The 72,089-nt window shown below is 39.5% G+C and overlaps 2 pseudogenes; both read left to right on the forward strand.

Moving 5' to 3' along the window:
- Positions 1 to 11,578: 11,578 nt before the first annotated feature.
- Positions 11,579 to 13,137, forward strand: LOC149250911 (glutamate receptor 3.5 pseudogene; annotated as a pseudogene).
- A 2,183-nt stretch (positions 13,138 to 15,320) lies between these two features.
- Positions 15,321 to 17,550, forward strand: LOC149250912 (glutamate receptor 3.5 pseudogene; annotated as a pseudogene).
- The last annotated feature ends 54,539 nt before the right edge of the window (positions 17,551 to 72,089 follow it).

Consider the following 72,089-nt stretch of genomic DNA (forward strand, 5'->3'; position numbering starts at 1 on the left):
CTTATACTTGATATTCAAATGGAACTGTTGCAGGTATGTGGACCACTTCTGATGGCGATCATTCTACAATTTCCCTTGGGTCTGTATGAACTGCAAAGGTTGGTGGTCTGTGTGGATGACCGTTTCATTCCCCAAAATGTAATGCTTCCATTATCGGCAGGCTTGCACAATGGAATACATTTCTTTGTCATAAGTGGGATACTTCCGGACTGTGTCTGAAAGTGTCTCACTATCATATGCCACTGGATGCCCGTGTTGAGTAATGACTGCCCCAATATCATAGTTAGAGGCATCTGTCTCGACCTAAAATGGTTGTTGCAAGTATGGTAATGCGAGCACTGGTGCCAAGCAGAGGCGATCTTTCAACTCTGTGAATGCCTTCTGTTGAGTTTCAGACCAAAAGAATTTTGCTTTCGCTCCTCCCTTGGTGACTTGACTCAAGGGCCAAGTGATATGAGAAAATCCCAGCATGAACCTGCGGTAGAAGTTGGCAAGACCTAGAAAGCTACAGAGCTCTGTCAGAGTGGTTGGAGATGGCCAATCCCGAATGACTTGGATCTTGGCTCGATCCAAATGCACCCCCTGTTCATCAATAATGTATCCTAGATACTGAACTTGGGTCATGCCAAAAGTGCATTTCTCCAAATTGGCACATAACTTGTGTTGCCGTAGTGTTTGGAGAACCTACCGGATGTGGTGGAGGTGCTCTTCCCAACTCTGGCTAATGATTAGGATTTCATCCAAGTATACCACTACAAATGAGTTGGTGAATGGCCATAAGATGTCATCCATTAGCCTCATGAAGGTTGCAGGAGCATTCGTCGATTCGAAAGGCATAACCAACCATTCAAAAAGGCCCTCCTTGGCTTTGAAGGTAGTCTTCCACACATCAGAGGGTTCGATTGTTACCTTGTGATATCCTGACTTCAAATTGATCTTGCTGAAATATTTTTCACCCTTCAGTTGGTCCAGGAGGTCATCAATCAGTGGGATCGGGTACCTATTACAGGCAGTGATCTTGTTCAGCGCCCGATAGTAAATACAGAGTCTCCAAGTCCCATCCTTCTTCTGTACCAACACGATCAGGCTCCCACAGGGCGATGAACTTGGACGGATGTAACCTTTCTGCAGCAGCTCCTGAATCCGCCTCTTGATTCCATCGTTCTCCAGACGGAGCGCCGATAGATTGGTCCATTGGGCAGCAATGCACCTGGGGTTAGATCAACAGAGTGCTTGACCTGACAGTGCAGAGTAACCCTTGCGGGGGAGGTGAAGATGTCCTTGTACTCCTCCACGACCTTGTCCATCTGTAGTTGTCGTGCGGAGGGTCCCTATTTGGAGGTTGTGGCCACCGTCTTATTATTTTCTTGAGGGCGTATCATCAGGAAAACAAATTTCCCGGTTTGGAAATGAGCTTACTGCATTGTTTTGCAGTAACCAAAGAGATGGCGGTAGGTGGTGCTACCTCTGGTATCTTGTACAACTTATTTCCCAAAGTAACAATAACAACATGAGGCCTTTATTCATACACAACATGTTGCTTCCACAAGTATGGTTGTCCTAATATTACATCACAAACTTCAAGGGGAGCAATGTCACACAATACCTCATCCGTGAAGGGCCTGATGTTGTATGGAAGGTGACACTGCTGGTTCACGCAAAGATCCCATCCTTGGTGAAGCCACCCGATGGTGTACGGTTGTGGATGTGTTGTGGTTGGTAAGATGAGCTGCTTCACGACCTCTGCCGAAATGAGGTTCTTTTGGCTCCTGTTGTTGACAATGAACTGTAGCGGGGAGCCCTTTACCCACATCTGGGAGTGGAAGAGATGCTCCTCCTCCTCTAGATCTTTGGGTTCCTCCTTCTAGATCTTTGTGGTGGCAACGATGGCGTTGGGCTCTGCATCGATAATCTACTTCCCTTTGTCATTCCCCTTGTCGGGTTCTGACTCAGAGTCGGAACATGCATCTGATTCTGAAACCTTTAGCTCGGTCACCAGTGACTTCTTGGCTCGACACTCACTTCTGTTGTGAGTGGAGCTCTTATGGAACTCACACCACTTTCCCGTGTCCTTTTTTGGCTTTGTGGCACTGTTCTTTGCTTGCAGCTTTGGTGAGTTGTCTTGGGTTGCCCCGCCTTGGCTTTGTCCTTTGTTCTGCGGTTTGGGGGCACCTTTCCCTTGCTTTGGATTCGCAGATCCAAAGTCTTGATTCTTCTGTTTAAACTTTTGCTCGACCTTGATGGCATATCGCTACACCGTGCCGAGCGAGGAGATGTTCAGGAATTCTATTTCTTCTTGGATGTACTTGTGCAGGTGTTGAGTACCAAATGCTGCTTCGTATTCTTGATACCCAACTTTGTGCGAAGGGTATGGAAAATATTAGTAAACTCCGGCACGTCTTGGTCCCTTCCCTGCCGCAGCGTGGTCCACTTTATGTATTGATCCTCATAGCTTCCGACAGGGTAGTACTGCTCCTTGATGGCATCCCAGAATGAATTCCAAGTGGGTGCGGCTGAAAATAGTGAGCCTATACTTTCATCCTTCTGCTCGCAGTAGGTTTCCCACCAGTCCTTGATGTGGGGCACTGCTTTAAGAAGAGAAAAAACAATCCTTTCCTGACTGGAAAAATCATGAACAGAAAAGATTATTTTAGCCATTTATCGACGACATCTGCGTCTATCTAACCCTCGAATATGGGGATTTGAAAATTAACTTGTACCTTAAACGTTGTGGCGTTTCCAGAGTAGCTGTTGGAAGCCGATGTGTCGCCCCTGGGTAGTCGCTGAAGGATCTGGGCAAAGCTGTCCATCATCACGTTCCTTTGTCACTCGAGGGCTTCTTCGAGCAAGATTTTGATAGGACCTCCCGCCCCCTCGTCTTTCTTTTCATCCACCATGGGAGGCCGTCGGGATTTGCGAGGCTGGTCTTGCAAAGGTTCGACCAGTTCAAGCCCTAACTCCTTATATCCCGACCTTGTTGAGGACATGCAAAGAAAAACAGAGAAAAAAAAGCAGACTGCTCTAATACCACTAATCTGGATTTAAATAGGAACGCAACAAATTATAGAGATAACCATAAGCACAAAGATGCAGCGGAAATAATACTTTATTTCATTAATGTAAAATACTGAAATATGATTACAAATAGAAATGGAAATAAACTAGCTAGGGCAATGGTAGCTTATCTCTGAGAAGAGATGTGGAAACTACATGCCTCTGAACTGCCTTACAATGAGGCTCAAGGGCCTTCTTATTATTGAACAATAAGAGCAAACCCTAAACAACCAAAACCCTAAGCCGAGGAGATGTAACACCAAGAGTTTATGGGCCCCGTTGGGGTGAGTTGGACAACCAACTTCCCGGGGTCGCGACTTGGTCATATTATCTCCATTTGACGCGTATGATAACCCATTGGAAAGATCTCTCAGAGGATTACGACGAAAAATATGATTTTAGAAAAAAAATCACCGGCGGTAGATTTCCAAAAAAAACGTCGTTTAGGGCCTCAAAACGGCCCGGAAGTTTAGGACCCGAAAAACTACTAAAAATAGTAAACTGTGCTACAATTATGGAAATTAAAAGAAGCAATGGTGGGGGTCCAAGTGGAATTGGTGGGTGGCCACCAATATCCACTTGGATCAATCCTTGATTACGTAATCGAGTTTGTTCAATTTTGTTTTTCAAGTGGAGCTTATTCTAAAGAAATCCTCGTAAGGTTGTTCACCCTTACATTGGATGGTCGTGCTAAGCAATGGTGTTATTCTCTACCCACTACTTCTATCTCATCTTTTAAGCAATTGGTTAATGAGCTTTGTTATTTTTTCAACAAGTATGAATATCAAGATTTTCTTAATGAAATCAATCAGCTTAGAATGGAATCAAATGAATCTCTCAAAAAAATTTCTAATCGGTTCCTTCATCTTTGCTATGAATTTTCGGATGAGGATGTGGATTGGAAATATTTGGATGAAAAGTTTCGTTTTTTAGTTAGGATTTCATGAAACTATTTTGAATCACATTGATCATGCGCTTTTTTTCAAAAGGAATTTCAACATCCTGAAGAAGAACCCAATATTCCTTTTGTTCCTTGCCCCCCTCCTTTTGATGTTCCCTGTTTCAAACCTGAACTAGTAAGTAAGCCAAAATATCAATTTTCCAATGAGGAATCAATTTGTATTTCACATCTTTCCCTAGATGGTGATTTTCTTGAACCTAATAATCAATCATCTTTGAATTTTGATAGTCCCCTTGTCTATCCTACACCTGTCAATCAAGTTGAATCCTTGAATAACCATGATCTTGATCATTTCCTTTTCTATGAATTATATGGTGATGGTTGTTCAAGTTTCATGGATGAATATTTGTTTCCACAGGAACATTCAAATTTGCAGAAGTTTCAAATGACGTATGATGCAATTATTGAATAATCTTTCTCGAGTAAATCTTCAGTTGATCAAGAAGATAACATGCTTATTATTGAGGATTTTTGTCGCAATCTCAAAAATCTATTTGATGAAACTCAATTTATTTATGAATCTTGTGATTTGAATGATGATTGTTGTTCATATAAGGAACTGACCATCCTTTCTTAGTCTAAATTTCAATATTTTTAGAGTTCAAAGTCAAGTCGAGTAAATAGGACACTTCAGCCTACGTTGATGGTTATGTCAAGTTCCTGTAACCTCGATGGTATTGTTGATTTTGGTTAGTTTCAGATTTTCTCGCAGAATGTTGTCATTAATGTCATCTCATGGGATGTGAATTCTCTCTTGAGGGATTATTTCTTTTTACATGTTCAAATCTTAAACCCTCAAGGTTGAAAATTTAATCAGACTTTTGAGTTTCGATTGCTGCAGCCCTTTTTATGCGAATCTTTGATCAGTGATGTGTAGAAATTTTGAATAATATAACACTTATTCACAGAGATTATCCTGATTATACACTATTTTCAAAATGCATGCATAATACATAACCTCCTCTACGTTGATCATCAATTTGCGGAATTAGAAACAATCACATGCGCACATTGAAACATCAATCACACATATCAACATAGTATGTACTGGGGAAAGCATACAGCCGAAAACCCCCAACTATCTATATATTATAATGATAGAGAACATGTAACAATACATAGTACAATACTCCTCACAAGTACTCAGTACTATTTCCACCTGCTACACACAAACTAGCTCAGATCTGAATCAAGTCACATGCTCAAATCTCCTCCATTGTTCGCCTGCCTCTACTGCGCAATCCAAGTTGAGAATAGGAATGATCCAAGCTCATTTTCCCTTGGCTTGTACTGCACAATCCTAATTGGAAATCTCAATCAATGATTGTGCAAATCTCATGCACAACTATAGTCACAACTGATAGTAGTATCACCCTTTCACCCACCTCTAACACTTGTCTCCACTGAACTATCAATGCATTGAGTTAACTGATGTATTCTTTAGTTGATTTATGAGTTAATAATTAGTGAATTAATTAATAATTAATTCACATCACTCATCACTAGTGTATTCGGCAGTTAGACTAAATACAACTAGTTCAACTAAGTCAAACTGAACACAACTCCATCAACTCTTCAATCAACTCCACCAAACTCAACCACTTGAGTTCTAACTAAAGTGCATCATGCAATAGCTCAACTAACCCATAGGAAAAGCATATTTCCTTCTGGCAGTTTCATGTGCCACATTCGTAGCTCGAATTGAAGTGCTGCAAGAGGATAAGATAATGTTTATAGTCCAAATATTGTTAAGAGCTAATAATATTCGAGTGTTCTATTTTTAGACTGGCAGTCTAAAAATAGACTCTGCCCATATGTCTAAAAATAGAAGTCCATCTATTTTTACCAACATGACCAATCATCCAAAAATAGCATCCTGTAACTCATAGACCATGATCCATATGTCTAAAAATAGACTTTGCGCCAAAAATAGCCTGCGGGCCCACTTAGTGAAGGCGACTCCTTTCCACTAAGCTCCATCATCTTGTTGCATTTTCAACACTCCCTCTCAACAAGATATGGATTATTTGCAACCCCTATCCTGCCTCTGTGGTATTCAAATTTGCTCTTGGTGAGCGCCTTTGTCAAGATATCAGCATCCTGATCCTCCGTGGGAATGTATGAAAGTAACATGATTCTCCGCTGCACACAATCTCTGATATGATGGTACCTGATGTCGATGTGCTTGGATCTATCATGAAATACTGGATTAGCCGAGAGTTTAATGCAACTCTGGTTATCACAATAAATCACAGTAGGCTCCAAGTGTGACCCGAACAACCCGACCAGGATCTTCCTCATCCATATAGCCTCGCATGCAACCAAACTTGCTACCATATACTTGGCCTCTGCTGAACTGAGTGCCACGGATCTCTGCTTCCTGCTGTACCAAGAAACTGCTGTCGACCCGATACTGAAGATCCCTCCAGATGTGCTCTTTCTGTCCGTTGGGCTCCTTGCCCAATCTGCATCCGTGAAGCCACATAACTTCACCTCATCCTTCTGTCTATACCACAATCCATATCGCGATGTGCCTCTGAAATAACGCAATACATGCTTGCCTACCTTCCAGAAGAGCTTGGTTGGCTTAAACATAGCTTGTGAAAGCTGGTTAACAGCATAGCATATATCGGGTCGTGTATTGACCAGATACATAAGCGACCCCACCAACTGTCGATAAATAGTGGCATCCACTACCTCTGCTGAAATAGCATCCTCCTTCCTCCAACCTCCAGGAAGAGGAGTATCAACAGGCTTGTAGCCATGCATGTTGAACTTGTCCAGTATCTCCCGGGCATACTTACCCTGAGAAACAAATAGTCCATCACTGCGCTGCCAAATTTCCAATTCCAGGAAATAATGAAGGAGGCCCAAGTCCTTCATCTCAAACTCTCTAGCAAGATCCTCCTTGCATCAAAGTATCAACAGCTCATCTCCCGTCAAAATCAAATCATCTACATAAAGTACAATGATAAGCAACTTACCCTCCACCACAATCTGGTATAGGTTAGGATCCGCCTCACTCTTGGAGAATCCAAGTCTGGTGAAATAACTGTCTATCTATGTGTACCAAGCACGAGCTGCTTGTTTCAACCCATACAACGCTCTCTTGAGCCTGCACACATGCGACTCGCTGCTGAAGATCTCGAAACCTTTGGGTTGCTCTATGTACACCTCCTCCTCAATGACTTCGTTGAGGAATGCAGTCTTCACATCCATCTGATGAATGTGCCACCCCATCTGTGCTGAGAGAGCAAGAATCGTTTGTATGGAATAATACCTTGCGACAAGTGCAAAGGTCTCCTCATAATCAATCCTCTCTATCTGTGAGAAGCCTCCGGCAACAAATCTTTCCTTGTACTTCTCCACACTCCTGTCAGCCGCCTGCTTCACTTTGTAGATCCATCTCGAACCCATCACTGATTTCCCCTCCGGTCTTGGGACAATCTCCCATGCACTGTTTCTGACAATCGAATCATACTCTTCCACCATGGCATCTATCCATGCGGGATCCTCCACAGCTTCCTCGAAAGAGGATGGCTCAATCACGACACATTTGCTCACAAGAGCCATGTATCCAGTGTACCGATCAGGTGACTGTCTCTGCCTACGCTGTGCTGTAGGTGGTCCTACAACCTTCTCTGCATCTTGATCTAGTCGCTCAGCTTCTGTAGTGCGCTTTCACTGTCTGATGGTTGGCGCTGCATTAGTGGTCTCTTCCACTCCATGAACTTCATCTTGTGGCTGATCCATGTCCTGAAGCTCATCCTTAGGAACTAATAGCTCCTCATCTGCATGCAAGTGTGGCTCCCTCTCAAGCGAACACTTCATGGCTTTCTCCTCCTGAAATTTGATATCCCGCCGCACAACAGTCTTGCGACTGTCTAGCAAATACACACGATAGTTGTGGGGCGTATCAGTGTACCCCACAAATATCCCAACCTCTGCGGTCGGCTCCAGCTTCTTCCTGGCATCCTTCGTCACATGCATGTAAACAGGAGAACCAAAAATCCTCAAATGGGAAATATCAGGCCTCTTACCAGAATAAGCCTCCTCATGTGTACTCATGCCAAGTATCTTGTGAGGACAACGATTCTGCACATATACTGTAGTATTGCATGCCTTTGCCCACAAGTGAAGGGGTAGGCCCTGATCATGCAACATCGCCCGTGCAACACCCACGATCGTTCTGTTCTTCTGCTCAGCAACCCCGTTCTGCTGTAGGTTATGGGGAGCTATGAGCTCTCTTCGAATCCCTTCTGCGCTGCAGAAGTCCTTGAATTCGCCAGAGATTAATTCACCACCATTGTCACTCCTAAGAGCCTTCACCTTCTTCCTAGATTCCTTCTCGACCAGTGCTTTGAACTCACAGAACTTTGAGTATGTCTCGCTCTTCTTCTGCATGAAGAAGATCCAACACTTTCTAGAGAAATCATCAACAAAGATCACATAGTACTTGTGCTTTGCTGTCGAAGCTACTGAGAAAGGTCCACACATGTTTGTGTGAATTCTCTCAAGGATCGTCGTGGCACGACTATCCTTCTCATGAAAGGTGGCTTTCACAAATTTTCCCAAAGTACACCCCTTGCACTGATCTGACTACGCAAGAGTACCTTTAGGAAGCCTAGTAGAAATCTGCTGCAGTATCTTCAAGGCTCCATGGTGAAGGTGGCCCAATCTCCGGTGCCACAGCTCGCCATCATCCCGGCTCACCAATCCTTCTGCCTTGCATGCCATTGCTACGCAGCCATCTACATGCAATTAATAAAGGTTCTTGACTCGAACCCCTATCTTCCGGGTTTCTCCAATTGTCTTACTGCGCAAGAAAGCCTTTCCTTCACTGAAAACAACATCATATCCCTTGTCTTCTAACATCGCCACAGAGATTAGATTCTTCTTCAATCCTGGAACATGCATCACTTCCTTCAATACGAAGGGTTTACCAGACTCCCTCTCAAAGGAAATGGTACCGATACCGGTCGCACTGTATCTACCATCATCGCCCATCTCGATGTGCACTCCAAGATCTTTCTCATCCAGATCAGAAAACAAATCTCTATCTCCTGTCATGTAAAAAGACGCACCACTGTCCAAGAACCATACCGATCCCATCACACTTGATACCAAGCATGCGATCAGCGAAAAATCCAGCTCAAACTACGAGGCTAAGGCCTCTCCCGCTACAGACCCAGCAGCTTATTTTTCTTCTTTTGCGGACAATTTGTGGCATAATGTCCGTGCAAGTGACAGTGAAAGCACTTCACCTTGGACATGTCCTGCTTCTTGCCTTTCGCACCAGAATGAGAAGCTTTCTTGTTCTTCCCCTTCTTTGCTTTGGCAGCCAAAGCACAATTTTCTTCATCAGATGCCTTTGATGAAGATCCCTCCCTGGTATTCGGCCTGATCTCCTCTTGCACAAGATCAGACCAAAGTCTCTCCCATCCTGGTAATTTCTCCCGACCATTGACATAATTCTGATAGGAATGCCAACTCTTCGGAAGGCCAAGGAGAGCCAAGCTCACCAAGTCCTCATCATCGACAGTCACCCCCACACTTCCCAGCTCATCCTGGCATTGGGTGAACTTCGTGAGATACTTGGGCATACTGTCTCCTTTCTCAAACTTAATGTTTCTGAGTTTATCCTTGAGCGCCAACTTCCTTTGGTCGCTCTTGCTTTGGAATAAATCTGTCAATGCTTTCCACATCAAGTATGGAGAAGCCTTTCCATGCAGGCTGGATACAATGTGATCCTTCACGCCCTCCAACAGAATCCTTCGACACTTTGCTGTCTTCTTTTGCCAAGCCTCAACGTGAGCAGCATCAGTAGGCTTTGGGACCTTAGCCTCTATGAACTCCTTCAACCCATTGTCATCTACCACCACCTCCATCCTGTCCTTCCATGCAATATAATTCGAGCTGCCTTCAAGGGCATACTCCAATCGCAATCCGTTGAAAGACATTTTAACTTTGACACCAAGAAAACACTGCAGCAAATTCGAATTCCACCAGCTCAAAACTTAACCGCTTCTGATCTAAAATTCGTGAGAACAAAGTATTTCTCATACAAAGATTGACTGTATGGGCATTTACCAGATATCTCACCTTCCAAAAGAAGGATGAATCCGATTACAGACTCTGCCTGAAGAAATAAATTGTAATCACTTTCTGAATAATAGATCTGATGATCAACTTCGGTCCGATATCCTGTAGAAATTTTGAATAATATAACACTTATTCACAGAGATTATCTTGATTATACACTATTTGCGGAATGCAAGCATAATACATAACCTCCTCTACATTGATCATCAATTTGCGGAATTAGAAACAATCGCATGCGCACATTGAAACATCAATCACACATATCAACACAGTATGTACTGGGGAAAGCATACTGCTGAAAACCCCCAACTATATATATATTATAATGATAGAGAACATGTAACAATACATAGTACAATACTCCTCACAAGTACTCAGTACTATCTCCACCTGCTACACACAAACTAGCTCAGATCTGAATCAAGTCACAGGTTCAAATCTCCTCCACTGTTTTCCTGCCTCTACTGCGCAATCCAAGTTGAGAATAGGAATGATCCAAGCTCGTTTTCCCTTGGCTTGTACTGCGCAATCCTCATTGGCAATCTCAATCAATGATTGTGCAAATCTCATGCACAACTATAGTCACAACTGATAGTAGTCTCACCCTTTCACCCACCTCTAACACTTGTCTCCACTGAACTGTCCTTGCACTGAGTTAACTGATGTATTATTTAGTTGATTTATGAGTTAATAATTAGTGAATTAATTAATAATTAATTCACATCACCCATCACTAGTGTATTCGATAGTTAGACTAAATACAACTAGTTCAACTAAGTCAAATTGAACACAACTCCATCAACTCCTCAATCAACTCCACCAAACTCAACCACTTGAGTTCTAATTGAATTCCATCATGCAATAGCTCAACTAACCCATAGGAAAAGCATATTTCATTCTGGAAGTTGCATGTGCCACATTCGTAGCTCGAACTGAAGTGCTGTAAGAGGATAAGATAATGTTTATAGTCCAAATATCATTAAGAGCTAATAATATTCGACTATTCTATTTTTAGACTGGTAGTCTAAAAATAGACTCTACCCATATGTCTAAAAATAGACGTCCATCTATTTTTACTAACATGACCAATCATCCATAAACAGCATGCTGCAACTCATAGACCATGATCCATATGTCTAAAAATAGACTTTGCGCCAAAAATAGCCTGCGGGCCCACTTAGTGAAGGCGACTCCTTTCACTAAGCTCCATCATCTTGTTGCATTTTCAACATGATGTGGAAAATGTTAGACTCCGTCTCACGTCAGAGATTGATTCTTCTTCAAAACCCTGTTTTGAAGAAGAAATCATAATGTATTGTTTAAATTATGTAATATGCTCCAGCTCTTCAAAAGGCCGCAGCGACTTCAAAGCTCCTATCTGCACAAGCACAATTCAGAAATATCATTAGCAATCAGAGACAATGAGGCGTTATGGTCTTCGTAATCTTGCTTGGATAGTTTATGGAGACAATAAAATGGAACAATGTGGCAATACTAGGGCCACAGTACTCTGTTCTTGCTCATGTCATTTCGTATGTAACAAGTGAACTCCACATATCAACTCTGTCATTTGGAGCAATAGACCCAACTCTCGCCTCATATCAATACCCTTATTTTATTTTTATTTTTTCGCATAGCACACAGTGATTTCTATGAAATGGCAGCAATTGCTGCCGTGATTGGCTCTTATGAGTGGAGGAATGTTGTCGCTGTGTATATAGATGATGACTATGGGAGAAATGGAATATCGGCCCTCAGTGATGCACCTAGAGATGTAAGATCTAAAATTTATCGTAAAGAAGCGTTGCCTCTGGAGCCAGTGAAAGTGACATCGGTAGTGTCTTGGTACAGTTAGCATTGATGGAGTCACGAATCTTTGTGGTACATATGAATCCTGATGCAGGTCTGAATCTTTTCTCTGAAGCACTGTACCTTGGAATGTTGAACAGTGGCTATGTTTGGATAGCTACAGATTGGCTGTTTTCTGCTTTGGATTCTAGCATTCTTGATTATGATACCATGAACTCACTCCAAGGAGTCATCAGTTTACGTCGGCATATTCCAGTTTCAGATAAGGAGCATGATTTCACTATTAGATGGAACAATCTACATAAAGCTGGGAGTGTTGATGCTCGCTTAAATGCATTTGGATACTATGCTTACGATGCTGTCTGGGCAATTGCTCACTCTTTACATACTTTCATAAGTGAAGGGGGAATTGTGTCTTTTACAGAGTATCCTCAGGTATCCAGCGCAAGTGGAAACAAAACAGAGCTAGCAAAACTCAAGGCCTTTGACGAAGGTCCAAAACTGCTGAAGATAGTGTCACAAACTAATTTTACAGAATTAACCGGTCCAGTGAGTGTGATAACAGAGGGGACTTAAATGGTTCTAGTTTTGAGATCATCAATATTGTTGGAATAGGGTATCGCAAGGTGGGTTATTGGGTAAATAAATCAGGTCTATTTGTTACGCCTCCAGTAATAAAGGGTTCCAACTCACACGCCATACATAGTGTAGGTCAGAAACTGTATGATGTAATATGGCCGGGTGAAAACAAACTTGTGCCACGAGGATGGGCCCTCCCAAGCAATGGTAAAAATCTTGTCATAGGTGTGCCCAGAAAGGTTGGATTTCAAGAGTTTGTGAAAGTAGAAGATAACAACGTGTTCGATGGCTTCTGCATTAATGTATTTATTGCTGCAGCGAGCTTATTATATTATGCTCTTCCCTACACGATTGTAGCTTTTGGAAATGGCCATAAAAATCCCAATTACGACGAGCTTGTGCAACAGGTTGCCTTAAAGAAATTTGATGGAGTAGTTGGGGACATTACGATTGTGACACATCGGTCAAGGTTTGTGGACTTCACGCAACCTTACATAGAAGCTGGCCTTGCTGTGGTGGCTCCGCTGTGAGAGAAAAATTCCAGTGACGCTTGGGCTTTTCTGCAACCATTCACGGTAGAGATGTGGTCTATGACTGGTGGATTTTTCCTTGTCATAGCAGCTGTTGTTTGATGTTTCCGTGTTGCTGATATAAAAGCTGCAGTATCTTTAAAAAGAAAAACATGGTAATGATTGGGTATTTGGTTTGCCACGGCGGTAATTGGGCTTTGCCTTTATTTTTGATAACGATTTGTAGCGACATCTTAGCTCCACCGAAATCGTGTGACTGGCCTCATTACCCCATACAGGATGTTGTTCCATGATTTCCGCCAGCAATTAATCTTTTGGAGATTTTGTGGGACTGCCAGCGATTGTTGTCATTATCAGCTGAATCGGTGGACTACTAGCTTGAAGGTTATGCAACGTGGCAAACCAAACTAAAGTGAAGATTATCCATTACAGCCAGAGAATGCGATTTGATTCCAATCTTGGTCCTATGGAGATCTGCGCTCCAGTTTTGCCTCATAATTAGCCAAATCATCAACAAAATGTTAGTTTAAAGTTTGTTTTATTAAAATCGCCAATGTATTTCCAGAAATTCGGGAGCAGTTGTAATTTCCAGCATATGCAAAGTGGCAGAGAACGAGGAGCGGTTGCCTATGCTTGTCTTCAGTCGGGATTGACACCTGTAAATGCTACTTCATCAGTTATCAAGTAGAAAGAGCGCTGATTGTTTTGTTTTAGTTTATTTTGTTAAATAAGGATAAAAACAAATTCCTGGTCTTGGGGTCGACTTGTTTTCCCCCAGCTGTATTTTGTTTCATATTTTTGTCATGTTAGTTAAAACAGCACCCCTGTTTTGGGCAGCAGTTTTATTTATTGTATTAAAAATGTCATTTGTAAGTAGAATGTGAGAGAGGGGAGTTTTTCTGAGCGCTGGGAGCTGCTGGAGAAGCAGAGAGCTTTGTATTGTACAGTTTTCTGCAGAGAATTTAATGGAATTTCACAGCTCTGTTTACTGAGATTCATGTGGTATGTTGATTTAGCATAAGTTTTTCCCTTTGTCTCATATGTAAACTGTTTTGTTTCATTCACCTCATGATCATATCTATTTGAGCAAATGAAGTGATTAGGTAGGAATTCATAGTATTATATGCTCCTCCTATAAGTTTGTTCAATTCAATGTTTTCTTCTGTTTAAGGAGGATTCGAAGTATTATTTGCCCTCCTTAGCTCCTCACCAGTCTTGCCATCCCATTTGAAACCAGATTTGGTGTTAAATTGCATGCCTACCTTGCCTCAGTTGATAACCTGTGTAGTCATTATATTTCTCTGTTTGAAGCTGTGATTTTGCCCATGCAGCCCAGAAAAGCCCCGTCATTCCATTAAAAAACCCCAAAAATCATTAAATCAACCCCCCTTATCAATTTACTAGCCTAAAATCTTTATTCTTAATTGGTCAGCCTAATCATATTGAAAGATCTACCGAATCTGACCCGAGAGAGCCTTCTCATACCTCGTAGGGCTAGCTACGAGGTGAAATGGTTTGATGTAGCCTTGAAGGTTTACCTTCCTCAGCCTAGGGTGAAATCTCAAGCGCTAACATATTGGCGACCATACTGGGGAGAACATATTAATCGTTTGCTCATTGTCGTGTTATTTCATAAGTCTTAGACGGAGCCTGAAGTTACGCCAGAAGCCTTCGAAAACGCTCTTGTTTTACATCAGCGCAAGTAGATAAACGCTGCTTCAGTCAATCTCCGTGAGCTTGTGAATACGACCACTTCGATTGCATTTTACCCCAGTACATGTATCAATTTCAGATCTGATGCTGATGGTGGACAGCAGTCAGATACTTATGCAGGCTGAACCATTCACCTGGCGACTCCAACTAGATCCAGACATTCCAGTGCCTGTTGATATGTTCATGCAATGGTAGGGTATGTGGCAGACCCTGCACTTTGTGAAGCTCTAGATGGCGTTAGAGAGTTGTTAGCGGATATTGAAATTAATGAAGAATTTTTCAGTATTTTCCTTCAATGTTTGAAATCTCCGAAGCTTCATCTTGAAGGCAAAACTAGATTTTATGAGTTAGTTGTTGAAAGAGTTGAAAATGAGATTCAGTATCTCGATGAGCAAATTCAGTCTTATGATTTCCAAGACCCTAAAAAGTTCTTGGAAATCCTTCCTCCTTCGCAACAAGAAACAACAGACTTGCCTATAGATGTATACATTGATAATGTGCAGCTGGAAGTATGCATTGCAGAGTTGGGGCAGCCAACAGAGTCCGGTGTCCGTGATCCTATTGCGGCATATATGGACATATTTTTCACTCTGATGGACAGATCAGGCTGTCTTTTCCGTGACCGGGCTCAGTATGTGCATGAAGGGCTGCCAGCAATTGCATCTGTGACTTCGTGGCAGCATTCTCAAGCGGCTTCATTGTCAGGTTTAATTGAATGGTTAATATGGCATTTTAGCATTACCTGATCTATTGTTTGTACAACAGATTAGAATAGGTTATGTACATAAATAAGCAGCCATAAGGGCAGCATCTTGTTTTAGTTTGTTTGAAGATTGTTTCAGTTCAGTTTCAGTGTGAAAATAAGTCAAGAGTTGTGTTGATGATGACTCCATTGCCCAATGGTGGAGGCACTGTCTGCTCTCCCAAAGTTCTGCGGTTCTTGGCACCTCCAGGAAGCTGCAGCTGCCATCCCAAATGGAGCCAATGTTAGACTCCGTCTCACGTCAGAGATTGATTCTTCTTCAAAACCCTGTTTTGAAGAAGAAATCATAATGTATTGTTTAAATTATGTAATATGCTCCAGCTCTTCAAAAGGCCGCAGCGACTTCAAAGCTCCTATCTGCACAAGCACAATTCAGAAATATCATTAGAAATCAGAGACAATGAGGCGTTATGGTCTTCGTAATCTTGCTTGGATAGTTTATGGAGACAATAAAATGGAACAATGTGGCAATACTAGGGCCACAGTACTCTGTTCTTGCTCATGTCATTTCATATGTAACAAGTGAACTCCACATATCAACTCTGTCATTTGGAGCAATAGACCCAACTCTCGCCTCATATCAATACCCTTATTTTATTTTTATTTTTTCGCATAGCACACAGTGATTTCTATGAAATGGCAGCAGTTGCTGCCGTGATTGGCTCTTATGAGTGGAGGAATGTTGTCGCTGTGTATATAGATGATGACTATGGGAGAAATGGAATATCGGCCCTCAGTGATGCACCTAGAGATGTAAGATCTAAAATTTATCGTAAAGAAGCGTTGCCTCTGGAGCCAGTGAAAGTGACATCGGTAGTGTCTTGGTACAATTAGCATTGATGGAGTCACGAATCTTTGTGGTACATATGAATCCTGATGCAGGTCTGAATCTTTTCTCTGAAGCACTGTACCTTGGAATGTTGAACAATGGCTATGTTTGGATAGCTACAGATTGGCTGTTTTCTGCTTTGGATTCTAGCATTCTTGATTATGATACCATGAACTCACTCCAAGGAGTCATCAGTTTACGTCGGCATATTCCAGTTTCAGATAAGGAGCATGATTTCACTATTAGATGGAACAATCTACATAAAGCTAGGAGTGTTGATGCTCGCTTAAATGCATTTGGATACTATGCTTACGATGCTGTCTGGGCAATTGCTCACTCTTTACATACTTTCATAAGTGAAGGGGGAATTGTGTCTTTTACAGAGTATCCTCAGGTATCCAGCGCAAGTGGAAACAAAACAGAGCTAGCAAAACTCAAGGCCTTTGACGAAGGTCCAAAACTGCTGAAGATAGTGTCACAAACTAATTTTACAGAATTAACCGGTCCAGTGAGTGTGATAACAGAGGGGACTTAAATGGTTCTAGTTTTGAGATCATCAATATTGTTGGAACAGGGTATCGCAAGGTGGGTTATTGGGTAAATAAATCAGGTCTATCTGTTACGCCTCCAGTAATAAAGGGTTCCAACTCACACGCCATACATAGTGTAGGTCAGAAACTGTATGATGTAATATGGCCGGGTGAAAACAAACTTGTGCCACGAGGATGGGCCCTCCCAAACAATGGTAAAAATCTTGTCATAGGTGTGCCCAGAAAGGTTGGATTTCAAGAGTTTGTGAAAGTAGAAGATAACAACGTGTTCGATGGCTTCTGCATTAATGTATTTATTGCTGCAGCGAGCTTATTATATTATGATCTTCCCTACACGATTGTAGCTTTTGGAAATGGCCATAAAAATCCCAATTACGACGAGCTTGTGCAACAGGTTGCCTTAAAGAAATTTGATGCAGTAGTTGGGGACATTACGATTGTGACACATCGGTCAAGGTTTGTGGACTTCACGCAACCTTACATAGAAGCTGGCCTTGCTGTGGTGGCTCCGCTGTGAGAGAAAAATTCCAGTGACGCTTGGGCTTTTCTGCAACCATTCACGGTAGAGATGTGGTCTATGACTGGTGGATTTTTCCTTGTCATAGCAGCTGTTGTTTGATGTTTCCGTGTTGCTGATATAAAAGCTGCAGTATCATTAAAAAGAAAAACATGGTAATGATTGGGTATTTGGTTTGCCACGGCGGTAATTGGGCTTTGCCTTTATTTTTGATAACGATTTGTAGCGACATCTTAGCTCCACCGAAATCGTGTGACTGGCCTCATTACCCCATACAGGATGTTGTTCCATGATTTCCGCCAGCAATTAATCTTTTGGAGATTTTGTGGGACTGCCAGCGATTGTTGTCATTATCAGCTGAATCGGTGGACTACTAGCTTGAAGGTTATGCAACGTGGCAAACCAAACTAAAGTGAAGATTATCCATTACAGCCAGAGAATGCGATTTGATTCCAATCTTGGTCCTATGGAGATCTGCGCTCCAGTTTTGCCTCATAATTAGCCAAATCATCAACAGAATGTTAGTTTAAAGTTTGTTTTATTAAAATCGCCAATGTATTTCCAGAAATTCGGGAGCAGTTGTAATTTCCAGCATATGCAAAGTGGCAGAGAACGAGGAGCGATTGCCTATGCTTGTCTTCAGTCGGGATTGACACCTGTAAATGCTACTTCATCAGTTATCAAGTAGAAAGAGCGCTGATTGTTTTGTTTTAGTTTATTTTGTTAAATAAGGATAAAAACAAATTCCTGGTCTTGGGGTCGACTTGTTTTCCCCCAGCTGTATTTTGTTTCATATTTTTGTGATGTTAGTTAAAACAGCGCCCCTGTTTTGGGCAGCAGTTTTATTTATTGTATTAAAAATGTCATTTGTAAGTAGAATGTGAGAGAGGGGAGTTTTTCTGAGCGCTGGGAGCTGCTGGAGAAGCAGAGAGCTTTGTATTGTACAGTTTTCTGCAGAGAATTTAATGGAATTTCACAGCTCTGTTTGCTGAGATTCATGTGGTATGTTGATTTAGCATAAGTTTTTCCCTTTGTCTCATATGTAAACTGTTTTGTTTCATTCACCTCATGATCATATCTATTTGAGCAAATGAAGTGATTAGGTAGGAATTCATAGTATTATATGCTCCTCCTATAAGTTTGTTCAATTCAATGTTTTCTTCTGTTTAAGGAGGATTCGAAGTATTATTTGCCCTCCTTAGCTCCTCACCAGTCTTGCCATCCCATTTGAAACCAGATTTGGTGTTAAATTGCATGCCTACCTTGCCTCAGTTGATAACCTGTGTAGTCATTATATTTCTCTGTTTGAAGCTGTGATTTTGCCCATGCAGCCCAGAAAAGCCCCGTCATTTCATTAAAAAACCCCAAAAATCATTAAATCAACCCCCCTTAGATCAATTTACTAGCCTGAAATCTTTATTCATAATTGGTCAGCCTAATCATATTGAAAGATCTACCGAATCTGACCCGAGAGAGCCTTCTCATACCTCGTAGGGCTAGCTACGAGGTGAAATGGTTTGATGTAGCCTTGAAGGTTTACCTTCCTCAGCCTAGGGTGAAATCTCAAGCGCTAACAGAAAAGAAAAATGATATTAACGATTGTCCAATCCTTCAATCTAACATCTCTAATACATCATACATTGAAAATGCTAACTCACACGACAACATGAATTGTGGTCAACTTGTTGATTTTGATCATAATATGGATTTCTCTTTGATTAATCTTTCTTGTCAAAGTTTTCCTAAAGGTCGTTTCCATGATCCTATTGCAGATTCCCTTGAAGAGTCCTATCAGTTAGGAGCCATGTCTCGTGGCCTGTTCTTTCATACAGTCAGTCGAGTCTTGTATGATTATGAACCTGGTAAATGCTGTTGTTGTGGAATGTTTTGTCCGATAGAGTAGTCAAGTGTGTTACACCATTGTGCTTGCACCTTTTGTTTCTACCTGTTAGTGCAAATGTTTTGTCTATTTATCCTTTTCACTGCACTATATATTACTTTAGTTTTACACACCACATATATTTCGATTCAAAAGTTGGGAGCAATTTGTATGGTTTCATTAGAAGTTCCATTTCACTTAACCCGACCCTGTAATTTTTAGCTTAGGGTAGGATAGGTTCATTTAGTTAGATGCATTGCATTTTTGTTTTGTGTTTTCATTGTCCACCCTTTGTTTTTCAGTTATGGTAGTATTTGCATAAAGTTGGTTTTGAGCTTCAAGCTAATGTGGCTAATATTTTGTGAAAGGCAAGTTGTGTGACATGTAACCCTTGGCTTATCTGTTACCCTCTTATGTAATTTGGTTTACATCTTTAAAGTCAATACTTTTTGGATGGAAAATATGATCCTTCAGTTGGGAAGCCATAAGCAGAACCATGAAGCCCATATCCATCCAAGATTATCACTTAATGCTTGGTTTTGTTTGTTAATAATGTTTTCTCGCCTATCTATTTGAGTAGAGAAAGATAAGGGGAAAATATTTAGCGGGTTAACTATCAGAGGTCTATAAAACTCGTCTCTGAAGGAGAAACCTCTTATGCTCTTAATATGTTGGGATCCCTCTTCCACCCCATTTTAGAATAATAAGTGCCTAAGCATGGTCCTTTTAAATAAAGAAATAAAGGGTGAAATAAGAAAAAGGCTTCGTGTGCAGGGAGGTGAAGCAAGCGATTTTGCTGGGGTACTGTCTAGGCTTGCTGGCAAGAAAATAATGCTTGTGTTCCTCAAGTGACTCCAGTGGGGTAGTTTCTAGGCCTAATGACACTAGAGCAACACTAGAGATGTAAACTCATACTCTGATTAGTTTTGACCTGTGGTTCTATATTACCCTTATTCTCATCAAATGATTTGGCCTACTTTATGTTGTGTTATGTCGAGTAATGGAACATGGAAGACGATATCTTTACCCGAGTAGAATGAGGAGTTAAGGTGACTCACTGATAGAATGAATACTTCCTAGAAAATTGAGACTTTGTGCATGAGTGGAACCAAAACATAGAAGCCAAGGTTTCTTCCTGTGTGTCGCTGTGACAATGACCCTCCAAATTTTTTTCCTAACTCAATTTTGGATCCTACGTAAATCGTTGTTCCAATCTACCTAGCGCTGTCACATTGTTTCCTTGGCTATCCTGATGTTTTCTCTAAGTGTCGCATCCTACTGAGTCAGTTATTTAGAAGTGTCGTCACCTTATCTTTGTTAGTTCTTGTGTTATCTTATCCAAAAGATAGGTGAAGACATAACTTTTCTTAACTTAGTAAATAACTTTATTCTCCATGCAAAAGCAAAAAAAAGCAAAGAAAGAACTTTCTTTAGCGAAAGCGCACTCCAAGATGACAAAGAGTTGCCTCCTTATTGAGTGCACTCCTTCATTCTTAGCTAGCATGCCCTCACTTGATTTCACTCCTTTGACACAGATACTTGCACCCTCTTCGACTCATGCATGTGCTTTCTTGTTGCACGTGGGCGCATTCCTAAAAGATAGGAGCCCACTTTCCTTCACTAACTAACTCATCCATCCGTCAATAAGTGGTGAGCATGCATGTAATTCATTTGCATGTAACCCATTTATAGTCAATATTTCTAATCATTCCTTCTCATAATCGCTCTCATCTTGGGTTGAGTGCACTTCTTTGGATCAATGGACTCTTTGTCGATCTTCATTCCAAGTAAGTTTTGCATGTCGATTCTATTGCTTTCCATTGATGTTTTATTGTCGATATTTCTTTCCTTGTTAGTGTTTCACTTCTTTTCAGTTTTGTTACTGGAATTTCAGTTCATTCTTTCTTCTACAAGTGTTAAATTGTGGTCGTAGGTTGTGATTCTTCACATTCCATAATCGTTCATATTCTAGTCATGGTTGCAATAGAATCTATACAAACTTGTAGATCTTTCCTCTAAGCGTTTATACCATTCTATCTTGTTGTTGGAATTTCCCTTTAGCCATTCCAAGATAGAGCACACTTCTGGAAGGAAAGGTCTGATTGTCAAATAAAAATGTGCCCAAAAAGACAAGTTTTTCTTAAGAGCACACTCCTTTGGCATGAAGCACTGTGCCCTCCTTGAGCACATGAGCGCACCCTGAACACATGAATGTTTTCACCTTCGTCTCTTCAGCATGTTCCTTTATTCCCTCGTTGTGCTTTTGAGTGCATGAGTGCACCTTAAAGGCTTGAAGACTGACCCTTCGTCCCTTCGAAGTGTGCCCGTGCGCCCTCTTAGCCTCCTTGAGTGGATGAGCGCACCTTAAACTCATGAGTGATCTTCCTTCAAGCTTCGAAAAGGCATCCTATGCCCTTGATGATCTCTCTGTCTCTTTCTTTGAGCGCATGAGCGTACCTTGAAGCCTCGAGTGACCCTTTAACTTCCCTTCATGCTTCGACAGTACGCTCTCCTTATTTTCATGCATATTTCTTGCCTGTACAAGTAACCATGCCTCGTCGGTTATAGGATTATACTCTCAACTACATTTGATGGATTTCTGGACACGGTTTGCTAAGTTATTGCTTGTAATAGATAGAAGATTTCGTGAAGCTTCACTTTATTGCTATGAGTGTGCTTCCACATATATGTGTTTAAGCTACTAGTCTCATTACTCTTCCATCATATGTTGGAACAATGCCTCCTGCTACACGTCGAGTGGCCTCAAAAGAAGTTTCAAAAGAAAGCACTGAAGAAGCAGTAGAGGTTATAAATCCCACCATTATTATTCTCATAGATACAGAGTGCTTCATAGACAAATCTGCTTTGTGAGGTCACGTGGAAAGACATCAAAGACACATTCATACATAAATAGTTCTCTGAAAATCTGGAAGATTTGGAGGCATACATCAACATTAAGCGGTCCATGATACATAAGATTACATGTAGGTTCCTAGTCATTCCTTGTACAGAGGTAATTGAATGGATTCTAACACGCATGGATGATTTAGATCTGGTGCTTCATAGTGAAAATGGTGGTCAACTTTCCACCTAATATGGAGAAGACATGGAGAATTATTATAAGATGCTAAGACCCACAAAGTATGCCAACAAGAACTTTTACACTAGATGGGCCGATCTTGACACAAGTGATATCATCAAATCTTGGTGTAGCTTGCGAAGTTCCGACACCACCCATTTGCAGTTTACTCGACCAGGATTCTCAGGGATGTGTATAAGTACCTTATTGCCATGTGTTGAAGGCTACATGGGTGAAAGAACGTTGAAGTATTTGAAGAGAACTGGATATATATGCTCAACATGGTAGTTACCTGCGACAAAATATTCAACTTGGCAGATATACTTTCTTTTGAACTGCAACGTCATGTTTGGTAGGCTAAAACATATCTAAGGTCAAAACACCAGAGTTATATATGTCTGCATTTCTGTTAGATGGGATCTGTACATGGTATGCATTACCGGGAATATATTGGAACTGGTCCCAGCAGGATAAGTTTCTAGTTTACTTCCATTGCAGGGTGTTGTCAGGTTTGAGTTTCAAAGGGGCATATGAAAGATTGGAAGATCATTTATTCACTGTCATATTTTAGATGATATATAAGAATGATCCTCCTTGCATGACCAATCAGGTGAAGGAGTCATTACATGATATCGCGGATTGGTTTGCTGCACTAGAAGGTACATATATCATATGCTTTTGATGTTAGATTTCTCCTCATTTCATGCTACGATATGTGATTAATAAGGTGGTCCTGCAAGAGGTAACTTATCAGTTGGATAAAGGGTTGTCAGGAGTTCTTCATATAAGGAAGAAATCCCCTGGGCCCACTTTCTCTTTGAGGATCAAATTGTATGAGCTGAAGAGTCACAAGGCGGAAAATGCAGAAATACAAAAGATGGGTCGTTTGCACTTTGCAATTAAGGGCTTTCGCGGATATGATCCCGGGAGAGTGTGCAAGTAGCACTATGACATGATTGACTTTGATTGGGGATATTTTTCAATGAATATCGCAGAAGATGAGAAGGTGAAGAATTAGTACAATGTAGTAATAAGAACACATCCAAGAATTGAAGCCGGTTCCTCCCAATTTTCACTAGATCGAGATGTAGAGGTACAAGAGGCACCACAAACAACTGCTCAAGTAAAAATTGCAACTCCCAAGAAAAGGATCAAACATGATCCAACTACAAAAAGTAGTAGAAAATGGAAAACATATCCATTGAATAAAGGAGCTATTGAAGCTGAATAGGAAAGGAGAGAATTAGAGGTAAAGATGCAATAGGAAGAAGAGGAGAAGAGGAAGCAATATGAATTACTTATAAAGCAACAAGAAGAAGAAGATGAAAGAATGAGAGTGGAAGAAGAGAAGCAAAGGCAGTCATAGGAGGAGGAAGTAGTACAAATGTTGGAGGAAGAACAATTGATTTAGGAAATGAGGAAGAATTGGAGGAAGTTGATACCATCCAGCCCATATATGTTGAACTAGGTTCTCTGGCAAAACCTCCTCTTACATGTGGCAATCTCCTATTTAAGTCATGGATATGTGTAATGCCATATTTGATTAGCTAAATAAAATAATCATGTAGCAAAAGCGAAGATATTTCCCAAACAATCCTTAGAGTTTGTTGATGGTGCTAGACCTGCTAACATGTTAAGGGGATCTCCCCGGTAAGAGGTCCCAATTAGACCTCAGACGATTTGGTGTAGGAGTCCCAGCAGTGGGTCATAGGGTCATATAGCAATGCCTTGACCACAATCTCGCATAGGGGCAAGTAAGATAACTCTGTTAGTAGCAAGGGTGTGACTCCTGCGGTGAGTCAAGGAAGGTGCATGAGAGGTTCTAACACATGTGGGTTGAGATGAGTGTGCTTATTGGCAACCTGTAACAGTACTCGGATGGAAAGGGAACACACAAGAAAATATGCATCACAAGTTGGAAATCAAGTCAGCTAGCAATCCAAAGTGATGGTTAAACCAGTCAACACATTTCAGAAAGATTAATACATGCTCATACAAAACAATCCATACATGTGTGCGTAAGAAAGAAAATATATATGTCATTTAGAGTAAACAAGACAACTGGAATATAATACAACAAACGCATGAAACGTGCTGGCTCTTATTATATAAAGAAGTGTAAGTTATAGTCATACAATACATCCATGTACACCCGCTAGCCCCAACTGTGGAACGTTACGACCACATCCGTTTACTTCTCCAAAGATATGTACTAGCTCCGTGCAGTGGAGAATCCAAGGCGTGTTACAATAATGTCCAAGCTCTTTCCAAGATAGTCTTATCGGAAGCTTAGTTGACCAAAAGGCTATACAATGAGTTATGAGGGACTATTTATAGCAAAGTGTGGGGTGGCCCTTGACATTCCCCTTTGTGACTGTTCAACTACCCTCATGAATCTTCACCTACTTTATAACTGTTACATCCAACTATTGACACTTGAATTACACTTGACATGACTTAACATTACAATGCACATGTACCCATGTGAACAAAATGGCTTGAGCAAGCCAAGGTAGACATCACTCTGACTTACACAACCATGGAAGTCCAACTCCTCAACATCCTCATATTGATCAACAATAACATATTGATGCCAAGATCTGTAGTCCTTGATGGTGTCCATGTGTTCCATAATGAAAACTGTCTAAAACCTAACTCTTGCATCCATAGCATCCGGGTACACTGCTCAGGCTTCAATGTGGCCAGACCAACAACATACTTGTGCATGATGTCTGCACTGATAGGTAAGTGTGGGCTGGTGGCAATGCGCATTAACTCGTTGAAGTACGAATCAAGCTCGAGTCAGACCTGTTTCTTTGTCTTCGCCTGGGTGAGAGTCCCAATTGATGGGATCGCATGTGCGCACAACACAACATCCATACTCTTGAATACTCGTGCATGGGAAGCCTGTATGTTAGTGATGAACTACGGGAGCTCTTGATAGTTCTGGATATGACTTTGGATACGTGCTTTCATCTCGACCACATTAACCCTCATCATCTTAGGCAAGTGAAGTGGGGATCCCTTGTACTTCATCGTCCATGTTTGCATGTCATCAACAACATCATGCAAGTTCATCAAGATACAAGCTCTTCTAGCACATTGCTGTTGCCATCCATTGAGATGGACGACTGCCTTGTGCATGGTACCAAACTTGGAGTAAAATGCTTGCATAACTGTGTCAAGGGACAATACTTCATCTAGTATTGCCTTCTTTAGTTCAGCTCAGGTAGACATTGTCACCAAGTCTCCTCCTTGCTTGGCCATTTGTAGTTCCTTTGCCATTCTCTCATTCTCAGTTATTAGGAAGAAAACACTTGAGCTAGTGGCTTCGGCATACACTCTGGTTGCATCGTCCAAGGTAGCTAGATTTTGTGCACATCAATCACGATCACTTGTTCCTCAACTTGCGCAGGAGACGTATGATCCTCTGAAGTTGACACTTTGCGAGACTGCACAACTCTATGTTGGGATTCATCAAACGAGATGTTGTGCATCTCTTCTTCTGGTTGATCACCAAGGATATTAGTGCCTCCTTGGTAATTCGAGACTTTCTCATCATCTAGATGCATTGAAGTGGGTGAGTCGACCTCTTTGTGGTGAGGCATGAGGTCGGTGTCTTGTTCCAACTCATGCTGCTCCATGTTTGCATCCAACTATTGAAGTTCTTATTCTGTCTCATGAGCGAAGTCTTGCCCTTGCGATGGTTCATCCTGTTCACCTGATGCCAATTGTTCAGATGAATCAACTACTTTTACAGGCGCTGCTTTGTTTGTTTGCACATGTTGTGCCCCCAGCTGTATCTGCTGCTGCTACACTTCTCTCACCTGTTTGTGCAGCTCTTGGTCCTTTCAAAGTTTCTCCCCCAGCTCATGCAACTCCTTATCCCTTTGCCTTCGTGCGATTCGCTTGTCGCGCTGCTGCCTCTTTGCCTCTATAGCCATAACTGCCTTCTCTACAAGTGGATTTGCTCGAAACTTGCAGCTTTTCTCCTCCTCCATGCGATCGAAAATCTTCCTCTTACCTTTGTTGCGCATTGGTATGCTTACCTTTGCTGCCACTACTATTGGTGCTCTTAGTGATGCTGCTCCATGTTTCTTTGATAGCCACTCCACAATGAAGCCAACTGGTTCACTGGGTCTGGAGAAACTATAGCAATATCTCCATGGGTCCTCCTCGGCCCAATGACATGCCTTGTGGATCCAGTTGAACTAAAATCTCATGTACTGGTCTTTCACAATGCAATGTGGGTCATATAGATTGTAGCTGCAGAGGTTGAATGGGTACTTTTTCATTAGTTCTGCTTTGACAGTTGCTTGCTTGATACTCTGGATCTCATATAACCCAATCCGCAATGGAAGAGTGGGCCAAGGTGCCTTCTTCTTCCGATGCAGTCTAGCTGTCAATCCTGTCGAGATGTGATATGCTACTTCCTGCATGACAAGTACGTCCAAGGCAAACTTCGGAAGAACATGCGGAGGCTTCTCCGCACTGAACATTCAGATGAAAGTGCTAGACGGTGAGGCATACCAATCTGCAATGCCTATCAATGCCTCCATTTCTTCCTTTGACATGCAAGGTGGATCCTGTTCGAATATCATCTTGTACATAGGGGTGAAAAAATGATCAGACAACTGTGTGATTACTCCTTTGAAGCTACATTCAGATAACAACTTGAAATACGTGTTCACAACAGTCTCCGCTGGTGACCATGCCCACTCCAAACCCAGGAACTCCTGTCAGGCATAGATTGCATCTAAGATGTAGGCGGACATGTAAATCTCTGCATGCATACCTCTGGGTGACTGTCGAGCCTTCATTACTTGTTCCTTTAGCTGATGAGCCAATATGCCAGACCAGTTACATGGTTTTCCTTCTCTAGCCAATTGGTCCAGTGCAACCACCCAACTCTGTGGGAAGGTTTCCGTGCTTGCTTGGCCATACAGTCGACATGAAAATATGACCAAGTATTGGTACGCCTTCCTCAATATCTTTGTCTTGTAGATCTGGTTGGGTGTCAACCTGAATCGAGCTAGCTCCTTTACCCAGTTCTTCAGAATGTCTCTGGAGTTAGCACTGCTATTGGGTAAGCTTAATGGAGTCTTCATGACAGTCACTGGCTCTAACATTTGATATATCTCATCATAATCTCATGCCCATAAGGTCCCAAGCTTCGTCCCACTGACACTGCTCAAGGTCATCGTCTTGGGATCAGTGTGAGAGACGATCCAATGTATCATGTCCGCGCATGGGAACGCAGGATATCTGCATGAAATCAGGTACAAGCCGGATTTGTGAATGTTCACGTACACCTGATGTCTTCGAGGTCTTCCCCAAAAGTGCCTGCAAATTTTTCGTTGACCTCTTGTCGCTTCAGTTTTATGTCCTTGTCTAGATACAACTTTTTATCTTCATGGATCGACAGAATAGAAGACACTCGCTCAACTGCTACTCCAACTGCATTTCCATTAGTGTCCTGTGATATTTTTCTCTTGGAAGCCATTGAGACGGATGAATGCCTGAAAGATCTGGAGACAAGCAACATGCATGGCAAGAAATTTGTTAGCAAAAAACAAAGCAAATTCGGGGAATGACACAACACATGCCTGGGAAACTGATGGGAAATATTGCGCAATTTCTTCTGGGAGACTTGGTGATTAGCTTCCAGAACTATGCAAAAGGTAGTTTGGGCTATCTGGGAGGTAATATTGGTTGCTGCACTTTTGCAATGTTCAATCTAGTCTGGTTGCTGGGATTGCACAATGCGCAATTCTAGTTGGGAGTGACTGCAGGCTCAGGGACTGCGTTGCGCAATTTTCTGGGCCAGCAGTCACTGTCCCTCAGAAATGCGCAAAATAGTCCTGGAGGATAGTGTTGGGAAAAAATTCACATTTTTGGAGAGGAAGACAAAGCCTTCCTTTCCCAGATTGCACAATGTTGTCTTAGTGAAAGCAGAGTCTGGGCCGAGGTTGACCCGACTCGCTGATGGCAACTGAAAGCATATATGACGGTGAATGCATGGTGACACTAAGTGATAGCAGAAGTGATTGACAATGCATGCAAACATGAATGAAAGATTCATCAAATAGATCAACATGCATGTGGGTGAAGCGAATCGCCAAATCGACGACCGTTCGTGCAAAACAGTTTCATGCATGCGAAAATAGTGAGATAGCAACAAAAACTGAAACAGAGCTAGGACAAGCTAGTATATATGTAAATGACAACAAGTGTTCAAGGAAATCAAGAAAACAACACTCACATAAGAGAATACACAAAAAGAAACGGAAATGATGAAAAAGACAAGTTGAGGCCACTTACCTGTGAATAACTGATCCGAATGTGTCGAAGAGTCCTGGATGTGCTATGGGATGTCAGAGCTCCAAGATTGATGTGAAAGAATGAGCTATTATGCATCGAATAAACAAGTTTTGGCTTATGACGCGCATGCCACAAATCTAGGAAAAAGCGACACTTGGAGGAAGTTTCTAAAACAACTTTGCATGTAACCTCCAGCCGCTAAAAATAGCTCCCTGAATCATGGGATGCCTTTTGCATGTTTCCTTTTGCTATTATGGGAAAATAGCAAGCCATGCATGCAAGTCAAGTTTCCTTGGTCCCGGGTGGAACTGGTAAATCAGACTGCTCATGCATGAAGCTTCTCAACTGCTCGAGAAAAATGCGCATTTATGGCTGGGAGCTGGGCTGGCTTCCCAGGATATTTGCACAATTTTTGGGCAGAGCAACTAACTGCTGCCCATATTTACGCAAATTCTGGGCTGAGCAGCCCTGCTGGGGAAAATTGCACAATTTTCACTGGGAGTGTTGACTGGGAGAATTGCACAATTTTGGAGCCCAATAGGCTGCTAGACAGGATTGCACAATTTCTATAGGGAAGGCTCGTTTCCCTCCAGAAATGTGCAGTTTCTGGGGGGAGCTGCTCAACTTGCAGCTGGACCAAGTCTGGGTAATCAGCCTGTGAGGGGAATGCATCAAGCTGTGATTGACAGGCTGCCTTTGTGCAAGAAAAACACTGAAGCTTGTGTACTTGACGAAGCAAGACAAGGTGTTGTGAAAGGTTGGTAGGGAGGATCCAAAACGAGGCTAAGGAAAATTTTTGGAGGGTGGTTGTAGCCACTACAACAGAGTCTGGTCTCTGTATCCACATAAAAGGTGATAATTGTTAACAATAGAAGGAATCCTCGGGAAATCATGGCAGATAATATTTCTTTTGCTAAAACAACACAGGATAACTCCGAATACCTATTGAATGAGAATGCACGATTGAGTAGAGAGTTAGCTACAGTAAAGAAATAGGTGAAACATCATGTCATGGAAAACCAATGACTATCTTCCCATAACTTTAATAAAATAGAATGGAAGTCAACCATATAGGAGGAATTAGGGCCAATGAAGGATACCATGGTGTTAGGATATTCCGACACATAGGATATAGTTAAGTCCAACTTGGTCTAGCATAGAGTTAGGTAAAGTGTGTTTCTTTACCGTTGTACATTTTGTAACTTACAATCCGACGGTCACGATATGTAGTGATCCGACGGTTCACTCTCACCTCGGTATTACCGACACTTGATCCGTGGCTTGACACCTGATTGGTCCATGAGTTCTATTTAAAGCGCATGGAGGGTCATTGTTCGGGTAATCCGTGCATGAGAGAAGCTTATGTAAATTTTCATTCTTTGATTAATAAATTGCCTGTAGTACCCACGTTGGGACAGGCCGTGGAATGTTTCCCTCCTTGCACTCTGAGGGTTTTAACCACGTCAAAAATACTGGTGTATTGATTTGAGATCTGGTTGTGAGCGGTGTCCTTTTGGTATTCTTTCTGTGGAACTTACCTTGTATATCACAATTTTATGATGAAATGATAATTTTACATGAAGTAGTGGCGCCCCTTGTTGGTATATAGAAGAAGGCACAATAACTTTTAAAACTCATAAAGGTGGAAAACAAAGCTATTGATCAACTCCAGGAATGGGCTTCCAAATATCTAGATGTTCCACAAGAGTTGGTTAGATAGGATATGTTTGCTGTTGAAATAGACAGAGTATAGTTGAGACTCCACCATCAGAATTATATCTGTTATGAAACCAGCTCAAGAGAAAGACATAAAAGATAGATCAACGCCTTAAAATTCAGCCTCTTCGAAGGGGCAACCTCCTTTACATTACATAAATGAACAATTCTTGGATGATTCAAATGACAAAACCTCCTTTCTATATATAGGAGTCTAAGGAGTCACAATATAACCCAGCCGACCTAACAATAATAATATAAAGCCACAAAAATAACAATAGAGGGATTCTATGGGGCACAATAATAACAATATGGGGACAATAGGGGCACAACAATATTAATAAGGGGTACAACTACAATAGTAATGGGGTAATCACTAGTATTATAGGGACCCAACATGCCCCTCTCCTTCAAAAAAGTGTTTTCCTCAACGCTTGAGTAGTTCTGGATGCTTCTGTATAAAATTCTCATCCTCCCATGTGGAATCTTCAGCAGATAAGTTCTTCCACTTGATAAGATACTCTGAAATTGATCGATTTCGTAGCTGTCGAGTTCTTGTTTCTGTGACTGCTTCTGGTTCCAATATAATTTTTCCTTCCTCGTCAAGTTCTGGCAATATTGTTTGAACTGGGAGCTTGTCGCCTATAACCTTCTTTAAACATGAAACATGGAAAACTGGGTGCAATCGAGAAGCTGCAGGAAGCTCCAATTTGTATGCCATAGTACCAATCTTTTGCAACACCTTGTACGGACCATAATACTTTGGTGATAATTTATTATCCTTCTTAGCTTGCTTGAGGGACATTTGCTTATATGGTTGTAGCCGTAGGAATACCCAATCACCTACATCAAAACTTCTTTCGCTGCGATGTTGATCTGCCTGTTGTTTCATTCTATTCTGTGCCAACACGAGGTTATCCTTTAAGAGTTGGAGGACTTGTTGTTGATGTTCGATGTGATGTTCCACTGCTTGAACCTTAGAATTTTCTCTTAAATATGATGTGATGGATGGTGGTTGATACCCATAAAGTGCCATAAATGGGGTCATTTTTGTTGCTGTATGGAAGGAAGTGTTATACCACCATTCAGCCAGAGGCAACCATTTGACCCATTGTGTCTGTTTATCAGATACAAAGCAACGAAGATATCCTTCCAAACATTTGTTTACTATCTCAGTTTGCCCATCAGATTGAGGATGATAAGATGAGCTATGAGCTAACTGAGTACCAAGACAAGAAAATAATTATGTCCAAAAATTTCCAGTGAAAATGGGATCTCTGTCACTTACAATAATCTTTGGGTTTCCATGTAGCTTTTGAATTGTTTCCATAAATGCAGTAGAAACTGTACTGGCTTTAAATGGATGTGATAATGCACAAAAGTGTGCATACTTGGTAAGTCTGTCAACTACCACCATGATGACACTCTTTCCCTCAGACTTGGGTAAACCTGTGATAAAATCCATTGAAACCTCCTCCCAACGTTGGCTTGGAATGGATAAAGGTTGTAATAGACCCGGTGTCTTAATTGTTTCAACTTTATTTTGTTGGCAAACCAAACATTCCGCCACAAACTTTTGAATATCTGATTTAAGGCCATCCCAAAAAAATTCCTTCTTAACCCTGTGGTAAGTTTTTAAAAATCCTGAGTGCCCTCCTAAGGGAGAAGTGTGCAATTCCATAAGAATCTTTTGTTTTAGCTGGGAATTCTTACAGAGGTATAAGCGATCTTTGTACCATAACGAATCATTTTTCCAGCTAAATGTATCAGAAGTACTGGAATCTTGTTGTAACTTTCGAATAAGTGCCCACACTTCTTCGTCATTCTTCCATTCCTCCCTTGCTTCGTTTATCCAATCTGGTTGGATAATAGAAATGGCACACAACAATGCTTCCACATCCTCATCCTTTCTTGAGAGTGCATCTGCCACCACATTTTGCTTCCCTTTTTTGTAGATGATTTCAAAGTCATAACCCAACATCTTTGTGACCCACTTTTGTTGCTCTTCAGAGGATAATCTTTGTTCTAAAAAGTATTTAAGGCTATCATGATCCGTTTTTACCTTGAAGTGTCTTCCCATTAGGTAGGGTCGCCATTTCTTAAGTGCATGGAGTATTGCCAACATTTCCTTCTCATAAATAGCTTTGTGTAAAAACTTTCCCTTGATTGGACGACTTTCAAAAGCAATGGGTCTTTCATCTTGCATTAAAACAACACCAATTCCATTTCCTGAAGCATCACATTCCACAATAAAGGTTTTTGTGAAGTCCGGTGTAGCTAAGACCGGTGCTTGGCACATTGCCTCTTTAAGATGTTCGAAGGCCTTTGTTGCTTCCGGAGTCCATGAAAATGCATCTTTCTTCAATAATGTTGTTAGAGGTGCTGCTATTCTCCCATAATTCTTAACAAACTTGCGATAATACCCTGTCAACCCGAGAAATCCTCGCAGATGCTTTATGGATGTGGGGATTTTCCATTCCTTAATGGCTTTAATTTTGCTAGGGTCTACCTTAACTCCTTCATGAGATACAATATGACCCAAATATTCCACCTCTTGTACTCCAAAGAAACATTTGGATCTTTTTGCATATAATTGTTTCTCCTCCAATAGTTGTAGCACCCTGTCAACATGTTCAACATGATCCTTCCAAGACTTGCTGTAGATTAGTATATCATCAAAAAATACTAACACAAATTTTCTAAGGAATGGTTTGAAAATTGAATTCATCAAACCTTGAAATGTTGAAGGTGCATTGGTAAGGCCAAAAGGCATGACCAAAAATTCATAATGACCCTCATGAGTTCTAAATGCTGTTTTCGGAATGTCTTCAGTCTTCATTCTGATTTGATGATATCCTGAACGAAGATCCAACTTGGTGAAGTAAATTGATCCATGCAATTCATCCAGTAATTCATCAATGACAGGAATGGGAAACTTATCTTTAATAGTGAGCTTGTTGAGCTCCCTATAATCCGGACACATGCGCCATGATCCATCCTTCTTGTGCACCAATACTACTGGAGCAGAGAAAGAACTTTGACTCGGTTGAATTATACCAGCCTCTAGCATTTCTGCAACCATACGTTCAATTTCACTCTTTTGGGCATAGGGATATCTGTACGGCCTGATGTTTGGAGGAACACTTCCTGGAATCAGATGAATAGCATGATCATGATCACGAATAGGTGGGAGACCTTTGGGAGTCTCAAATACCTTGGAATGATTGTCCAAGACTTTTTGGAGATCTGGAGAAATAGATGATTCCAATGTGGAAACATCTAGCGAACATAATTGTGCAATTACACCTTTTGTTCCTTTTTTAGAAGCTTTGTCATACCGTTAGAGCTGATTATCTTTCCTGGTTTCCCTGCAATACCCCTTAATTCAACTTCCTTTCCTTCCACAGAAAATTTCATGAAAAGTTCTTGAAAATTAAAAGCTATTGTACCCAAGGATTGTAGCCATTGGACTCCTAGTACAACATCAACACCTCCCATTGGAATGGAAAGCATTGGGCTAGTCAATACATATTCTCCCATGGATAGCTTGATATTATGGCACTTTCCAGAGCAATTTATTGTTCCTCCATTTGCAACCATCACTTGACACTCTGGTGCTGGATATAAGAAGCAATTCAATTCTTTTGCTACCTTACAATGAATAAAATTGTGGGTACTTCCTGAATCAATCAACACTATTACCTTTTTCTTCTTGATTTGTCCTTCTATCTTGATGGTTTGAGGAGTGGTAATTCTCGCCAATGCATTACAAGATATGGTTGGATTCATTTGTTCTTCATCTAGGCTTTGTTCCTGGAGTATATCCTCTTCTTTTGACCTTTCTTGCTCCTTTTCTTCTTCCTCTTCGCAATCTATGTAGAATAATATTTTCTCAGCACACTTATGACCTTTAGTGTATTTTCTATCACAACTGTAACAAAGCCCTTTTTCTTTTTCTTTTTTTTCCAGTTGTTGTGGTGACAACCTTATAGGTTGTGGAATACTAGCGGCAACAACACTTCCTCTTTATAGTTGTGAGTGGTATGCTTCCTGGTTGCCATAATTTTGCTTTCCATTTTTCTTGCTAACCTGAATGCCTTCTCTAATGAATCAGGTTCCCAAAGGCGAACATCATGTTGGATATTATCCTTTAAAGAACCTATGAACACATCAATCCTATGCTCCTCTGGAATATTTTTTACCCTTATGTTCAATTTTTGGAACTCCTCAATGTGCTCCATTATTGAACCCTTTTGTTTGAGACTTATCAATTGGCTAAAAAAAGTGTTGCTTTTTGTATCCTCATAATGTGCTATCAATTCTTCCGTAAAAATTTCCCAAGTGATAAATTGTTTATGAGAGCAAAGCCATTGATACCATACAAACTGATTTGGTTCCAAATATAAAGTTGCAATACGTACCTTTTGTGTGTTTTGCACATTAGATCGAAAAATTGCTCCATCTGTAATATCCATGTTGCGGGATCCTTGCCATCAAACTTCCTCATATCGATTTTTGGAATATGGTGCGTCTTCGATCCAACATTAGAGTCTATGAAATCATGATTAACATTTCCTTTGGTTGCATCATGAGTTTCCTTTCCTCCCCTTTCACCATTAGTAAGTATTTCTTATAGAAAATTTGTCAAATCTGCCTTCAAATCTATCTTCAAATCGTCAATATTGGCTTCCACGCCCTTTATCTTAGATTCCACTCCATTTATCTTAGCTTCTGTTAGCTTTTGTGAGAGTGAAATTTGTTGCACTTGGTCTTGTAATTTTGATATATCATGTAGCATTTCTTCCTCTTCTTCATGAGTCATGCTAGAGCTTTCAAATTGCTTACTAGGTGTTTGCATTTTCTTTCCTTGGGGCATCAGTTACCGATAATAATGCTCTACTATGCCCTTTTAATTCCTTCAAAATAATTTTTCAAACCAAGCTTAAGCAAAAATTTAAAAAATCTACACACCTTTTTTCACTTTGTAGGAGCTCGATATTGCCTCTGATGTATCTCTGTAATTTCGGATCATCCAATTATGAAATTGTGACCTGTGGTAGCCCTCTATGTCCTCTTTCCAATGCCACCAGTCTGACCCCAATTGGATTCTCCAATGAAGAGTTATGCCAAATCTCCCACAGTGACCTGATTATAGACTAATTCAGTAGAGCGAACTTGTATGATGTGCCACGTGTCCCTGTTTTGACCTTTGGCTCTGGAAAATATATACAAGAAACTAAAGTCTGTCCTCTTTCTGTACCTTCTTACAAAATTTCAATCCGATGCTCAGAGAGAAAGTTATGATGATTTTCCCCAGGTCACCTGTTTGGAATGTAATTCAGGAGTTTGCAAAAAGACCAACTTCCTCAGATCATATCTCCGCAAATATAGCGTGAAAAACTTTGAAATTCGGACCTGAGCTTCACCGCGATGTCTTCTCAAATGGGTTTTTTTTAGCTTCTGAAACGTCACAGAAAAAAGTTATAGTGAAAATTCCACGATGACCTGTTTGGAGCAACGAAACCCTAGAATCCAAAGCTCTGATACCAAATGTTATGAAACCAGCTCAAGAAAAAGATAGAAAAGATAGATCAACGCCTTAAAATTCAGCCTCTTCGAGGGGGAAACCTCCTTTACATTACATAAATGAACAATTCTTGGATGATTCAAATGAAAAAAACTCCTTTCTATATATAGGAGTCTAAGGAGTCACAATATAACCCAGCCGACCTAACAATAATAATATAAAGCCACAAAAATAACAATAGAGGGATTCTATGGGGCACAATAATAACAATATGGGGACAATAGGGGCACAAAATATTAATAAGGGGTACACCTACAATAGTAATGGGGTAATCACTAGTATTATAGGGACCCAACAATATCTATCTTAGAGAACAATCGAATAACACTATTGCTTCCTATAATCTATTGCATAATGGCTTAGAGTCTCTAGCAAAAAACACAGGATGCCTCTAGTGGGATCAATTGGAGAGGTAAGAGGCAGGGAAATCATCTTTCAGGAAGTGAGGCAGTACATTGAGAAAATCAAGCAGACATCGACAAAACAAGGCTTGGAGATCACTAAATACATTATTATACAATATTCCATCACACCAGCTAAAGCTCACATGAAGTTGTCATGGCTATGGAATAGTGTACAATTAATCTCCAAATCTATATTTACAGAAGCATTGGAGGTGAAGATGCAATTTGCAGTGGACTTTTTGGTTCGGATCAAAGTCATTGCTATAAAATTTAGAGCATGACATACATACATTACAAATGAGCAGAATGAAGAAGCAACTAACTTGTGTTTTTGAAAACATATTTGTCCTATTAGCAGTTTTGTCTCTTATAGCCATTGTCTTATATGTATTTTGTTTGTTGTAATAAATGTTATGCAATAAAGTCCAAGAGACACATGTGGAATATGAAAAGACACGTGGAATGTAAAGGGTCATGTATAGAATGAAAGGTTGTATGGAAGCCCATAGGTCACAAAAGTTGAAGAGTCATGAGGAAACTCAAAATTCATTGTCATTTGTTATAAATAACTCCTCATAAATCAAGTAAAGGGCAGGGATTCTTAGAATCTTGCCTTGGATTCTCTTGTGTCACATAGGAGATAGATCATTATTTGGAGAAGCAATTCATGGCTTCATGTTTCATTACTAGATCTAGTGTTTCACCTATGTAACAATGTACTTGGAATCTTTCATTCATAATTAGAAGCTCCTTGAGCCAACACTTCTTCATGCATGTATCGTGAATGTAGTAAGACTATTATTTTTATGTTTGAGGTATATGTTGGCGAAATTACATACTAAGACTAATGAACTATTTTGTTGCTTAGATAAGGATATTGTTGAATGAGTGCTATTATGTTTTCATGATTGTTGTTTATCTTGTGAACTAATTTGTAGGTAAGTAAAAAAATCCTTTCTTTTCACTCCCGGGTCTCCCTTAGGATAGTACTATTACTTCCCTAACTAGACATTTGTTTCCCTTTACCAACCGTAGAAGTTTCCTGTGCATTCTACGTTTGGTGTCACACAAAACTTACATACTTTCTGCCCCAAAGAAGTGTTTGCGATATCTTGTGTATGTGTGTGTGTTTTAACCAAGGCGTATCTCTAAAACCTTTGCAATGGTGGTCTGACCATACAGACGGATGGGACTCCTACACCAAATGGTGTGAGGTCTATTTGGGACCTCACATCATGGAGATCCCTTGCATGTTGGTGGTATCCAACACCGTCAACAAAAGGAAGGGAAAATCCCTTTGGATATTTTAAGAGCACCATTTATCACCAAAACTCCGTTACATGTCTCTGAAATCAACTATTGTATCTTTCTACAACAACTAATAAAGAGGATTTGTTTCCCATTCCCTTGAGTTGTAGTTTTCTTCATTGTCTCCTATATGTCTCATGTTTTGTTTCTCACCTAGTTACATTGCATTTGTGTTTATGTTTTGTTTTTAATCAAACTAATTGTGGGCTCATTTGAAGGTGGAAACCAAGCTACAAAAGAATACTTGGATTTGGTACACCATTGCTTCAAATCGACAATCATGGGGAGGAAGGCTTGTATGTTACCAATTTGAAGTATTGTGCTCAAATGTTGTATGTTTTAACCCCATACAGAAATTACCTGCATACAAATTCTAAAACGTAGAAAATAAGCAATGTGAGAGCATAACACATAAAACACATATACACAGAGATTTTCCCTTAGATCCCAAAACCTAGACGACCAAATTGATTTTTCATTATGTTCCTTTCAATGTTACAATACATATATATACATGCCAAAGCATCCAATACCATGGACCAAAAACCATTTTGCCCAAAACCATGTGTGAAAACCATGCACAAAGCCATAGGTAGGTTCACCCCACCTAATATAGGGTCCAAAAAAAATTTCCCCGCTGTCGAGGGGGGCTACCCACCCCCCCTCAAACCCCCTGGATAGGGGGCGCTACCACCCCCCGTTGCGTAATCGACACAACGAAGGAGGGGCTCTGACCCCCATCTAACCCCCCGGTTAACTAAGGAGGCTAGTCGCGGAAAGAATATAACACAACCCAACAAATGTAGTGATCTGTCATGTGAATAGAGTTTGGGAAGAAGCTAAAGGTTTGGTATTGGACCCCATCCTCTTGAGGACCTTAGATACTAAGTTCTATAGGATTGTAGGCTAATTTTGGATCACTGAGGCTGTTGGGTGCGGGATCCCCCAAGGGAAGTTTTGGGGCTTAGAGCCCATATTTTGGTCAAAGATTGTAATTTCGATGTAAAGACTCTGCATTTTGTGGGCGCGGAGTGCGTAGTTTGTAAAAGAGTCATAGGGTTGTCCGCCCTTAATTTTGTTATTGTAATGTCGGCTGGATTGTATAAACAGAGCGAGGTTCTAAGTAGTTAAGACATCTAATCTAAGCATAGTCGAAGATGAAGAATTGAGTTGTATCCGTGGAGTAAAGTCTAGTTTTGGGTCGTAGAGTAGGAGAAGGCTCTGTAGCTGAGTGCGTAGAGGCCTAGTAGTCTATAGCTGAGTGTGCGGACCCGTGCAGCTGAGTGTGCAGGGCAAGTCGAGTCTGTAACTGTTGGAAGTAATAATAAAGAGAAGTTTCCTACCATTTATGTGTATTTATTTCCTGTTTTATGCATCTATTACATTGGATATAAATTGCACTTTTAATGCTTATATGATGCGTGAATGTGTATAACCGTGTTGAGTAAGCGAACGCAAGTTAGAATAACTATTTACGCGAAGATAAGTAAGGTATGTTAAGAAGATAAGTAAGATATGCGGTGTAGTTTGGGGAAATAGCACAGGTCGCTGCCATAGCTACGCGAAAGCATCTCAGCTCCTGGTTAAGGTTGCGCAAAAGACGATTATAAGAGATCGCCAAGGTATTGAAGGTTAGAACAGTGCGCGAAGCGACCTGTGCGAAAACAGATCTAATTAGACTAAATCTATATCTCAGACATCTCAAGGGTGCGGAAACTTGGTTCCAGCATCCCCCCATACTGCTTCAGGTGAGACTTTAGTCCGTACTCAGCAGGCTGATGCCGAAAGGGCCAGTAGTGTAGGGATTTGTTTGACTGAATAACTCCGAACCTGGGTCAAGCCCCCATAAGCCAACAGAGGCTATTGTAGCCTAGGTAATGGATAAAGCCCAAGCTTTCCATAAAGAAACTCTAAATGCATTGTAACTATTTGAAAGTAAATTTAACGTTATATGTAAGGTAATATATTGTTTTGGCTTCTTTGTAGCATCGACCAGAGGAGAATATAAAGAGTAGAGTTAATAGGAGCTAGTGTGGGGAACTTCTACCAACCCCATGATTTTGGAAGAGGAGGATCAACTTCCATACCTAAATATTGATCATTCCACACTTGTTCTCGATGCCAAGGAGATTGGGATAGCAAAACAACATCAACCATGTTAGGCCTAAAACTTGGTTTGTGTTCATTTTTTCTTTCTATACTATTTATCTAGCAAGTGCAATAGATACAGGCTTTTAATAACATGTGTGATTTTTTTTGGATTTTTAGTTTTTTTTGCTAAATTTAATTTAGAAATAGACATATTAATAAACTTGGAGTTGGAGGGTGACTAATTTCCCTAATAACAATTACATAACATCTAATCATAGATACTCTACCATTTATTCATAATGTAAAAATATAAATAATTTTAAATTAATCTTATACTTACCCTACAAATCTCCGAATTAGAGTGAAAAAGCTAAACTAGCCACTAATTATTATAATTTTTTTATAACAAATTATATGAATTTAAAAAATAAGATAATACATCATAATTAGTTTTGCTTTTTCATAAAATTATAATGATAAATAAGCTACAAATAAACTACATTTATATTTTATACTTGATGATATAATGTTGCCAACGTTTCAAATGTTAAAATATATAATGTAAATAATTTTATAATAATTATTATAAATTTATAATAACAAAAATTTAAGAATCATGTTTTTAAAAATAACAATTTGGTTTTAATTTTTATAAAATTAAAATAAGAAATTAAATTAGTGATTTTAGTTGGTTGGATATTGTTTATTGATGTCTAAAAGGTGTTATGGAAATTATTGAGAATTTTATATTATTGAGAAATTATAAAATGTATGGAGGTTAATTATGTTTGTGGATTGAGGTAGTAAGAGATAAGTATATATCTCTAATGATTCGTTTAGAAATCTTCTTAAGCAACTAAATAATGTATCAATAATATGGGAAGTTGTTATTTATGTTATTTATCTAGTTGTTAATGGGTTGATTGGTAGTTTGAGAAAGGGGAGAAAGTGAAAAATTACTTTCAAACTTGGGTGGGGAGAAACGTCATAAACTTTCCCTTTAGATGACTTTCACTTTAGATGTTTTTGGAGTTAAGGCATAGAGATTATTTTAATCTTAGAAAGGTTGTAAATTGGATAAGCTTTATTAATTGGCACTGATAATGGTTATTATAGGAAGAAATTTGTTTGGGGCAAAGTCTACAAATGAATGAAAAAGATACACATATTTTTTTGATAGATAACAATGTTAGGCATAAGGAATAAGAAGATCAATTGATTTTATTTTTTAATCTAGTTGGAGCTTATGCATCCAAATTCGACTACAAATCACCGATAGAAGAAGGAAGAGAATATCGATAGATTTGGTGGTGGAAATTTATATGGAAATTAGAATGCTAAAAGAAAAACAATATCTTTATGTTGCTAAGTACACAACAAGGTTCCTACATCAAACTTGAAAAGAGGAATTTTATAAGGCCAAGATGGTGTTGCTAATGTTACCAAGAAGAAGAAACTATAGTTCAACTCATACTAGAATGCTCATACTTCAAGGAAATATGGAAAGAAGTGGAAAGATTAATTGGGTTTGAGAATCTCTAGGAATTGGGGAGTCTTGAAGAAGCCTTCAAAACTTGGTGTAATAGAAATAAGGCTTTCAATATCGAAGCACTTCCACTTTACATGGTATGGGAAGTATGGCTTGTTAGAAATCTAAATTTATTTAAAGAAAAAAAGACACTTCCACTCAAATGTGTTGTCTAGTCCTTAAATATTTTAAATTAGTATCCATAATTATAGGAAAAATCTATTTTCCATATACAAGGTGAAGTGGCTATAAATAAGGATATACCATGTGCTTGTTTTGATGGTACATCATAGGGGAACCCTCCCAAGGGAGGTTTAGGAGGCTTATTGTACTTATCTTTAGTTCAAAATATTACTTTTAAAATGGAAATTGGTCAAGAAGCTAATAACTTTTGTGAACTGATGGCTTTAAAGCTAGTCTTGAAACTAGCACAAGAATTTGGGGTAACACAATTATCATTTTTTAGAGACTTAAATTTGGTTATCCAATGGCTATACAAAGAAATTGCTCTAAGGGATTTTATATTATGAGCCTTGTATGATGAAGTTGTCATTCTACTAACGATTTTCTCATATAAGTCTCTGTCTCACATTTATAAGGACACAAATAGTGTTGTAGATAGGCTCTCAAAAGTTGGAGATAGGTTGGAAAGAGGAACTTGGATTGCTTTAGCAATTCAAAATGGTCATACTATAAAATATAATCATGAACCATAGACTTAAACGTAATCATCTTAATTTTTGTTTAATGATAAACTCTCACTTAACTCTGGATGAAAAATTAAATGTATTTTTTGAATGTCATTTTGTATGTTTGAAGAGACTAGTAAATGAGAATAACTTTTGATGTTATTTTTGTGATGATGGATCAGACATAAAAATGTTATATAAAATGTTTTAAAGCACTTATAAATTCCATAAATATATGACAATGTTTTTTTTTTTTATAATCTTAATAGAAGTACATTTTTTTTTTTGCTTTAAAAATATTTACATTAAAATAAATAAAACTTTAATTTTTCATATATATATATATATATATATTCCAAAATTTTAAATTTATATATAATAAAAATGCATGTATTTAATACTCATTTTATTAATTTATCCTCGTTTTTAAAATAAAATATTTGATGTTATAGCCATAGAAATAATGAAGCTCCTCTATACTTTTAATTTTATTACATAAAACATATAAGATAAACAAGAACTCCTCTTTGAGACTCTGGTCACTCTTATTATTTTTTATGGATGTGAGGTTTAGGGTTGCAGTCATGGATGAAGATATAACATATCTAAAAGCAATTTATAACCTATAGTCTCAAGATTAAAAAAAAATTCCCCCCTATCTTATCCTCTCGATTCAAGCAAATTAATTTTGTCCTTCAATTAAATTAGGAATTAAATTGTAATTCCGTATCTCATGACAACTTGTAATAGTTAACTAAGTTAATTTGACGTAGTTGACTCAGTTATTTCGAGTTAGGAGTCTAAATAGAGTCATGTAGAGTGTATCCTACTTTTTAGGAGCCCTGGTTGAGTTTATTTTGAGTTTTAATTATTTAATTAAGTTTAATTGAGTTAACTTCACTTAAACTAGTTCCAACTGATGGAGGAATGAGTGGGAATCTAGTAGTGGGGTGTAACCTGCAGTAATGAGGTGTAACCAACAATGATCAACCAATAAACTGAAGATTCACTCATAATTAATCATGCATGTTAGATCAGAGAAAGACATAGTTGAGATTGGAATTTATGGACAATGTACTATCAGTTGTATAATCATCCAAATTGTACAGGTGGTGCATGCAACCAGAGGAAGGCCTATGAGGATTGCACAATTCATAATTGAGGAATTTCCCAATTAAATATGGGCTAATTCCCTAGGAAACTACAAAAGGAAATAGGAGCTTGGAAGGCAACATATTTGGCTAAGTATTGGCTTGAGCTTGTCTGTGAAGCAGTGAGATAGATTGAGATAGTGCAGAGGTTGCTCGAGCTTGAGAAAAGCATTGTAATCTTCTCATATTTTCTGATTAATGCAATATACAAATAACAAGGGTTTTTAGCTATGGCTTTCCCTAGAAAATTATTGTGTTATGTGTGATTGAATTATTTTTCGCTGATGAGTAGAGTAGATTCAAGTCAGTTGTTTTAGAATATTACAATCCGCAATTTGAATCTACAAGGAATTTCTACATGGTATCAAAGTTGAAATCACTATAGAAGAGGAGAATACGAGTTTTTCTATAGGAATTTATAGGGTAAGTTCCTCAGATTGAACACCAAAGGACACCGCTCACAAACAGATCACATATCAATATACCAATATTCTTGATGTGGTTAAAACCCTCAAAGAGGGAAACAGTCCACAGCCTAAGCCAACGCAACCACTTAAGGCAATTTTCTAATGTAAAAGAAAGAAAATTTACATAAGCTTCTCTCATGAACGGTCACCCTACAAATGGCCCTACATGCTCTTTAAATCTAAGAGATCATGGGCCAATCGAGTGTTAAGCCATGGATCAAGTGGTTGTAATACTGAGGAGAGAATGAACCATCAGATCACTTCATGTCTAGAACATATCGTGACCGTCAGATTGTAAGTTACAAAATTACATATAGTAAAGAAACACGCTTTACATAACTCTATAATAGACCAAGTTATGCTTAATTATTTCCTATGTGTCGGAATATCCTAGCATCCCCGCTTAAGAACAACTTGGGATAGGATTGAAGGATGTACAAATATGAAACGATAGGATAAGGAAGGAGGCATTAGAGCCTATCCTCCCTTAGCAAAAACTTCATAAACTCCAACCATAAATCGAATTTTAGTAAACTTTGCCTCTGTGAGAGCCTTTGTAAATATGTCTGCAACTTGATCATCAGTTGAACAATATTGCACTTCAAGAACATGGTCATGAATGAGCTTTCTGATGAAGTGCATGTGTAGTTAAATGTGTTTGCTGGGCTGATGTTGGACTGGATCTTTGCATAGTTGAATGGCACTTTGAATATCACACCAAAGTGTAGCCGGATGCTGCTGCTGAAGGCCAAACTCTGACAGGATCTAACGAAGCCACATGGCTTCCTTACTAGCTTCTATGGCACCACGATACTCTACTTCTGTTGAAGAAAGAGAAATGATACTTTGTTTCTTACAAGCCCATGTAATAGGTCCAGAACCAAGAGTGAACACATAACCTGCAATAGACTTCGGATTATCAAGGTCACCAGCCCAACCGGAATAAGTGAAACCAACCAATAGAGGAGATTCTTCTGCACTGTAATGAATCCCAGATTGAATTGTACCTTGAACATAACAAAGTATTCTTTTAGCTGCTTTCCATTGAATTTCATGTGGGTTTTGCATAACTTGAGCAATAAGGTCAACAACAAAGGAAAGGTCAGGATGAGTATGGGTCAGATACAAAAGTTTTCCTACAAGTTGATGGCATAAGGTAGCATCAGCTTCAGGGGAAGTACAAGTGACTGAAAGTTTGACTCCAGAATGAAAGGGAGAAGGGGATGGCTTACAATCTTCCATGTGAAAGTGGCGTAGAAGATCACAGGCATACTTGGACTGCGAAAGGGAAATACCTTCCTTGGATTGCAAGACTTGAAGACCAAGAAAATAATGCAAGTGTCCTAAGTCTATCATTTCAAACTACTTTTTAAGGCTGGACTTCACATGGTTTATAAGGTTGGGATCACTACCAGTAAGGATAAGATCATCAACATAAAGACCAAGAATGATAAGAGACTTACCCACTTTCTTGGTGTAGACAATATTATCAGAATAACACCTTGAAATGCCATTATCTAAAAGAAAGCTATCCATTTTGGTATACCAAGCCCGAGGGGCTTGCTTGAGACCATAAATGGATTTCTTAAGTACATACAAGGCTGGAGTCTGTTTGTATAAAGGCAGGAGGATGTTCCATATAGATTTCTTCATGCAAGTCCCCATGCAAAAAGGTAGATTTAACATCCATCTGATGGACTTCCCATTTGAAAGAGGCAGCAAGGGAAAGAACAAGGCGGATAGAGTTCATTTTGGCAACGGGGGAGAAGGTTTTAGTATAGTCAATTCCTTCAACTTGTGAAAAACCCTTAGCAACAAGACGAGCTTTATGTTTATCAACCTTTCCATCTGGTCCATACTTGGTTCTGTAAACCCATTTGCATCTAACAAGTTTTCGTCCCTTTGAAAGAGGAACAAGATCCCATGTATCATTTGCCAATAATGAACGATATTCTTCATTCGTAGTTGTGTCCTAATCTGGATGGCCTGAAGCTTCTGTAAAGGTGTCAAGATCATAATTCGCTGAAGCTTGAGCCAGTAAAGAAGAGGCTCTATCGAACTAAGAACATGTACGTCACTGATCTGTAAGATCACCTGCAAGAACACATGCTGCATCCCAAGTATCTCGTACCCATTTTGGAATATGAGGAGCTAAAGGAGGATCCTGAGAAGGTGGGGGAGGATTTTCATCCTCGCTGTCATCATCTGAAGAAGAAATATTTTCAGAAGTAGAAGGGATAGAAAGAGGTGGCACATCCACCGAACTAGGCTCATAGGCTGATATATTCTCAACAAACTTTACATCTCTTCTAATATCCTTTGACATCTTTAGAATATCCAACAAAAATACATTTTTCACTCTTAGGTTCTAAAGATTTATGTTTCTCATCTGGAATATGGGCCCATGCTTCACTTCCAAAAACACGAAAGTGACTTACATCTAGTTTAATTGAGGTCCATGCTTCTTCTGGAGTGATATTCTTTAAAACCTTAGTAGGAGTGCGGTTTACTATGTAATTTGCACAGTTAATTGCTTCTGCCCAAAAACTAAGACTAAGTCCTTTAGATTGAAGCATACGATTAGCCATTTCCTTTAAGGTGCGATTCTTCCTTTCAGCTACACCATTTTGTTGTGGAGTATATGGAACAGTATGTTGCATTTGAATTTCATGCCTAGTGCAAAAGTTGATGAATTTGTTGTTAACATATTCACCGCCATTATCAGATCTTAGCTTAAGAATTTGATGTCGAGATTGTTTCTCAACAAAGGCCTTAAAGGCCAAGAAAATGTTAAATACTTCACTCTTGGTTTTAAGAAGTATACCCAAGTGCGTTTGGAGAAATCATCAATGAAAGTTAAGAAATACTTGTAGCCAGAGAATGAAACAACTGGAAGTGGACCACATAAATGACTATGCACAGGCTGTAAAGGGGCTGAGGCGTGCCAAGAGGCACATTTTCAAAACTATCTCGATGATGTCTTTTGAGTACACATTCGGAACAAACACTATCTATGCAAGATACCATAGGGAGACCTGTCACCATATTTTCTTTACATAGATTTTGAAGGGACCGATAGTTTAAGTGACCAAATCGCTGATGCCAAAGTTTGCTCACTTCATCATTATGAACAAAAAATACCGAGGGAAGAGTTGATGACCCAAAGTTGTTAAACTGATACAACCTTGTAGAATCATCAACAATGCCAGTAGCTATAATCTGTCTAGGATCTCTTAGGTCCTTAATTACAACATCGTGAGGTGAAAATTCAACGGTTTTACCTTCAGCTGAATGAGTTATCTGATATACATATAGAAGGTTATAGGATAAGGTTAGAACACATAATACATAATTAAATTTACCATTGTCTAGATGAACAGTTCCAGTCCCTACAACACTAAGAGATCTATCATCACCAACATATATATTTTTGGTGTTACAATAATTTAAAGAAGAAAACATGGCTTTGTTTTTGGCCATGTGATAAGAAGCTCCAGAATCAATGAGCCACTCATGAGAATGAGAAGAAGAAGATACATTTAGTGCATAACCAGACCGAGATGCTTGCCAACCACATGCAGAAAGTGTTATTCCTGAAGATGAAGTTGAAGTTAAGGAGTGCTCCAAATGGATGTTATGCTTCTTCATTGCTGCTTCGAAGGCTCCCATCTTCTTAAAGCATTTGGATTCTAAATGGCCATCTCGATTACAAAAGTTGCAATGTATATCAGTCTTGTTCCCTTTGTTTTTATTTGCCTTATCATTTTGTTGAATCGATTTTTCATTTTGAGACTGAAATTGCTTAGGACCATTGTTTGGTTTAGGATCTTTATTTTTAAGATACTGCTTCTTAGGATTCTTTGAATTTGGTTGTTGCTAGGCAGCTAAGACTTTCTTAGAAGAGTTTCCGAGATTAAGAAGACCAAGATGTAAGAGTTTTTCTCGTTCTCTTATTAAAGAATCACAAAAGACATCAAAAGAGGGGGAATTGTAGTCTTGTCCTTGAGAAATAAAGGCTTCTCTAGTAGAATGGAAGGTGGAAACAAACACAGAGTAGGCTGGTCCCAACTTAGTAAGAATGGAATAGATAAGGCTACCATCTTCTTTCTTAACCTTAACACCTTCCAAGAGAAGTCTAAGGGTCTTGAACTTGGACAAAAAATCTTCGATGGAAGAAAAATTATTGGGGTCCAATGCAAGCAACTCATTTTTGAGTTGATGGGCTCTAATTTCATTTTTAATTCTAAAAACTTTAGTGAGTTGTTTCATTGCTTCATTAGGGGTATCAAGTTCTGCGATTTGGAATCTAAGGTCTAGAGAAATAGACATCCATATCAACCCACATGCTTGGTTTTTCCTATTTTTCCATTTGGCTGCCTTATCTTCATCTTTAGATTTAGTTTCTTGGCCCGAGGCTATTCTTTAAAGACCTTTACTTGTAAGTAAATCCATAATGTAGGACCACCATTGGAACTAGTTGGTGCTGTCAATGATAACTTGCCATGAAATTTCCATTTTAATAGAAACTGAAGCTGTAGACGTTGAAACTAAGTGTTCCAATGGAAAGATCTCCAAAAAGTAGGCTGATTAAAAAAAATGGCTCTGAAAATGACTTTTGGATGAAGAATTTATGGCTTTTTGAAGAAAAAATTGTTGAAGATGCCGACGAAGTGCGTGAATGTGCGGAAGTGAATGATAATGTTATATTTAAAACCCCCCGCCCCGCACCCTCCCTTCCAAACTTAATATAATTAGTTCAATTTAAAAAAATTATTTTATGTGACCCATTTTTATAAATAAGTGAAAGTCACTTTTACAATGGTACTTTATGAGCTACCCACTAAAGTGTAACTTAAATAAAAGATAAAGAGACTTTAGAATTATAAGTGAGTCACTTTTTATAATGGGTGAGAACACTTTTACGTAAAGTAACTTTAAAACATAAGTTACATGTGCTTTTTGAAAAAGTAACTCAACAAAAAGAAGGACTTGAACTCAAGACCTCTATTCTCATAAAGTAACTTTGGACCACATGAGCTAGTTTAAAAGGTTAGTACTTTTTGGAAAAGAGGAAGGGGGATTTTTTTTAGTCATTGAAGCTTTGGGTGCGTGCTTACTTGAAAAAGCCTTTTTTGCCTACAAAACAAAAAACCACACAACCCAACACAGACATGCAAAAAAAACCAAACCTTATGGCTTGAAGTTAACTTTTGCCATAAACTAAATATTTTCCTCTATGTTTCTGATTTTTCGAGATCACACTAAGTTGCGGCGGAAAAGATCATATGCATGAGAAAAATCCTTCTTTTCTGTTTTTGATTTGCTCAGATCGCACAAAGTCGTGGGGCAAAGAGCATACGCAGAAATGAAAGGTATAGATCCGGTAATAAAAAAACAGACAGATAAATAAACCAAAATAAAGAGAGAGATAAATAACTAAAACTGCAAATAAAGACTGTATACTTCCAGATCTTAAAAATGACGTACCTAGGGCTACCAGAAACCTTTTCGCGTGAAACGAAAGGGGTTCCTCACAGGAACAGATGCTCCTAACACAATAGAGTAGTCCTCTCGGCCCGAAAGCAGCCAAAAACAATAGATCTAGGAAACTACAGTCAAATGCAGATGTACCAACTTCCAATTTGGATCACTAAAGGATGCGGCCCTCAAATAGCTCTGATACCATGTAAGAATTTATAGAGTATGTTCCTCAGATAGAACACCAAAGGACACCGTTCACAAACAGATCACAGATCAATACACCAGTATTATAGACGTGGTTAAAACCCTCAAAGAGGGAAACAGTCCATGGCCTGAGCCAACGCGACTACTTCAGGCAATTTATTAATGTAAAAGAAAGAAAATTTACATAAGCTTCTCTCATGAACGGTCACCCTACAAATGACCCTCCATGCTCTTTAAATAGAGATCATGGACCAATTGGGTGTTAAGCCACATATCAAGTGTCGGTAATACCGAGGAGAGAGTGATCCGTCAGATCACTTCATGTCTGGAACATATCATGACCGTCGGATTGTAAGTTACAAAATTACATATAGTAAAGAAACAAACTTTACCTAACTCTACACTAGACCAAGTTATACTTAACTATTTCCTATGTGTCGGAATATCTTAACATCCCACCTTAAGAACAACTTAGGATAGGATTGAAGGATGTATAAATATGACACAATAGGAGAAGGAAGGAGGCATTAGAGCCTACTATCTTTTGCAGGAAAAATCAAATTTGTAGTTTTCGTTTGCAGATTTCTGTGGTGTGGTTTTTGAGACATTGAATTTGGATATTCCACAGTTTTAATTTTTAATTTGTCGACATTTCGACTTTAGATCAAGACTCATCATCAAGATGATTTACAAAGAAGAGGAGCCGGGGTAATAAATATGATTAGGTTATTAGGTGAGGTTGTCAAGATGGGGAGCCGATTAGTTTGATGATTTCTATTAGATTTATTATTATTTTTTTTTCCTCTGGAAAAATCCATAAATATTTTCATTAATAAGCAAAAATTACATGAGAATGTATCTGCTTTTTACAAAATATTGACAGTTTGTGCTGTTAATTTGCATTACCACGCAGGGTAAGCTGTCTGTGCTGTTTACAGTAGCCTGTTCGTCATATATCAAGCCAAAAATATTTTCAAAAATTTCAGTATAAATCTATATATATACTGCTGTCATATATAAGCGGTTCCTTTTATGCTGTTAGATGACCCGAGGTTGGGTATCCCGGGTCTATATACGGACGGTGGAAATTTTTTTGTTCCTGCTGGTCTTTGATCTCAGTAATCTCCCAAATGCCTTTGTCCATCAGCGCTGCCTCCTTGGATAATTTGTCGGCACCTTTGTTATGTTCCCTGTAGATGTGAGAGACAGTAATATTGTTAAATGCTGATTTGAGAGCAAGAGCTTCATGTAAAATAATGCTGAGAGAGTGCATGTGACATGTAGCTGTGCCATTAATCCAATTAATGATGATCTGAGAATCCCCAAATATATTGATGCTAGTGCAGTGGTGCCTCAGTGCAAAGTGAAGTAAGTGGCGAAGAGTGATGAGTTCTGCAAAGTTATTGGTACCGGCACCCAGACCGGCCTTGATTCTGAATTGATGATGCTCTGATACATATAGGATGATGCCGCCTCCGCAGCTTTGCAAGTTAGCAGCTCCATCGAAATATGCCCAAGGTATACTTGGATCGATGGGAGGGGGTGGAGCAGGTTGACGAGATGAAGGAGGAGGCGGGTCAGGAAGTTCCCTCAGGGCAGATATAATACCGGCCTCAAGCAATGGCCAGTGAATCGGCTTGTTCTCAAATATCGCGCTGTTTCTTGTTTTCCAGATGGACCAGTTAACAATGATGGGGAGATTGATATTTTTAGAGCCTTTGTTTTTCTTTTCCCATTCTGTCCATGCGTTGATGAGGTCAGTTCCGACCCAATCACCAGAGTAATTTATGAAGGGCTTGAGGTTTTTCCAAAGGTTCAGAGTCGAACGGCATTTCAGAAATATGTGGTCTGTTGATTCCGAATCCTCTTTGCATAGAACGCACCATGTAGGACCATGCTGTGCCCTTTTCATGAGCTGTTCTCCGGTGGGAATTTTATTCCGCAATATGCACCAATTGAAAAGCTTAGATCGGGGTGATGCGGAATGCTTCCAGATACTCTGCCACCAACTAGCATTGTCCTCAGGTTTTTTGTGAGCGATAAGCTGTATGTAACCTTCCTTGGGAGTGTATATACCGTGATTTGTCTGGTTCCATACTAGTTCATCCGGGCCCTCTATAATTCGAATGTGTGATTCGATCAAGGCTTCTCTGTATTCTTCCCAGGCTGCATGCCATCTTCTAGGGAGGTTTAGTTGGTTCGCGGATTTCCATGCTTGATGGAAGATGTCCGAATGGTCATGATCCGCAATCTGAGAGATAACCTTGATATTTTGTGCTAAGAGGTATGCCACCAGATCATGTGGAAGTATATGCCTTCCACCGCTACCCGTCCGAGGGTCAAGTCCAATCCTTGCGCTGTTCCCTTCTCTGATACGCCAAACCAGGTTATCTCTGATGAGAGGCAACGAGTGTAATAGGGCCTTCCAGATAGATGATATGCCAGTTTTATTCCACTTTGGGAGCCTAACCCAGTCGATGATGCTGAGGGGCCAAATGTATTTATGGAAAGTGATTCTGGTCCATAAACTTTGGGTTGTCAGAAGAGCCCAGCCCATTTTCCCTGCTAGAGCTTTTGCAAAGATAGGGAGCTCCTTCAACCCCCATCCTCCCCATTTCTTTGGTAAGGCAATCTTGTTCCAGCCAATCCAGGCAAAGATACGCTTGTCTTGGTTGCCAGCCCATAAATATCTATTGCATAGTTGCTGTAGTTTTGCCAGAATATTCCGAGGTATCCAAGCCAGTGCCATCCAGAATACCGGAGTAGCTTCAAGTACGGATTTAATCAGGGTTAATCTCCCAGCCCTGGATAGATATCTGTGGCTCCAGCATGTTAGCCTTTTTTCTATCTTTGTTACTAGCCATACCCAATCAGCAATCTTTTGACATGTCGGCTTTAGCCAATATCCCAGATATTTAAGGCCTCTGTCCAAAGGCTGGGTGGTAAAAGGAAAAGCCTGTCTAGCCACGTGGGATTCGTTGGCTGAGGTTCCAACCATGGTGATAGTGGACTTCGATCTGTTTACTTCCATACCCGTAGCTTTTGAGAAGAGACCTAGGATGCGAGTGAAGGAAGATGTGTCCTGTATGCTGCCATCCAATAGAATTAAGACATCATCTACAAATAGTAGATGTGTGAGGAAACATTCATCTGTGATTTTGAGACCTTTGATAGTCCCCTCCCTTTTTGCAGTGATGATAAGCTGGCTTAGAGCTTCTATGACCAGAAGAAAGAGTAGTGGCAAGAGAGGACAGCCCTGTCGCAACCCTCTTTCGGAGTGAAAGAAGTGTGAGGCAGATCCATTGATCAGGATACTGAAGGTGGGAGAGGTGATGCATGCCATGATCCAATTGATTAGGGCAGGGGGGAAGCCGATATGTATAAGGATCATCTTAATATATAGCCAGCTGACTCGGTCAAATGCCTTGGATAGGTCTATCTTCAGCAGAATACAATTGAGGTGTTTAGTCCAAATGGAGTGTATCGCTTCTTGGGCTGAACCAATGGCTTCATGGATCTGCCTATTTTCCAGAAATGCAAATTGTTGTGGGGAGATATGTCTAGACAGGATAGGCTTGATCCTATTGGCAATGATCTTAGAGATGATCTTATAGAGGACATTGCAGAGGGATATGGGGCGGAAGTCATCAAAGGAGGATGGGGTGTCTGTTTTAGGAATGAGGGCAATGAATGTGGAATTAATAGCATTGTAGAGACTACCCGAGATCCTACTTTCCTCAACTACCTTTAGTATATCTCCTCCCAGGAGATCAAAGAAGGCAATGTAGAACTCTATAGTCCAGCCATCCGGTCCAGGGCTCTTTTCCTTTTGAAACCATTTGAGAGTACTTTCCAATTCTGCCATGGTGACGGGTGCTTCAAGACCTTCAGAATCCTCCTCATCAACGAATCTAGGGAAATGTGTGGCCACATTGATGATTTCCGCCAGATTTGTACCTGCAGGGCTCTTGTATAAACCTCTGAAGTGTGTAGTACCCAGATTTGAGAGCTTGTTAAAGGAATCCGCCAGTCCCCCATCAGGAAGGGGAAGGTTCCAAATGGTATTTGCCACTTTCCTTCCTTTGGCAAAGTTGTGGAAGAATCTAGTATTCTCGTCTCCGGCTTTAAGCCAAGTTGCTCTACTGCGAAGTCTGATAGATTCCTCCCTACCCTTTAGAATATTGTTCTTCTGGTTTTCCAGTTCCACCAGACGAGCCTTGTCTTCCTGTGTTATGAACCCCAGATTTCTCTCGTCCAGAAGAGCATTCAATTCTTCTTCCACTTTATTAAGCTGCACATCTTCTCTAGTCTTCTTCTCTTTTGCCCAATTGATCACTATATGCTTGAGCCCAGTGAGGTTTTTAATGAATCCCCTTGCCATCGAGGATTCTCGATCAATGGGGTGTGCTCTCCAGAATTCGGTGATCAGATTTGAGAAGCTCGGGTCCTGAAGCCACAAGTGATTGAACTTAAAAGGAGCTTTTGGTTTCTGATGCGGTCCCAGGAATTCCATAACGATAGGGGAGTGGTCAGAGATACCCCCATTGCTCACCCACTGTTTATATGAGTGCAACCGATGAATCAGAGGGCCCTTCAGCAGGAATCTATCCAGCCTGCGTGCCAGTGCAGCCGATCCTACCCTTCTATTTCTCCACGTAGGAAGGGGCTTCTGCATAGGGATATCAATGAAGTCATGCTGATCCAATAAACGCCTCATGAAATCAGTGATGGGATCAACTTGGGCCGATGAACCCCATGACTCACTGAATCCCAGGGAGAAGTTCAGGTCTCCTCCTAAGATGATGTGATCAAGTGTCAATAGGTTACAGCTGAGAAGATGTCTCCAGAAATTTTCCCTCTGTTGACAGGGCCCATATATGTTGACAATACGAAGGGAGAGGCCAAGGTCAATAGAGAATATGTCTACTCCCAGGTAACCATGACCCCCCCAAGAGGAGTCCAGTCTGATAGAGTTGGGATTGTATCCTAACGCCAGTCCACCCGATCTGCCCATGGCATCAGTAGCAAGGAAGTTCCATCTGGCCCCCATGGAGGAGAGGGATCGAGTAGTAGACTCTGCAGATCCAAGGGTTTCTTGGAGGAGAATGATATCAGGTAATTCGACCTCAAAAAGTCGTTTGAGGGCTAGCTTTTTTGGGGAACTAGCCAGGCCCCTGCAGTTGAAGGAGAGGCACTTCATGGGGGTCCATTCTTAGGGGGCTTTGTTGCTCTAAGGACCCCATCGATAGTGGCTTGGCGCCCAGCTGCCACTTCCGCGCCAGCATGCCTAATGGCTTTGTTAAGATACGATTTGCGACCCCGGGTAGAAAGGAAACCAGGGCCAAGAGGGACAATACCCAACCCGGAATGGGATTCAGTGACTTCCAGATGTGTGGATCGGGGTCGAAGGGAGTATGAATGGGATGGGGTCGATCGAGATGATGATGGCGAGGGGGGCGGAGATGAAAGGGGCAATGAGGGCGGAGCAGTGGATGTCGTCGGAGGGGGAGGGGGAATAATACACTGAGCCATGGAGCATGCAATAGAATTTACATGTGCATAAGAGATTTCAGATGAGTTAGAGAGAAGGATAGGAGAGATACCCGACACTTGCGCGGCCGCTGCTGCTGCCCGAGCCCTAGTCAGCGGAGGCGAAGGCGGGGCTGTCTTGTGCAGGTCCGATTTCTCTGATACACCTTGAGGTCCCGCACTGCTTTGGGGTGGACGAGGGATGATTGGGGGGACTCCACTGGAAACTGCTGGTGTAGATTTTGGAGATCCTTCCTGACTATTGTTCAATGGACAGTCCTTGAACAGGTGACCCACTTGGTGACATCGGTTGCATCTGAAAGGGACGCCTTCGTAATCCAAAATCTGCGTTCTGCTAAATTTTCCCCATCTCAGAGTCATTTTTTCTTCTAATCCCTCCCGGGTGTCCAGGTGAACCAGGATTCTAGCTAGGATTCTTTTATTGGTCTCCTTGTAAGATCGGTCGTGATCCAAATACGTTCCCAGCGCATTCCCAATCCTAATGAAAGCTTCCTCAGTCCAGTATTGTAATGGCAGCCCCGACAATCGCACCCATAGAGGACCAGCTCCTATCTGTTCGCGCTCCGGATCAAAAAGAGGGCTCCACCGCTTCAATAGCACAGGTGCCAATTCTATGTGCCAGTACAGTGTCCGTGTATTCCTATTTTGCGAAGTGGAGAGAGAACCATCCCCTCGGGAGTTCTTGTACTTCCGGCAATTCTGTGAATAGCGCACCCCAGATTTCTTTCACCCATAGTTTCAATCTTTCCGCCGAGAAGGTACGCCCCCGCACATGTCCAACCAGGACCGTTCGAGCCAGTGCCATAGTCTCCTCAAAATTGGTGGGGTCACCGAAGGATACTGTAATGTCTTTTACCGTCGCTCTGATGCACTTCGATCTCTTCTTCGTGCGAGGTGCGGTCGGATGATCTACGAGTGGATTAGAGACCCCAACCCCAGGGGAGGGTTTTGTGGGCTGAGCATTGAGGGCCGGAGTGCTGAAACAACCCGAGGGCCTGATCCCTTCTTCTTGCGGGGGTTTTTCAGCTGCAGCCCTAGTCTCAACTTGTGCTGTGGATTGATCGATTCTCGGCGATGATAGCAGATCGTAAGCCAATGAGTCTGGTGATAATGAAGATAGAAGAAGGGCAGTCCCTGGCGAAAGAGGCGGGGCTTCCAGAGCGAGTGAATTGGGGGGTGGATCGGGCAGGGAGACCACAGGTAAGGTGTCCTGGGTGGCGGAAATCTCAACAGCTGGTGTGGACGCCTCATTAGGGTTTCCAAATATACCAATCCCTTCTAGTGGATCCTCGGAGTAATCCACGAGATCCGTAACTCCGAAGTCCTCCATACCGGTCAACCTTCCGATAACCGCAGTCGCTTACTGGTGACGGATCCGAAACCCGATCCCTGTTCAGAGCTGGCCGTTCCGGTGAGGCTTCCCGTAATCCTGCGGCTCCTGCGGCTAGGGTTAACCTAGGCCCTTACGATCGCGACGCGCAAACCCCATCAGAGCCTCCCTGGTTTAAACACCATTATTGGCTATGGATTGAGTTTTTTCGATTTTTTATTATTATTATGTCATTGTTAATAAATTGCCAATTATATAAGTTACTTTATTTTAATAATAGGTATATTGCATTCATTTTTCTTTTATGTTTTATTAACTTTCTTGTAATCTTTTTTATTATTTTAATTTTATTCTAATTAATTGCACTTATTTATGTTTAAATTGCTTCACCTAATATTTAATTATTGATTTATATGAGTTTATGTTATTAGTTAGTTATTTATCTAATGTAATAAGTTTTGTTATTTTAATAAATTGTTTATTAATTATTTTATTATTCTAATTAAATTTTATTTGTCTAAGTTTAAAGGAGAGGTGTTTAGTAGATTATTTCTTTTTATATTTTGAATGTTGCTTAATTCAAGTTTATGTGATTTGCTAGTTTCTAGGTTTTCATTAAATTTATTATGTATTTTTAGGTTTTTTTCTTACATTATTATGATAAGTTTATTCAAATTTTTATTGTATATTTTATTTTATTTTATTTTCAATAGTCTAATTTGTAGGAGAGAAGTTTAATGTGTTTGTTATGTCTTATGTTATTAGTTTATTGTTAGAGTAAATTGAATCTTAATTGTAATTAATGTGAAGTCTAGCTTTTATGTTGTAAGTAAGTTCCATCTTTTTCATGCTTAATAATATGTTATGTTTATGTTATTGATCAATATTCAATTGTTTTAATTCGAATCATATGACTTGTGATATTAGTTTATTGTTAGTGTAAATTGAAATCTAATTGTAATTAATGTGAATTTTGGTCTTTTATTTTGTAAGCGTATTCCATCTTTCATAATTCCTAATATTATGTTTATTAATATTCTATTTTTTTTATTAATTAAATTTTATTTATCCATGTTTTAAAGGAATCATATGTATTGTGTTATTAGTTTATTGTTTGTGTATTATAAATTGAATCTTAATTGTAATTACTATGGAGTCTAGCTTATTTTATAAACATATTCAATCTTTTATAATGATTAATATTATTTGAATGGATGGATGAGGAGGTGGTTAGACCTAGAGTAGGGTCAATGAAGGGAATAGGGGAAGAGAGTTGGGATGCTTAGGGGCAGAGTATGAAGAGGAGGGGTGAGTTTGGTAAGGTGTTAATAGCGAGAGGTAGGGGATTGGAGGGTGGAAAGGATAAAGGAAGGTAGGGTTGGTGAAAAAGGGAGGGTCCTTTTTAATCAATGGGGGTGAGAAGGGAGGCCCAATTTCTGCTAATTTCCAAGCCTGCATCCCTATACTTCAGAGCTAGCAGGATATTGTTCTACGGATTGAGACTAGAATATGCCCTTGAGGGTAGTTCGAACTATATTGCTTGGAAGGACAGGATGGAGGCAATGTTGGAAGACAACGGGCTTAAGGAATTCATAGACAAAAATATTCCTAAGCGAGTTGATGCTCAAGATTTGGAAGAGTGGCGAAAATGTGTGGCAAAGGCGAGAAGGATTATCCTAGAATGAGTTCGAGATCATATTCTCTCGAACCTTCATGATAACCAAACTCCATTTGCAATGTGGAAGACCTTGACGGACCTGTTTCAAAACAACAGTGACCACAGGAAGCTGGCACTGAAGGACAAGCTCAGAAAGATCAAGATGGCGAAGGGCGACTCAATACTGAAGTACTTGACCAAGTTTAGCCAATGTTAGGATGAGCTTGAAAGTGTCAGTGTTATAGTTGCTAAAGACAATCTGGTGAGCCTAACACTTCTAGGCCTTCCCAAGAACTGAATTAGTTACTAGGACTTAGTTAATGGGAGGGAGAAGCTCCTAGAGTGGGAGTGATTGTGGTTCGACTTGGTACAAGAAGGGATTCAATGGAACACCAAATATGGATCCTCATCCAAGCATGATGATGAGGAGAACTGTGCCTTAGCTAGAAAGGCAAAGAAGGGGAAGGGGAAGTTATCCCATTCCAAATCAGATTCCAGTCAGGGAGGCATGGTGACATCGGTAATGGGTAGTGTGTGGTATCTGGATAGTGGAGCCTCATTGCATATGGCCGACAACAAATATTTCTTCAGTGAATTGGAGGAGAAGGACCTCTAGATGCACATCAAGATGGGAGATGATGTTAGTTATACCACGACCGACATTGGTACTGTTACCTTTCATAGGGAGTCTGGTTCTCCTCTCACATTAAAAGATGTCATGTATGTTCTGGGTTTGAAGAAGAATTTGGTTTCGGTTTCCATGTTGGAGGACAATGGCTACGATGTGATATTTAGTAAGGGAAAGGCTTTCCTTCATCACATAGCCTCAGGATAGGTGAAGCAGATCGAGGTTTAGGTGAAGAACCTCTACAAATGGGATGTAGAAGACTGCGCTGCTTTGAGCACTAAAGTAGAGAAGGTGCAGAGCTAAGACATGAGTGAGTTGTGGCATAGAAGATTGGTTCACTTGCACCACACAAATTTTAATATCATGCATCAAATTTATACATGGCTTCCCAAGGGTACACTAGAGTAGAGATACACATGCAAAGGGTGTACATTGGGGAAGTAAACCAAATATTCCTTTCACGATAAAGACAATTAAGCGCAAGTGATCCTTGATAGAGTTCACTCATATGTGTGCGGACCGTTCTTGACAACATCCACGACCAAGCATAGGTACGCTGTAATATTTGTTGATGATTTTTCTTGTAAGTGATGAATTTTCTTCATGTAGAAGAAATATTAGATGTTCGCTAAATTTGATGAATTTAAAGCACTTGTCGAGAAAGATATTGGCAGGAAAGTTAAAGCTCTCAGAAGCGATAATCGTGGAGAATATGTGTCAAATAAATTCAATAACTTCTATGCTTCCGAAGGCATTCGACGAGAGTTAATAGCACCTAATAACCCACAATAGAATGTGGTGGTTGAAAGGAAGAGCAAAAGTATTGTGGGAGATACATAGGTGATGTTACATGATTAGGGCCTACTGTTTCACTTGTGGGCTAAAGCATGCAACACAACTGTTTATTTGAAGAATAAAATCCCTCATCGAATTCTCGGGATGAGTACACCAAAAGTATCTTTTCCGGGTAAGAAACTAGATGTGGCACACTTCAAGATATTTGGTTCATTAGTCTACTATCATGTGACCAAGGATGCATGGAAAAATATAGAGCCAACAACTGAGTTGGGCATATTTGTGGGGTACATTGATACACCTCACAACTATCACGTGTTCTTTCCATCCAACAAGATGAAAATGGTTCATAGAGATATGAATTTCGATGAAGAGAAGGCCATGAGATGCTACCTTGAGAGGGAGATTCATTTACATGCGGATGAGGAGCTTTTAGCTCCAAAGGAGGAACCTCAGGATGATGTGGAGCAACGACATGCCGAGGAGCATAACGTGGAAGCACCCACTCATGTAGAGACTTCCAAAGATGGAAGGAAGCGCACCAGAGAGGATGACAAATTGATGCATGATGCTAGAGAGAATGTGGGAGCACCCACATTGCAGCGCAGGCATAAGAGGTCACTAGATCGATACACTGGCTACATGGCTCTGATGAGCGAGAGTGTAGAGATTGAGCCATCCTCATTCAAGGAACTAGTGCAAAAACTAGTATGGGTTGATGCCATCATTGAGGAGTATGACTCCATTATCAGAAATAGTGTTTGGGAAGTGGTCCCAAGACTAGAACAGAAGTTAATGGTGAGTTATAGATGGATTTATAAGGTAAATAAAGTAACAAATGGGAGTGTGGAGAAACACAAGCCCAAAACTGTGGCAAGAGGGTTCTCTTTGGTGGAGGGAATTGATTAGAATGAGACCTTTGCTCCAATATCAAGGTAGCCTTCAATAAGATCTATTCTAACACTATCAACACAGATGGGATGGAAGACACATTAGATGGATGTGAAGACAACATTCCTCAACAACATGATTGAGCGAGAGGTGTATATTGAGAATTCAGAAGAATTTGAGACCTTCAACAGAGAGTCGCATGTGTGCAGACTCAAGCGAGTGTTGTATGGAATAAAACAAGCACCCTGTGATTGGTAAACTAGGATTGACAACTATTTCACTAGGTTGGGCTTCACCACAAGTGAAGCAGATTCGAACCTTTACCATATTATGGATGAAGGTAAATTTTTGATTATAATATTATACGCCGTTGATTTGATTCTAACAAATGATGAGAAGCTGATAAAATCTTACAAAGAGGATCTTGTAAGAGAATTCGAGATGAAGGACCTTGGGCTCATGCATTAATTTGTTGGTATGGAAGTATGGTAAGGAGATGGGGAACTGTTTGTCTCTCAGGGAAAGTATGCCAATGAGATACTGAAGAAGTTTCACATGGAGAGAAGCAAACCCATGGAGACTCCTCTAGCAGGTAATTGGAGGAAGGAAGATGCTACTTCGGGTGAAGTAGTGGAGGCTACTATTTATAGACAACTTGCGGGTTAACATATGTATTTGGTGAATACACAACTGAACATGTGTGTTGCAGTTAACCAACTTAGTCAAGCCATGGTTAAGCCCACCAAACTTTATTGGAAGGTAGCTAAACATGTGTTGAGATACCTTAGAGGCACCACTTAGTTTGGTCTTTGGTACATACACACAGAGGGAGTGAAGCTTGAAGGCTTCATAGATACATATTGGGTAGGGAATCCATCCAACAGAAATATCACATCAGGGGGAATCTTCAGTATTGGGTCAGCAATAGTTTCTTGTCTCAACAGGAAGCAGAGATCAGTTGCACCCAGTTCAACAGAAGCAGAGTACATGGTTGTTAGTCAAGCAACTTGTGAGGCTATCTGGATGAGGAAGATCCTTGTTGGGTTATTTGGTTAGAAGATGGATCATACAATGATTTACTGTGACAATCAGAGTCGTATCAAACTCTCAGAGAATCTAGTTTTTCATGACAGGTCCAAGCATATCAACATCCGGTATCTCCATCTATGAGATTGTGTGCAGAGGAGAATCATGTTGATGGAGTGCATTCCTATAGAGGAGTAACATGTAGATATTTTGACAAAGGCATTGTCAAGATGAAAATTCGAGTTTCACAGAGGTAGGATTGGGGTAGCAGATAATCCCTTTCTTGTTGAGAGGGAGTGTTGAAAATGCCATAAGAAAATCATAATTTAATTTTGTCCTTGAATTAAATTAGGACTTAAATTGTAATTCCATATCTCATGAAAACTTGTAATAGTTAACTAAGTTAATTTGACTTAGTTGGCTCAGTTAACTCAAGTTGGGAGTCTAACTAAAGTCATGTAGAGTGTCTCCTACTTTTTAGGAGCCCTAGAGAGTTTATTTTGAGTTGTAATTATTTAATTCAGTTAACTGAGTTAAATTCAATTCAACTAGTTCCAACTTCTGGAGGAATTAATGGAAGATCTAGTAGTGGGGTGTAACCTATAGTACTGAGGTGTAACATGTAGTAGTGGGGTGTAACCGGCACTGATCAACAGTAAACTAAATATTCGCTCATAATTAACTCATGCATGTTAGATCAGAGAAATACCCAGTTGAGATTGGAGTTCAGGGACAATGTACTTTCAATTTTATAATCATCCAAATTGTATAGGTGGTGCATGCAATAAGAGGAAGGCATATGAGGATTGCACAATTCATATTTGAGTAATTTCCATATTAAACATGGGCTAATTCCCTAGGAAACTATGCAAGGAAATAAGAGCTTGGCAAACAACAAATTTGGCTAAGTATCGGCTTGCACTCGTCCATGAAGCAGAGAGATATATTGAGATAGTGTAGAGGTTGCTAGGGCTTGAGAAAAGCATTGTAACCTTCTCATATTTTTTGATTAATGCAATATACAAATAGCAGGGGTTTTTAGCTTTCGATTTCCCCATAAAATTATTGTGTTATGTGTGATTGAATTCTTTCTCTTTTATGATTTGTGATTTCAATGATGTTTTTATTGTTTCCATTGATGAGTAGAGTAGATTCATGTCAGTTGTTTTAGCATATTACAATCTGCAGCTTGAATCTACAAGGAATTTCTACATTAGGCATATTATGTATAAAAAAAGATAAACAACATGGATGACAAGAGGTTTCCTAAAATTTCTTCTAACTTTAGCCAAAATCAACACCTTCGACTCAAGCAGGGATGGCATAAGGATGCCCAGTTTTGGCTAGACTATTTGGGGATAAAAGAGGATATCATTTTGTAGAATAAGGATAATATAAAAAATATTATTGCATCAAAATTTAATGAGAAATTATGGGATGATAAAGAGTTTGAGGGAAAAAGGAAACTAAGATATTATGAAGAAGCTATCAACCCAAATCTCCAAAATCAGAATTGTCTCTATGCCTTGACTAGTGTAAAGAAGGAAATAAACATTGTTATAATAAGAACAAATTCTCATGAATGTTATAGTGAAATTGGACGTTGGCAAATTCCCAAAACACCATGGGATGCAAGAATCTATCACCTTTGAGACAATAAGAGGGTTGAAGACGAAAGACACTTTTCTTATATTGTCCAACTTATACTTATATTCGATATTTTAAGTCAACAAAACTATGGTGATGTTAGAACACTTCTCTTGATGTTTTTTGAGCATAAAATAAAATGCTAAAGAATTTTGAATATTCTCTTAACTTATTAGGGTCTAATAAACCATTTTAACTTTAGTGAATGTTAATCATCATCATTATAATATGTAGATTGATTTAAATATAATAATTTATGGGTTGATTTTAAAACATACAATTTTATAATGAATTTTATGGATTGATTTTGAAAATGTATAATTGTATAATTAAATTTTCAAAATTAAATTAAAAAAAATCCTATAACGTAGATATCGAGTTGATATTAAAACAAAAAGGATGAGATTTTCCTACCCTTTTACATAAAGAACCCTATTTTAGAATAATAAAAATATATATTATCTCTATGTTTTTAAGTGCATTCAACATTACTCCATAAAAACATTTAAATAAAATTATTAATAAAATTGTATCAATAAAATAAAATTATTTAAACATTTTTATTAAATTTATTATGTTTTGATTAATGTTATAATGTAATATATCCCCCACGACTGGTGTGAATTCCAACCATCTGTCATAACAATGCTAAAGGAATGTGGATCAGGTAGCCATCTAACCCATCATATAAACTCTCTTGTACACCGACATGCTTAAATTAATTCCTGTGCGATGGATGTGCTCTCCTACTTCTAGTTATCGTACGAGATCTCTACCTTGGTTCGTAGTTTCACCGTGAGGCCTCATTATTATGCGGAGAGGCTTCAATTGGGGATGTATGAGGGAGGTTTCATGGCCATCCTGAATAGCTCTTTAAGCTTATCGCTGGACCTGGTGCACCACTCTACAATTTCGTTATTCCTACTGGCTATGTTATTTGTCTCCCCTCCGATAGTTCATGGCGGCCATGCCCGCCTCCCTCATATCCACCCACTAATTGGATGGCCCTTATATTGTTCTGTACTTGTCTTCATAGAATTATAGTGTCATTATCGCCATCCTCTTCTCGTTTAGAAACTTTCATCCTCCCACGTGAACATGGTTGATCTGGGGCTTCATCCGGTCTTCAAGGGTCCCGGTGATGGTGCACCTCTCAAGAATGGTGCTTTGCTTCCTTTCGGTAAGTAGGTGGTTCTAATAGCAACTTAGTTCTATGGTTTCTCTCCTTCTTACCTTCAATGGCATCTTATTTACACTTCAAGACTTGTCTTTGCATGCTTGATTGTGTATTTCACGGGGCTTAAAGGTCCCCCACTAAAGTTTCAGGCCTTACTTGGCTCTAGTTTGTGGATTCTATCAACTTATGTTATCTTAAACCCGCTCAATTCCTATTTTCGCTAGGGAGGTGTCATCTTCGTTCATTGGGAATGCTCTATCATGGCTCCTTGGGTTTGCTCCATTGTGGTCAGCTGTGGAAGTTCTGTGATGGTTCACCGTGGTTACAGAGGTTTGTGGTTAGCTTGTGGTCCATGGGTAGAACTTATGTGCATGGTTCAATTCCCATGGCTTTTCTCATGCCTACTATAGGTTACCATGTAATATTACTTCATGTTTTAGTAGTTAATGAGAAGTCTAATTTTGCTTAGGTTAAGCCAAAATGACTCTGTAGAACATAGATCCTATCATTTTGCTCTTTTGCAACTCCATATTTATAGTGGAATTTTTTTTTTTCAAACTATTGAAAAGGAGTATATATAATCTCAAGACTCTCAATTTGTTTTATTGGGTTAGTTTCCCGATGGGTATACCAATAACAACAAGAACTATCTCATGTAAATCTCTATTTTGGTAATAAAAAGGCGAACCTTACACAATTTTTTTGTTATAATGTAATATAATTATTTATGGACATAATGAGTTAACAAAAATTGACCAAGATAAAACATTATAATGAAACATACCTATAATGTTGCAATCCATCTTAATAAATAAGGACAATCACATACAACATAACTCTTGATGAATGACATAATACAACATAACCATTGAGGAACGAAGCTATCCAACATAAGTCAACCAAGATAAATGTCTCATGGAGACATAACCATAAAGGCATGTCTCAATCTAGCATAAACCATTAAGGAAAAACATAAGTCAACACAAATGAACATCACAATATATATAATAAAAATATGTATATATGTCTGTTGTCGCTGCGACAAACCTACCCTTGAATTTTGGAGCCTAATGAGGATCTTTCTATTTGTTGTCCCATGGTCACTTCATGGTCAATTGATGTTTTACAAAGCGTTTAGGTCTTCTTATCAGTTTCTATTTTTCAAAGTCACTTGCTCACACATGCTCAGTCCTTGATGAATCCATCATCGCACCCATCTTCCACAAGATTAGATAGGCATTCCGCAACTCTTGAAAGTAAGGTTTGCGTAATCACTATTTACAATCACTGTGCACTCTATAAGCACTATGAACTCTATAAGAATAGTGCAATGCATAACTTACGCTGACAATCAGTGTGCCACATCTCTCGATAGTCTCTCCCTCACTCTAGTTTCAATTGTACTTCTATTCTTGTGAGTTTTTTCAATTGTCGCTTTTGCACACCTCTAGTTTCAAAAGTGTCGCTTTCATTTTGCAACTGTCAATTTTTCTTGCTTTCACTTTAACAATTGGCATTTTCATGTTATGTTCACTCTGGCATGTGTCACTTTCAATTTCTTTAGCTTTTGTAAGTGTCGTTTTCACATTTTCTTACTATCACAAGTGTCGCTTCTAACTATTTTCACTCTTGTATGTGTCACACCTTTTCACATCACTAGAGGCAACTCTAGCACACTCTTCTGCATTAGATGGTCCTACATATCATAAGAATATGTGCTATACACATTCCTATAGGTTAGCACACTTTTTGGTCACAATCAACACTTTTGTTGCAACTGGTGTTCTAAGTGTCGAAATGTTACGTTCCAATTGATGCACTTAAAAATAAGTGTCATTTTACTATCATTTCAAGGTGTGATTGTTGTTCATGAGTCCTATGCATCCCCCTGGATTTTATTGATGGAATTCATGTGTGTGGTCTATGTTGGGGTCTCGTTCATATTACTTTCATTCTCTTACTCTACTGGTCTCGCACTTATCCATTCTGGAGCTCTTCTTGGTCCTACTTCCTAGTGCAAGTTATGAAAGCTTAAATACTTCACAAAGTGATGAGCACAACCTACCCATGAGCCTCATAGACCAGATCTCTCCCTCCTAGACTTGTGCATTAAGTCTTTTCTTAGGTTAGCGCCTATGACTTCACATTGAGAACCATCAAAGCATAGTAACCTAATCCTTGTCGCATGCAATGACTCACTGCACTAAGATTTGAGAAATTATGCCTTGTATAATGCATGAAGAATTTCTAATCACCCTCTGCAAAATCAAACTGCACAATATAAGGTCTCTTCCCTTCACAGTGCAGTGAACACTCCCTCGGCAAAGTGACTTGTCTTTTGGTGCTTGCCTTAGCCAACTGCACAATTTTCCTTCCTAGTGAGCCTTCCTTGGCATAGGTCGCATTTCTAGTGGATAGTGGAGCCTTTCCTAGATCACTTCTAAAGAAAACCGTGATCTTCCTTAATCCTGCCTCTCAGTTACAACGCATGTCACAATTTTAGTCAACAAGCCATCAACCCTTGTCCACAAAACTGCCTCACTGTGCGGTTATTGAGTTCGGCCATGCCTCCTTAGTGCATGTCGTAGTTCTAGTCCATAGTCAGGGCCTCCCTCAGTCATTTTGAAGCTCAACAATGCTATCTTTGCCTCCTCCTTCCTTAAGCCCGACACACTACGCAGTTTTAGTTAGCAAGCTCATCACATTGTCTCTTGCACTTGCCCATTGCACCGTACCCTAAGGAGCCCTTATTTATAACACATGTCTCAGTTCTAGTGAGTAGCAGTGTCTTCCCTCAGCCAGTGTTGAGATCAATTGCGTCATCCTCAACAAACCCTTCCTTCTCAGTCCTTTCATAGGTCCATCACAAGAAACTTCCATGAGAAAAGAGGGGATCAAATAGATGAATTTAGACTTATCTTTCATTGTCATGAGTGAAGTTCATTGGCAAGTGTACCACCTCAACATGGCAAGATGATATGCTCAAGGAAGATGTCAAGGACAAGGAAAAAAAAAGCACTTGTAGAGAAGAATCACAAAGAGGACCCATCATGTAGACATGAAGAGATTATGAACCATGATGGAGTGATGACATCCCATGTTGCCTTGGAAGGTTCCAACTCTGATCCAGACCCTTTGGAAGGTGAAGATGAAGAACAAAGTGAATATTTCATGAAGATTGAAGACACAAAAACAAAGATAATAACTTGGCATTGCCACATCATCATGAATCTCCATGTCATTGATGACAAATCATGGCTTGAACAAGTGTCATCACAATGCCATATGTGTCAATGTGACTTGCCACATGATGTGGAATGTAATTATGTATTATCAAAAGGAAAATGACAAAATGTAAATGTGTCAAAGTCCAAGAGTCACATGTGGAAAATGAAAAGTCACATGAAGCAAGAATATTTTTAGAGGCTTAGGCTTTGGAGAGATAACCTTGGCTTCTCTAGCTTTGCATATGGGAGAATATAATTCTTTTGGAGAAGAAAGAAGTGATTTGATGTTCCACTGTTGGAGATAGTGGCTCAGGATTTTAGTTGTGTACTTGGATATTTCACTTAATAATTGAAGCTCATTGAGCCAATACATTTTCATGCATGTATCATGAATATTGTAAGACTATTCTTTGGATGTTTGTGGTATATGTTATGTTCATATGTACTAAATAAACTAAACTACTTCATTAGATTTGGTGCTTACCTTGTTGAATGTGTGTTGTATTTTCTTTAATGATCATTGTGTCTATGTGAACTATTTATCTATATAACTAACGAATCTTCCCTTGCTCTCGTGTGCCTTTCTTAGGATAGTGCTATTACTTTCCTTCTAGAGACTCACTCTTGTCTCCCCTCTCGTGAAATCCTCCTTTTACACAAATTGGTGTTTCACAATGTAAAATTACTTGTTTGTTCAAAGGCTATGTGTTAATATCTTATGTTACCCATTGTAGCCAAGGAAAACCTTAGAGTTATAGTGGCCAGGCCAATACTCTAGATGGGGCTCCTACTCTAAACAATGTGAGGTCTAATTGGGACTTCACATTGGGGAGACCCCTTGTATGTTGGTAGTATCCAACATTGTCAACAATGTCATAGTTAAAACATGGTCAATAATAGTCAGACATAGTAATCCTTGTTTTACCATAGTCAACAATTATCAAACCATATCTACACGGACATGTCTTAATGTGGTTGACAATAATCAATTATTATCATCCATAGTCAACAATGACCAACCATACTCAACCAAATTCAACTATCATCAAGATAATCATCCAAAGTGAACTATGCTTAACCATGGCTATTATTGTCAACCATAGTCAACTATAGTCAACCAAAATAAAAAATAATAAACTATAGTCAACCATATTCCATCAAGGTGAATAATAGTCAACCCTATCCAACCAAAAAGAGAATCAAATTCAATGCATCATAACCCCTGAAAAATATCACAATGGAACATAACACTTGAAGAATATTGTGATGCGAGATAACCCTCGATGAATGTCAAAATGCAAGATACCCATTAATGGATGTTCTAATTTGACATAAGTTGACCGAGATTAGTGTCACACTGTTACATAACCATTGATGAACATCACAATCTAAAATTGATGATCATAAACATATACATTTTTGAAATATGTGAACTATATTATGATTAATTTAAATAAAAATATTTATTTATGGTGATAGCCAAACATTGTCAACCATAGTCATATTTAATGGACATCACAATGTAACATAACCTTCAATGAGCATCATAATTCACCTTTTGGGGAATGTAGCAATTCAACATTAGTTAGCCATGAGGAATGTCACATTGTAACATAATTATTGAGGAACATCACAATCCAACCTAACCCTTAAGGATTGTCACAATGTAGAATAATCCCTGAGAAATTTGACAGTGCAACATAACCATTGAGGAATGTAACAAAGTGACATAAATGAAGATGAAAGTCGCATTGTGACTTAATCATTAAGTAACATTGCAATCAAAATAACCCTTGATAAACATCAACTATCGTTAACTATGGCCATCATTTTCAACCATAATCAACTATGGTCAAGCACAATCAAACATAACCAAACATAGTCAACTAGGGTCAACAATACTCAATAGTGGCCAACCATAGTCAAGCAAATTCAATGTGACAAAACCCATGCAACGTAAGCATTTAGGAACATCAAAATTAAGCATAACCATTTTGGAATATTTCAATGCAACATAACAATCACGATTGATACAATCCAACATAACTATTAATGAATGTCAACTTAAGATAACCACAATCAATCAAATTTATCTTATAATTGTAATTCATATATATATAATTGAACATTATCAAACATTGTAATTCATACTTTTACTATGTACCAATTGAAATAATGATATATACTCTTTGAGGAACATTGTAGTCCAATATAACGCTTGATGAATATCGAAACTAATGGCATAAACCTTGATGAACGTTGCCATGAAATATAACCATTAAGGAACATAGAAATTATACAAAATTAAAATAAGATGAATGTTGCAATGAGACATAACTATAAAGGAATGCCACAATCCAACATAACCCTTTAGGATTTCCCTAATGTAACATAACCCTTCATGAATGTCACAATACAATTTTACCAGGAAGGAATATAGCGATTTGGCAAAAGTAAGTCAAGATGAAGGTCACAAAATGGGATAACTGTTGAGGAGTGTCACAATAAACATAACCCTTGAGGAACGTTGACCATGGAGAACAATAGTTAACCAAACTCAATGTGACATAACCCCTGGTGAGCATCATAATGAAACATAATTGTTGTAATCTAGCAGAAAGTATGCATTGATTACTAGTAGGAAGGATCAATAAGTAAATTACATAATCATATGCAATGCAAGGAAAAGAGAAGAGACACAAATTATTAGAGAACCAACAAATCAACATTTATATTAGATATGCTCAACAACCAATCAAAACTAGTACATAGATTCGAGTACAAGCATATATATATATTGTATAAATAGTTACGACAATTTAACCATCTGAACCAAATTTACTAGACCGACTAGGTCGGTCGACTTGACTGGTGAGTTGACCAACTTACAATACATTTTCTATGTCAAATTGACTCCCCACCCTCCATTCCTTCTTCGTCTCGAAGAAAGGGGAGATTTGGAGACTTACAAAATTTGAGAATATTAATATAGAGGATATAAATATAAGTAGAAATAGAAAAATAAAAGAGTTGTTGGCTGGAAAAAAATCAGTTTGTTGATGATGGCGATAGATGAGATTTTGAATACTTGCAGGTTGGTTGGTCAATGGTTCCTGTAGGTTGGTTGGATGATGTTTCTTGTGTACCACAGGGAAAACATAAGATATGAATTCCACATATCTATATCTCTTCCAACAACCACTCAGACCCTTTGACTTTGATCTCTTGTATGTTAGAGTGTTGTTTAGATGTCAGGCCACATTCTGACGTGTTGGGTTTGAAAAAATGAAACTTGGGCCGAGGAGGTGTCAGTTCTCTTGATCATGCCTAGGTAGGCGCCTCTCCAAAAATTGTTTGATAAATGATTATTGCAAGTGATTGAAGTTGTTAGTCAAATATCGACCAATGTTTCACTGATTGTTGGGCTTGCACTTCTAAAGTATTTAAATATGCTAATTATTGGATTTTTCGGCCACTAAGCTTTGCTAGGTCATTTTTTGATCAGCTATGCCTTGCTACTCTAACCATTGGATTCTATCATGGATGCTTTGTAGTTGATCAGTGGTGTTGGCTGCTTCCATCTACGCCTTTTTCCCTTCCATGAGCCACTGTCTTTCCTCCTAAATCAACTATAACTCTATTTTCTTTTCCTATGAAATTTGATTCTCCAACGCAATCCTAAACCAACTTTTGAAGACTATGTGTTGTCATGATGATAAGTCATGAATGAGAATTGTTGTACTCTCAGTTGGTTACATGTGGTTGATAGATAAGTCGACTAGTTGTTGAGGATTGTGCTTAGTGAAACTCTGTCCAATGTTTTTTCTAATTTCTGCTTGGCCTTCACAAATTCTTTATATTCCTCCTAGAAAGTACCCAACAACTCCTGATTTCCCTATGCCTTTCTCTACTACTGTAGTTGGGTGACCTGTTTGTTCATTTTCACATTATGGTCTACTAGTTGGTAGACTAAATGTTGAATAGGAACAAGTAGATCATTAACTATCATCTAGATTGAGTTTTTATGCTACTTGGGTCATGCAATTTGACCATACCTCCTCTTCTTGTTGCTTCCTTTACGTTAACTTGTCATTGTCAATCACTCTCTTTTTCCATCTTCCTCTGGTTGCTTTTGCTGAATATTTTAGGCAAGAAAATACAAGTTTATCAGATGCATAGTTAAGGTCGTAAGGTTTGATGATCCTTTTCTTGATGTTCGGGCGGATGTGTTGATTGTAGTCAATGATGTAGATGGTACTTGATACTGAGGTTGGGGGGTGCTTGATGTGTCTTCTGGTTCAGTTTTTACTATAATACCTTTTTCCAAGTCGGATGGCTCGATTTGTTCCAATGAGATTTCATAGAAATCATCATGTTGATCGTTCATTGTCTTCTATCCACCATTCACTTCTACAATAGGTGTTGAAGTGACGAGAGGTGAATCTAAAGTTAGATTGTTGTTTGGTACTTGTTCCTTTTCCTTACTGCCCCCAATCAACTGATCATGGGTCTACTTTTGTGGAGGGGTTCTATACTGAGAACTTAAGTTCATTGGCGTTGATTGTTGATATGCTTCTTTTTCCTGCTCAACCATCATTTTCTACTTGATTGTTTCAATAAAAAAGTATGTGGCATGCCCAATGACTGTAAAATATATGGGCCAATAGATGGACCCCAAAAATTCTTGAGATTTCCATGGCCTTCTATTGTTTTTTGGGTGTGGAGCCTGATTATCTTCTTTATTAAGAGGTATCGTCATGTTGGACCCCAATTCCAAATGAGGCGGCAACGCCGCCCATTTAATCGCCGTCAGGGAGGGTGGGGGAAGGGCGGTGTCGATGATTTTAT

Source organism: Pinus tabuliformis, chromosome 7 (genome assembly GCF_031772625.1).
Source record: "Pinus tabuliformis cultivar Carrire ecotype Pingquan chromosome 7, CPIR1, whole genome shotgun sequence".
Taxonomy (NCBI): Eukaryota; Viridiplantae; Streptophyta; class Pinopsida; order Pinales; family Pinaceae; genus Pinus; species Pinus tabuliformis.